Genomic DNA, 72,089 nt, shown 5'->3' with positions numbered 1-72,089 from the left:
CCTAAATGCCCATCGACAGACGAATGGATAAAGAAGTTGTGGTACATATATACAATGGAATATTACTCAGCCATAAAAAGGAACGAAACTGGGTCATTTGTTGATACGTGATGGATCTAGAGACTGTCATACAGAGTGAAGCAATTCAGAAAGAGAAAAACAAACATATATTAATGCATATATGTGGAACCTAGAAAAATGGTACAGATGAACCGGGTTGCAGGGCAGAAACTGAGACACACATGTAGAGAACAAACCTATGGACACAAAGGGGGGAAAGCAGCAGGGGGGTGGGAGTGATAGTGTGATGAATTGGGCAATTGGGATTGACATGTATACACTGATGTGTATAAAATTGATGACTAATAAGTACCTGGTGTATAAAAATTAAAATAAAATTAAATTAAAAAATTAAAAAAAAAAAAGGACCTACAAGAACTAAAGAGCAAACAAACAATGATGAACAACACAATAAATGAAATTAAAAATTCCTTAGAAGGAATAAATAGCAGAATAACTGAGGCAGAAGAACAGAGAAGTGACCTGGAAGATAAAATAGTGGAAATAACTACCACAGAGAAGAATAAAGAAAACAGAATGAAAAGAACTCAGGACAATCTGAGAGACCTCTGGGACAACATTAAACACAACAACATTTGAATTATCGGCGTCCCAGAAGAAGAAGAGAAAAAGAAATGGACTGACAAGATATTTGAGGAGATTATAGTTGAACACTTCCCTAATATGGGAAAGGAAATAGTCAATCAAGTCCAGGAAGCACAGAGAGTCCCATACAGAATAAATCCAAGGAGAAACACACCAAGACACATATTAATCAAACTATCAAATATTAGATACAAAGAAAAAATATTAAAAGCAGCAAGGGAAAAACAGCAAATAACATACAAGGGAATTCCCATAAGGTTAACAGCTGATCTTTCAGCAGAAACTCTGCAAGTCAGAAGGGAGTGACAGGACATATTTAAAGTGATGAAAGGGAAAAACCTACAACCAAGATTACTCTGCTGAACAAGGATCTCATTCAGATTTGACGAAGAAATTAAAAGCTTTACAGACAAGCAAAAATAAGACAATTCAGCATCACCAAACCAGCTTTACTACAAATGCTAAAGGAACTTTTCTAGGCAGGAAACACAAGAGAAGGAAAAGACCTACAATAACTAACCCAAAACAATTAAGAAAATGGTAATAGGAACATACATATTGATAATTACCTTAAATGTAAATGGATTAAATGCTCCAACCAAAATACATAGACTGGCTGAATGGATACAAAAACAAGACCCATATATGCACAGTCTACAAGAGACCCACTTCAGACCTAGGGATACATACAGACTGAAAGTGAGGGGATAGAAAAACATATTCCTTGCAAATGGAAATCAAACAAAAGCTGGAGTAGCAATTCTCATAGCAGAAATAATAGACTTTAAAATAAAGACTATTACTAGAGACAAAGAAGGACACTACATAATGATCAAGGGATCAATCCAAGAAGAAGATATAACAATTATAAATATTTATGCACCCAACATAGGAGCACCTCAATACATAAGGCAAATGCTAACAGACATAAAAGGGGAAAACGACAGTAATAAAATCATAGTAGGGGACTTTAACACCCCACTTTCACCAATGGACAGATCATTCAAAATGAAAATAAATAAGGAAACACAAGCTTTAAATGACACATTAAACAAGATGGACTTAATTGATATTTATAGGACATTCCATCCAAAAACAACAGAATGCACTTTCTTCTCAAGTGCTCATGGACCATTCTCCAGTATAGATCATGTGTTGGGTCAGAAATCAAGCCTCAGTATATTTAGGAAAACTGAAGTCATATCAAGTATTTTTTCCGACCACAATGCTATTAGACTAGGTATCAATTACAGGAAGAAAACTATCAAAAATACAAACACATGGGGCTTCCCTGGTGGCGCAGTGGTTAAGAATCTGCCTGCCACTGCAGGGGACACGGGTTCGAGCCCTAGTCTGGGAAGATCCCACATGCCATGGAGCAGCTGGGCCTGTGAGCCACAATTATTGAGCCTGCGCGTCTGGAGCCTGTGCTACACAACAAGAGAGGCCACGATAGTGAGAGGCCTGCATACCACAATGAAGAGTGGCCCCCACTTGCCACAACTAGAGAAAGCCCTCGCACAGAAACAAAGACCCAACACAGCCATAAATAAATAAATAAATAAATAAAAGCATCTTTAAAGAAAAAATACCCTAATAGTAAATTAAAAAAAAAAAACAAACACATGGGTGTCAAACAATATGCTACTAAATAAGCCAGGGAGCACTGAAGAAATCAAAGAGGAAGTCAAAAATTACCTAGAAACAAGTGACAATGAAAGCACAATGACAAAAAACCTATTGAATGCAGAAAAAGCAGTTCTAAGAGGGAAGTTTATAGCAATATAATCCTACCTCAGAAACAATAAAACTCTAACCTTACACCAAAAGCAATTAGAGAAAGAAGAACAAATGAATACAAAGTTAGCAGAAGGAAAGAAATCATAAGATCAGAGCAGAAATAAATGAGAAAGGAATGAAGGAGACAATAGCTGGTTCTTTGAGAAGGTAAAGAAAATTGATAAGCCATTAGCCAGACTCATCAAGAAAAAAAGGGAGAAGACTCAAATCAAGAAAATTAGAAATGAAAAAGGAGAAGTGACAACTGACACTGCAGAAATACAAAGGATCATGAGAGACTACTACAAGCAACTATATGCCAATAAAATGGACAACCTAGAAGAAATGGACAAATTCTTAGAAAAGTACAAACTTCCAAGACTGAACCAGGAAGAAATAGAAAATATGAACAGACCAATAACAAGCACTGAAATTGAAACTGTGATGAAAAATTTTCCAACAAACAAAAGCCCAGGACCAGATGGCATCACAGGTGAATTCTATCAAACATTTAGAAAAGAGCTAACACCTATCATTCTCAAACTCTTCCAAAATATAGCAGAGGGAGGAACACTCCCAAACACATTGTACAAGACCACCAACACCCTGATACCAAAACCAGACAAACGTGTCACAAAAAAAGAAAACTACAGACCAATATCACTGATGAACATAGATGCAAAACTCCTCAACAAAATACTAGCAAACAGAACCGAACAGCACATTAAAGGATCATACACCATGATCAAGAGGGGTTTATCCCAGGAATGCAAGGATCCTTCAAAATATGCAAATCAATCAATGTGAAACACCATATTAACAAACTGAAGGAGAAAAACCATATGATAAACTCAATAGATGAAGAGAAAGCTTTCAATAAACTTCAACACCCATTAACCTACCACAACATAATACAGGCCATATATGACAAACCCATAGCCAACATCATTCTCAATGGTGAGAAACTGAAACCATTTCCACTAAGATCAGGAACAAGACAAGGTTGCCCACTCTCACCACTATTATTCAACATAGTTTTGGAAGTTTTAGCCACAGCAGTCAGAGAAGAAAAAGAAATAAAAGGAATCCAAATCGGAAAAGAAGACGTAAAGCTGTCACTGTTTGCAGATGACATGATACTATACATAGGGAATCCTAAAGATGCTACCAGAAAACTACTAGAGATAATCAATGAATTTGATAAAGTAGCAGGATACAAAATTAATGCATAGAAATCTCTTGCATTCCTATACACTAATGATGAAAAATCTGAACGAGAAATTAAGGAAATACTCCCATTTACCATTGTAACAAAAAGAATAAAATACCTAGGAATAAACCTTCCTATGGAGACAAAAGACCTGTATGCAGAAAACTATAAGACACTGATGAAAGAAATTAAAGATGATACAAACAGATGGAGAGATATAGCATGTTCTCGGATTGGAAGAATCAACATTGTGTGAAAAGGATTATTCTACTCAAAGCAATCTACAGATTCATTGCAATCCTTATCAAACTACTAATGGCATTTTTCACAGAACTAGAGCCAAAAATTTCACAATTTGTATGTAAACACAAAAGACTCTGAATAGCCAAAGCAATCTTGAGAAAGAAAAACGGAGCTGAAGGAATCAGGCTCCTGGACTTCAGACTATACTACAAACCTACAGTAATCAAGACAGTATGGTACTGACACAAAAACAGAAATATAGATCATTGGAACAGGATAGAATACCCAGAGATAAACCCACGCACATATGGTCACCTTATCTTTGACAAAGGAGGCAAGAATATACAATAGAAAAAAGAAAGCCTCTTCAATAAGTGGTGCTGGGAAAACTGGACAGCTACATGTAAAAGAATGAAATTAGAACACTCCTTAACGCCAGACACACAAAAAAACTCAAAATGGATTAAAGACCTAAATGTAAGGGCAGACACTATAAAACTCTTAGAGGAAAACACAGGCAGACTACAGCAAGATCCTTATTGACCCACCTCCTAGCAAAATGAAAATAAAAACAAAAATAAACAAATGGGACCTAATGAAACTTAAAAGCTTTTGCACAGCTAAGGAAACCTTAAACAAGATGGAAGGACAACCCTCAGAATGGGAGAAAATATTTGCAAATGAAGAAACGGACAAAGGATTAATCTCCAAAATATACAAGGAGGTCATGCAGCTCAATCCCAAAATGTCTAAATAGACATTTCTCCCAAGAAGATATACAGATTGCCAACAAACACATGAAAAGATGTTCAACATCACTAATCATTAGAGAAATGCAAATCAAAACTGCAATGAGGCAGCATCTCACACCTGTCAGAATGGCCATCATCAATAAATCTACAAACAATAAATGCTGGAGAGGGTGTGGAGAAAAGGGAACCCTCTTGCACTGTTGGTGGGAATGTAAATTGATACAACCAATATGGAGAACAGTATGGAGTTCCCTTAAAAAACTAAAAATAGAACTATCATATGACCCAGTAATCCCACTACTGGCCATATACCCTGAGAAAACCATAATTCAAAAAGAGTCATGTACCGCAATGTTCATCACAGCAGTATTTACAATAGCCAGGATGTGGAAGCAACCTAAATGTCCATCGACAGATGAATGGATAAAGAAGACGTGGCACATATATACAATGGAATATTACTCGGCCATAAAAAGAAACGAAATTGAGTTATTTGTAGTGAGGTGCATGAACCTAGAATCTGTCATACAGAGTAAAGTATGTCAGAAAACCAAAAACAAATACTGTATGCTAACACATATATATGGAATCTAAAAAAAAAAAGGTTCTGATGAACCTAGGGGCAGGAAAGGAATAAAGGCGCAAAGGTAGAGAATGGACTTGAGGACACGGCGGGGGGAAGGGTCAGCTGGGGCGAAGCGAGAGTAGCATCGACATGTATACACTAGCAAGTGTATAATAGCTAGCTAGTGGGAAGCAGCTGCATAACACAGGGAGATCAGATTGGTGCTTTGTGACCACAAAGAGGGGTGGGATAGGGAGGGCAGGTGGGAGATGAAAGAGGGAGGGGATATGGGGATATACGTATAGGTATAGCTGATTCACTTTGGTATACAGCAGAAACTAACACAACATTGTAAAGCAATTATACTCTAATAAAGATGTTAAAAAAAATAAAGCTAAGCAATGAGGAATGAAAAAAATGAATAAAATAAAATAAAATAAAATAAACATGACACTGATCAAATGGTTCAAATACTTTAGCACATTGAAAGAGTGAGTAAATTGACACAAAACAGAATGCAATCTTTATTTTTTAATTTTTAAAATTAATTTTTATTGGAGTTTAGTTGTTTTACAATGTTATGTTTTATTGGAGTATAGTTGTTTTATAATGCTGCACTCTGCTGTGCTGCAAAGTGAAGCAGGTATACGTTTATATATATCCACTCCATTTTACATTTCCTTCCCATTTAGGTCACCACAGAGCATTGAGTGGAGTTCCTTGTGCTATACAGTAGGTTCTCATTAGATATCTATTTTATACATAGTAGTGTATATATGTCAGTCCTAATCTCGCAGTTTATCCTACCTCCCCCCTTCCCCCATTGGTAACCCTAAGTTTGTTCTCTACATCTGTGACTCTATTTCTGCTTTGCAAATAAGTTCATCTGTACCATTTTTCTAGATTCCACATATAAGCGATATTATATTTGTTTTTCTCTTTCTGACTTACTTCACTCTAGGTCCATCCACATCTCTGCAAATTACAATTTCATTCCTTTTTATGAGTATGCTGTCTTTAAGAAGACTTCCTTCGAGTATTTTCCAGATATTGGCAAATTTTCTAACTGAAGAAATATGAGCTATGATAAATTTCAACTTTAGTATCATGTCAACATTTATGTCATAATTATGTAATGGTGGGTTAAATGAAAAGCCATCCTGTAGATACAACATTTTTACATGATCACACACATAAATTAATGATAACTGATAGGTCATATCCAAAGGGAAATAAGGGATTTAGCTCATCAAGTATTCTAGAGCCATTGTAGAAATGATTTTGTGAGCAGGTACAAAACTAAAAGAGGGAGAATAGAACATTTTAAAAATATTTTCTTATTGAAGATATTATCAATAAATAGATTATGTACCATGATACATTTATTATGTACCATGAGCACTAAAGAAGAAAATTAGACCTTACTTGAGAAAATTCAAATTAATTTCTTTGGGGAAATAACTGAATCACAGATGGCTATCACTGGAAAGATAATCACTGTATAGCTAAGGGATTAAGAAAATGGGAAATGACTTGCCATAAACCTAGTCAGATTTTAAAGTAGTCCTAAACACAGTTTTATGATTCCTAATTCAGCTGTCACCAAACTGTTCCTCTCTGATATTCTAATACATTAAGTGTGATGATGACAATATTTCTTTCCTATTAGAAGAACATGTGATTTGAGCTATGGTTTTTTGAAGTGGTGAAGGTCGTTACCAAATCTTTCATAGAAGCTGTCTCTCACATCTCTTTTCTTTCCTCCCATTCTCTCCCTAATACACTTCTAGAATTTTTTTGCCTCTACCAAGCAGCCACAGCTGCTCTTCTCCAGGCCACCAAAAATCTCCATGTTGCTAAATCCAATGAAAATTTCTTACTTCTCCACTACCTTAGCATCTCTGCACTAAAGGCATAGTCCATCAGTGTTTCCATCATCAGGCAGTCTGCAACGCGCCCCCCACCCCCCGCTTTTTCTGGCAATCTGGACACTGGAAATAGGCTGGTCTGTATAACAATGGTGCAGGGATCCAGAGGGTAGGAATGGAGCATCTTCAGAAACTGCTATAACATCTTTTTTTTTTTAACATATTTATTGGAGCATAATTGCCCCACAATGCTATGCCAGTCTCCGCTGCACAACAAAGTGAATCAGCCACATGTATACATATGTCCCCATATCTCCTCCCTCTTGTGTCTCCCTCCCACCCTCCCTATGCCACCCCTCTAGGTGGTCACAAAGCACTGAGCTGATCTCCCTCTGCTATGTAGCTGCTTCCCACTAGCTATCTATTTTACATTTGGTAGTGTATATATGTCCATGCCACTCTCTCACTTTGTCACAGCGTACCCTTTCCCCTCCCCATGTCCTCAAGTCCATTCTCTCCATCTGCGTCTTTATTCCTGTCCTACCCCTAGGTTCATCAGAACCTTTTTTTTTTTTTAGATTCCATATATATATAACATCTATTTTCAGATGGAAGTGTTGAGGCAGTGGGGCACTGAATTCCATATTTGGTCCATTCAAGCTTTCTCCCAACACAAAATTACTCCAAGACCCACATTTTTTACTTGTTCTCATCTTGTTTTAAAGAACCTAAATGCTGAACCTTTTTTGACTCCCCTCAGAGAAACTATTTTATCAAGAGTGAACTCAGCCTTACTTTCTGAGCTCAAAAACGTTTCATATTAGTCCCCTTAATTTTTCACTTACATCTTAGAAGATAGCATTAAACAGAGGGGGGAATCTGGGATCAGATAACCTGGATTTGAATCCCAGATGCTTTTATTTAAAAAATTTTCCTAAGCACTCAGAGTCCTGGTTTCCTCAACTGTAAAACAGAGATAATGTTAGTGTCTCTTTCACATGGCTGTTATGACAATGATGTGCAATGATTTATATAAGGCATTTAATGCAATGCATTAACAGTGTTAGGTTTAATTGTGCTCATTGGACTCTCTGCTAGGATGGTAGTTTCATTATCTCTCTTAGGGCAGCATGTGTTCTTTAAAGCACTGAAGTCTTTACTGCCTCTGGGTTTTGCACCAACTCATCACACTTCCTCACTGAATAAAAATTGTCTGGGCCCATTACCTCAGCTCATGAGAGTGAGTCAGGTTTTCAACTACTATGTGCCCCTTAAATCATGCTGGGTTGTTTCACAGCTTTAGCCCAGACTGTGATCAATCTTACAACAGTTAACCTGTCCCAAAGGTCAGGGAATATCCTTTATTCATATATATATATATATATATATATATATATATATAGAGAGAGAGAGAGAGAGAGAGAGAGAGAGAGAGAGAGAGAGAAACTACTGTGTGCTATTCTTGGGCTACAGCATGATACGGCAGGCAAAATCCCTGTCTTTACTGAATCATACATTCAGATAGAGGAGAAAGAATTAACAGCACAAATAAAAACAATATATAAAGTTGAGTTGCATTTTGGCTCTATTTTGTACTTAATAACTTTGGGATGCCTATTAGACATCCAAATAGGCAGTTGGATGTGTGAGTGTAGAGCTCAGAGGCAAGGCCTGGGCTGGAGATATAAATTTGGAAATCATGAGCATATAAATGATATTTAAAGCCCTGACATTTTCAGGGAACTTAGTGAGTGAGTATATACAGAAAAAGGGAGAGATGGTCTGGGAACTCCAACATGTACAGATCTGGATGAGAAAGATAGGCCCGCAAAAGGAACTGAGAGGGAGTGGCCAACGAATTAGCAGGAAAACTATGTCCCCGGTCAAGACCACTCTTTGCCTGGACTGCGCCCAGCCAATAATGGGCACAGTGGGGATGCCAGTGTGAACCCATTCCTGTCTTAGTGGGCTACTCTGCTTGGGGACTCTCTACTGGCCTGGCTGAGATTTTCTCAGGACTATGCTATGGTCTGAGTCTCTTCCTACCCAGTCCTCCTTCCCTCTCGACTTTCCCAAGTGTCAGATGAGCCATGTGGTCTGAAAGTTCTCCCTTCCAACTCCTGCTCACACTCCCTTGATCCTTTCATAGATGTTTGCCTCAATACATCCCTTGTGTGTCTGTTCTCATCTAGTGTCTGCTTTTCAGACCAGGATAATTTAGCATCATATTTCAGTTTCCCCAGGGGATTATTCCCCAGTCATCCACTGTGCGTCTGGACTAATAACATGCTCTCTATTGGCTGTCTTCCCTTCCCTGTATCTTACCTACCCATTTCCCTTCCACCTTCCAATAAACTACTTGCATTTGAAACTTTTTATCTGAGGAAATCCATACTAAGATAGATATTACAGCGAGAACAACGATCAAAATGCTTTAAGTATTCTCCAGCAGCAACTTAGGGGTGTTGGGTTTCACAGCTTCCATTCAGGTAGATAGAAACACTCATACACCAGCTAATAGACAGGTAAGTGGAAATTTCAAATGGCCATAGACCCACATGGCCACAAAGCTGCTTGTGCTTACTCAGGCAGTGTCTGGGATTTCCACGTTGCCAAGACCCACCAGCACAACAGATGGCTGAAATATTCTGGAGTTTATTTATATGCAGAGATTGTACAGTTAATGGGAAGAAGCTTAGTAAGTGAGCCAAATGCTAGAGCACACATCTGGGAGGATGCTTTGGGCAGCTGGGCATAGATCAAGAGGGTTATTACTGTTGTCAAAGAATTGAGGGTTGTCATAACCGTCTCATAAGGCATCTATAGAAGGTCCCTGCATCCAAAAGTGTGGAGCTTGATCAGCCCTGGACCTTGTGTTCTCTTTGTCTACACTTGACCTTCACTAACATTCCCCGTCGCCTAAATTAGGACCTGAAAGCCTCCCTCCATTGGACACCACTGCTAACTCCCTAAAGCCCCGAGTTTTAGTCAACTCTTCATAATCCAACTCTGTATTCTCTATGGCTAAAAACTTTCTCATGCCACCCCACCCCATCCTGGGGTAACTTGTTGCTATGGTCTGAATACTTGTGATCCCCCAAAATTCATAATCCCCAAGGTGATGGTATTAGGAGGAGAAACTTTGAACATCAGGGCAGAGCCTTCATGAATGAGATTGGTACCCTTATTAAAGAGTCCCCAGAGAGCCGACTTATCCCTTCTACCACATGAGGAGACAATAAGAAATCTGTGACCCAGAAGAGAGTCTCCATATGACCATGTTGGCACTCTGATATCAGACTTCCATCCTCCAAAACTGTAAGAAATGAATGTTTGTTATTTACAAGCTACTCAGTCTGTGGTATTTTGTTATGGCAGCCCAAATGGACTAAGACACCTGTCCAACTGCAAAGCAATTTTAAAAGAAAATCAAGGAGCCTAGTTTTAGGAAGCTAAATCTATTCCTTGAGCATCACCTAAAGGACCCAGCAATTCTACTTATAAAAATGTATCTAAATAAAATACAATGAAGGAGGAGCAATATTCTTTACACAGCCAAAAGGGCAACCTAATGCTTAACAATATGGTATATGTTAAATAGAATTACAGTGTGTCAATATGATTAAAATACTACACAGCCTTTAGAAATCATGAAGGAATGTTCCTGGTATGATGAAAAGAAAATTACAAAACTATAGATAGAATTCTATGGAGATTATTTTTAAAGTATGTTATATATATGTATACACGTGTATGTACATATGTATGTACGTATATATGTATATATGTGTGTATCTGTTTGTGTTTATATATCCTTGTGTGTAGGAAGACTAGAAGGATATCTATCACAAATGGTAATTTCTGAATGGCAGAATCAACAGTGATTTTCTTCTGCACGCTTTTCTGAAGTTGACAATTTTTCTGAAAATGAATATGATTTCCTTTGATATTCAGGAAAGAAAATGGATAAATATTAGTTAATAAAGAAGAAGAAATTGTCATTGTGCTCCAAAGACAACTGGCATCCCTTTGATCAGGGTGGGGCAGGGCCAGGGGTCAGGCACCTACACTGAATCAGCCAAAGGAAAGTTTTCACTCATTTTTTTCTTCTGTGTCCTGAGCTGTCTGCAGAGCCTGAGGAAAGCTGTGGTCACACTGCCCAGCAAGAGAAGAATTAGTTAATAGATGTAAGGGATCATCAGGCATCTTCTGGGTTAGTGGGAAAACAAAGCTGCTAAAGGGAGCTCGTGTGAACTCCTGACCCTGCAACCAGAAGGCATCATGGAAGGATCCCGGGCAACTCCCTTGCCATTTTCTTCAGAATGAAGGAGATTAATTCCTTCAAAGACACAAAACCAAGGGCTTTGTGCTCTCACTCCACAAACAAATGTAACATTCCTGAGGCTGAACTTTCTGCACACATACCTACAAGCCAGACACTTGATTTTTATCTTGGATTAAGAACCAACTGGCTCTCGTATTTGGTGTTTGTCACTTAACCTCCCAGGACTCCCCATTCTGATATCTGGGAGAGCATGATAATTATCCTGCCCTTGCTCCCAGGGAGGTTATTCAGCAAGCATCTTCTCAAGGACCCATCAAAAATAGCTGCAAAAGGTAGAACTCTCTGAGAGCTTGTCAACATCCTGAGCTCTGTAAGGAAGGACCTGATGTTTGACCTGATGTTGCTCTACTCACAGAATGACGATGGACAGCTCTGGGTCAAAGCATCCTTGAAGTTCTTGGTTGCAAGTAACAGAAATCTGTTTTGAGTAACTTCAGATAAATAGGATTTGTTGGAAAGTTATCAGAGTTCAAGAGAAAGGAAAGAGTGGCTGGGGTACTAGGCTTCAAAAGGAGCAGGGACTGTATTACGTCTGTATGTCCAAGGAGGATAACAACCGCCTTGTTGCCAGAGCAGCTACAAGGGGAGATAGATTCCACTGCTGCTGCATCTCCAACACTCCCTCTTGTCCTTGGGTCATTCACTCAAGTTACAACAGTCCAGGGGCCAGAGCATAGGTGATGTGTCTGATGTTTTTCCGAAGGCAAATGGGAGGACCTCTGCCTCCCTTAAAACTGCAGTGGAAAGTGGTTTCCTGGAATTACCCTGCCAACAGGCCCAATCACAGTAGGGGAATGATAATCCCCCTTAACCTGAGTGTGTCTCATTCTCACAACCACAAAAAGCCAAACGAAGAGCCCAGGCCACCCCATCATCGGTTCAAATGAAGAAGGACATATTGTGATAAAAATCAGTGTTGTGTTAGAAGCTGGTTCGCTGATTTCTCACCTCAACCAGCTTTTCTGGTTTTATTCTATCACTGCCTATAAAACCCAGACTACTTGCAACAGCATCTCCAAAAGACTTTGCTCGACTCTGCTACTTTACTTTAAAAATGCCCCCTGGCCACAACACAGTCTCTCTATAGACTCTTCCACTATATAACAAAATCCATCCATTCTTTTGGGCCCATTTCAAAAGCCATCACCTCCATGATGTTTTCCAGCCATCCCTACCAGAGCGACTCTGTCTCCTGCAAACTCCTCTGAGACTCCGTGTCTATAACCCTCTGAAGTCCATGACTCATGTGTGGTTCAGTCTCAGAGTGGTGCTATATGACAAAGGAGAGCCTGTACAGGCAAAACAATTCTTCTCTCATTCCCTAGTTCTATGGACCTCTCAAACATCAGACACCCTCCCATCATGAAGCACCTAATTTACCCCAGCTCTTTCTTACTTTATTTCCTGCTTTCCTCTTGCTCATCTATATTATGAAAACAAGACAAACTTTTCCAGCAAGTCTTTATTTTGTTCTTCTGTATACATTTTCTGATTCTGCATCTTCCTCTCCTTCCCTCCCTCCCTTCCATGTGTCTGTCTACCTGTCTGTTTGTCTCTCTCTCACACACACACACCTAGAAACCATCTGGCAGAGGCAGACACTCTCAAGGGGATGGAAGGAGGGAAATTAAGGTAGACATAACAGGAATCTATAGGAAAGGGGAGGTGTTATAACCACCACCTGGTTAATAAACTTTATCCTGCTATGTATCTATTACACATTTTGAAAATTACCTTAAAATAAAGTCATTTGTACACATGAATTTTCTTTCCAACTGAATTTTGAAATTTTCCAGGGCAAAGACCAAGTCTCAGTCACCTCTTTTGCTCTCATAGAGAGCACACCTGACACTTAGCAACCACTTAATATACATATAATGAATTAATGAGCACATGAATTAGTTAATTAACAATAATCAGCAGGTCACCAGTAGCCATGGTTGTGCTGACAGTTACACAAGGAAGCAAATCAATGATTTTCTAGCTTTTGATCCCTAGAAGTTTTATTTGTGCCATGTCGGTATGGATATCATTAATGAGGACTTCAAATAAATGAGATCTATCTGAGAGACAGGCTTACTACTACGAGGAGCCCAAAACCCATTTTGATCTTTCACTGAAAGAAGGGCAGATAGGACTCTCAGCGTACACACTCTTTTAAAATGAGCTTTAATTTAATTTCCTTGCCTCTGGCAGTAGCTCTTAGAAGCAGCAGAGTGAATGGCTGGGAGAGGATTCAAGAGACGGTGGAGGCTGAGGGGTGGTCAAAGCTGGGAGGTCAGCGGCAGCAGACCCCTCACCAGAATGCACATCACAGAGCCCAACTCCCCTAACACCGCATGTTTGATAGGTCTAATAAGACAGATAATAACTATTTCATTGGTGTGGTACTTTCTACTTCCCAAAGTCCATGACCCCATTTAATCTTCCAAGCAATCGTGAGGCCCTCTCTCCTTTTCCTAAGCATCCCTACCCCCATCCACCCAATTCCACAATTTAAAGCCACATTTAGTAAAAAGGTACACATTATAACACCACTGATGAAACAAAGAGAGAAAAAAATATTTAGGCCACATAAAAATATACATAAGATGGTATCAGTATTCAGACTTTTAAAAGAATAATTGTGGTAAGAATGAACTCAAAACTTATTAAGGTCTACTAGATGCCTGTCATTTTTCCATGCATTTCATCTAGGTGGTTAAGAATCCACCTGCCAATGCAGGGGACAGGGGTTTGAGCCCTGGTCCAGGAAGATCCCATATGCCGCGGAGCAACTAAGCCCATGTGCCACAACTACTGAGCCTGTGCTCTAGAGCCGGTGTGCTACAACTACTGAAGCCTGCGTGCTTAGAGCCCATGCTCCACAACAAGAGAAGCCACCGCAATGAGAAGCCTGCGCATCGCAACGAAGAGTAGCCCCAGCTCTCTGCCCACGCAGCAACGAAGACACAAAGAAAAAGAAGAAAGAAAGAAAAGAAAGGAAGAGAGAGAGAGAGAAAGGAAGGAAGGAAAGGAAGGAAAGGAAGGAAAGGAAGGGAGGAAGGAAGGAAGGAAGGAAGGAAGGAAGGAAGGAAGGAAGGAAGGAAGGAAGGAAAGAAGGAAAGAAGAAAGAAAGAAAGAAAGAAAGAAAGAAAGAAAGAAAGAAAGAAAGAAAGAAAGAAAGAAAGAAAGAAAGAGAATTCAAACCCAGACAGGCTGATCCCAGAAGCAATGCTCTGAACTCCTGGACTGTGTATATGATGCCACTGCCACTTGGAGCAGTGAGCAACCAAGAAACCCTGAACAGTAGCATGTTACTATGGCAACAGCACAAGATAAAGGACAGAACCTGGCTGTGACCTTGGGCTGGGCCAACTTAACTTCACCAAACCTCACTTTCTCCATCTATAAAATGAGAACAATAAAACCAACATTCCACAGGTTGATGTGAAGGTTAAAGACTTAGTAACTGGCCCATAGTAAATGCTTGATAAACATAAGCTAATTATCCACTTATTTCCAAACAAAGCACATCACGTTTTCTAGAAGAGTTCTATTTTTCAAGGTAAGGTGATACTGTCTCCCCTAAATATCTTCCAAGGCACAGATGACAATGGGCAGGACAGGGAAGGCAACGCAGAGTCACAAACACTTGGTTCTTTTGTCTGGTTGGGACAACTGCCACAGGGAAACATGCAAACACAGGCTCAGTGTATCCTTTTTTGTTGTAACCAACCCTTCCTCCTATGTTCTCTTATTGTCCTCTAACCACCCTTTACAGATTCCATTTAGATTCTCCTTCAAAGAGGAACCACCTGTCTTCATATGTACTTCACTCTACTCTTGTTGACTATTGCCTTCATTTCCATATGGCTTATTTAACTATATCATGACCTAGCAGGATCACTCTAACCTGGGCTACTGGGAATGGTGTCTACTTGGCCAAGAACCACCAGATCTTCTCCAAACAGTTGAACCTCCAAATGTTCTTGTTCACCTCACATTTGGGACACAGGAACATAAACACTCTGCAGTCTCTTTGGCCCCACCTGGCTTCTGTCTTGTACCTAAGCAAGTACACCATATTCTCCCAAACCCACTAATTTGATATGTTGTCGTTCAATAACATAACATAACAGAATGTTTCCAACACACATAAAGGCAGAAGGATACCTTTGCAAACACACTAGCTCTATACGTATACTTCATCTTATATATTATCTCCTCTGATGCAGTAGATTTCTCTTCTGATCAATACTAGTCATCAAATAACCAAAAGAAAAAAGTAATAAACTGAATCTACTATCACCTAGTACAAGCCACCATGAATGCCAATGCCATCACTAGTCCATATGATGCTTTTGTGCAAATCAGCCAAAGGCACTTTCTCTGGACCTCACAACAGAATGCACAATAGGGCAAGTTTGGGTTGGACTTCAACTCTCACTTTCCCACCCTCTGGATACACTCAGCAGTACACATCCCAAATAACTATACGAGGTGGCCCTGGTCATCTTTTTCTAAATTACTGTACTAATATCTGGTCTCCCTTCTTTTTTATTCTTGGCAACTTATATCCTATTCTCAACATAACACTTGAATTGATCTTTTCAAAATATACATCAGATCATATGTCTCTCCTGCTTGAAATCCTCACCCTTGGAATAAAATTCAAAATTCTTGACATGCCGGACAAGACCTTACCAGATATGGTTGCTTCCTTCCTCACTCTTAATACTACCCACTTGTTCACACTGCTCCAGTCACAATGGTCATCTTTCTGTTCACTAAACACTCTGAGTTTGTTCCCACTTCAGGGTTTTGGTTCCTTCTATTAGTCAACTAAGCTGCATGATAAACCACCCCCCAAGTCAGTGGCTGAACACAATAAACCTTGTATGTGTGGGTGTGCCTGTGTGTCAGTTCTGCAGGTCAGCTGTGGCTTTGCAGGGACCAGCTCTGCTTCAGGCTGCAAGTTGGCTGAGGCTGGCTCTAAGGTATGAGTTGGGTTCAGACCTGCCCCAGGTATATCATATCCTTCTTCAACCACTGCTGCCCAGCCATGTTCTTTTCATTGCAAGTGGCAGGAATATGAGACCAAGCTGAACTGTGCAAATATGTTTAAAGACTTGAAGACCATTCCATTGGCTAAAATACGTTATATGACTATGCCTAGCATCAGAGGGACAGGAAATCCACTCTACCCACAATGGGAGTGTACCTCAAAGTTACCTGGCAAATAGAATGGATATATAATCCCGTTATAGGGCAGTGAGGCATTTGGACCCATAATCCTATCTATGAGGTTGCTTCCAACACCTAGAATGCTCTGTCCCCACATTTCCTCATGGCTAGCTCCTTCCATCCTCAGTTTCAATGCCACCTCCTCACAGAGGTCCTCTCTGGCCACTGTATTCCAAAAGTACCTGTACCACCATATACATGGGGATACATGGCCACAGCTCATGTTCTTCCAGTGATTCTCTAATCCATTATCCATTTTTGTTTTGTTCATTGTATGTACAGATTTAAATTCATTTATGTATATCTTGGCTTACACCTTTATCATATCTCCCTCCACTAAGAATTTTTTTTTTTTTTTTTTCTGTGTTGGGCCCTTGTTGCTGCACGCGGGCCTTCTCTAGCTGCGGTGAGCGGGGGCTACTCCTCGTTGTGGTGCGTGGGCTCTAGGCGCGTGAGCTCAGTAGTTGTGGCACACGGGCCTAGTTGCTCCGCGGCATGTGGGATCTTCCCGGACCAGGGCTCGAACCCGTGTCCCCTGCATTGGCAGGCGGACTCTCCACCACCGCGCCACCAGGAAAGCCCCCACTAAGAATTTAAGCAAGGATTTTCTCTGCCTTATTCACTGCTCTAACCACAACCTGGCATGGGGTAAGAGCTCAATAAATTTTCGTTGAATAAACACAATCTAGAAATCTGTATTCTTATTTCTCAGTTCAGTGTTAGTCCCTCGGCAAATTTTCAGTTACTTGCTGTCATAAATGAATAAATGTGTGAATGTAGGGGTGGGAGATTTGGAGAGAATGATTACATATAGAATGTAATATAGTAGAAAACAGGATTTCAAATCAAGCTCTTGTATCTTTAGACCGAAGACTCAGTGCTATTAGCTATGAAATGGGAATAGAAATTGTAGATTTTCTGCAAGGATTAAATTAGATGATGCATGTAAAACACTTACCCTAAAGATGGAAGAGTGGCATGCCGTGATTTGAAAAGGGTAAGACGTGGTGCAGACAGTGGAGGCCTTGTAGGACAATGTGAAAAGTGTGTTGATGGTTGACTCAGATGGGACACTTACTTCTGAACTTTTTCAACCAGATTTCCCCAATGCTTTCCCGAGCAAGGAGTGCATCAGCAGACCTCTAGTTCCTGTTGTCACGCAGGCCATTCAGGTTGGGGCTGGCTGGTGGCTGCATTCCCCAGTGGCCTGCCCTTGCTTCTCTGTGCTGAGGGACACTCAATGGCCTTCTTTTTTTTTTTTTTTTTTTTTTTTTTTTACTGGTTTCCAGTCTCCCCAGGCATTGCTTCAGTTCTATGAAACAAGCTCTAAATCAATCCTAAATGATATGGTCACACTTTTCCAACAGATCCTAATGAAATTCCATCTTGAGACCATGGAGCTGGGTTTAATCTTTTAGTTTTTTAGAGGACTTTATGCTCATCATTTCAGAACAGTCTGCTTCCTAGAAGAACTGTGCTAATGAGTTAATTTTCCCATGAAGTAGGTAAGAAATCAGACAGCCCTGTTTTGGTAAAAGGATAAATTATAAGGCAAAGAGCAGGAACTCACCCCAGAATTAGTTTTCCTAGTTGCAACAATATGTGGTTAAGTCTCTTATTTTAGAACTGACCTTCAATTAGCATTGGCCTCCTGTACAGTCATTCCTCCCATTTTATAATGATTACCAAAATTTAGTAGTTTAATAATGCTTTTTTGGCAAGAGCATAAGAAAACAGTTACTCTTGCTTACTGGTAGTGTGAGTCTACAATATTTCCCAAGAGTAATTTGGTATTTACATCCAAATTTAAAATGTACATTCACTTTGGCTGAGAAACTCTGTTTCTAGTACTCTAGGCTACAGTTACTCTTGCACGAATATGTGTGTATATAATATAATATATATACATATATTAAAGAGTATACAGATAAAGATTATATAACTCTGTTTCTCAGCATTGTTTGAAATTGCAACAAACAAGCCTACTTAAACTTATATATGCCAAGAAACACGTTGGAAGGCTGCACCAAAAAACTATTTGGAACAGTTAATGGAGATAAGTGAACCAAAGGCACAGAGAATTAGAGAAGCACCCAGTGGAATGGAGAAACTTTTCTTTTTCCATTCATGGGATGATGATTAAATTTTTACACATGAGTAGGTTTTAATTTTATTTTGAAAATATGTAACTAATAAAATAAAGAGAAAGAAAATGCATCTGTCCCTACAGGATTGTATGGAGTAGACATTTAAAGGCATCCAACTTCTTCTTTTGTTCATGTTCCTGGTTCATTTGCTCCCAATTCAGGGACAACATACACATTCTTCTTAAAATGAGATAATTGACTTCAGCATCTCAAGGATGCCAGCCAAGGGAGAAAACAAATCAGCAGGGCGTCCCTGGCTTGGGGTGGGTGGTCAGCACGCAAGATTTTAGTGCACCATCATCTGATGTCATACTGTGGGAAGGCATCAGCTTTTTCTTCAGTCCTTTTTGAAAGTGAGGTTTGTCTCTCCACACTGGAAGTAATAGTGCTTCATTGGAATCCTTGCCTTAATGAGTCCAAATTCTTAGTTGCAATCCATAGAGAAGCTTAAATGAGGGTCACTCTGTCAAGGTCAAACACTAGAATTCAGTTATTTTTTAATTATTTTTTATTGGAGTATAGTTGATTTACAATGTTTTGTTGGTTTCTGCTGTACAGCAAAGTGACTCAGTTACGCATATACATATATCCACTCTTTTTTAGATTTTATTTCCATATAGGTCATTACAGAATATTGAGTAGAGTTCCCTGTGCTATAGAGTAGGTTCTTATTAGTTATCTATTTTATATACAGTAGTATGCATACGTCAATCCAGTTATTTTAAGAAGGAGGGTCCATGCAAGAGGTAAGAGATGGAGTGGGCGTCATCCATCATGCACTGGAAAAATTAAGTGCATGTCATAGGAAAATGGCTTTGAGTATCTGCGATAGGGTTGGCAATCCCAACAACAACAATGGCTATTTGTTGAATATGTACTCTGAGCCAGGCTTTGTGCTAAGCATGCTGTACACACTTTCTCATCAAATCCTTGCAACAGATTTACCATGTTGATCTTCCATATTAAATACTCATCTAACAGATTATAAGTGGCAGAGCCAGGAATAAAACTATGTTGGCCTGATTTCTCAAGTCCATGCTCTCAACCACTCTCCGACAAGATGCTGTTATTTTTGCCCTGACATTCTAAGTGGCTTTTTAGAGAGACAGGGTCACTTAGACTGCCCTGCACACTAGTGGAAAAGTTCACATGTCTGAACACCCATTATCTAGGCTTCCAGGGCCAGGGCTCATGGCCACTCTGCCTTTCCCTTTTGCCTTCTCTACCGGAACTGTAATAACTACTTGTAAAGTGCACAGTCATTGTTGTATTAATCGCTTCCCAAGCTACTTTGGTTTGTCCTGACAGAAACCCAACCTTTTTCTTCGTTCTTCATCCCCCTTCACTTTATTCTTCAGAACAACAGAACACTATAAAGGAGATGCTATTCTCTTCCTTTTATTGTTGCAGAAATGGAGCATCTTGCCCAGTTACTTAACTAATTTCTTAACGTTTTGGAATCTCAAGTTTCTTCATTGATAGATAGGAGATAATAACATCCAACCCTTAGAGGGGTTGAGATCAGGTCTCTAAAGTTCAGGGCACAAAGTAGGCATGCAATAAACTGCATCTGCTCTCATTTCTAAGTAGTTATATCACACTGGAAAGCCATCTATAACCTGCAAGTCCCTGCACAAGGTATATAACTGCTCCAAACATCACCTGTCCAATGGAAATATTATCATCCAGCTCACCCAGCTCTAATCTTATTTTGAGGATTAAATGGAATAAATACATAAAAACTATACCAATGACTGGCTCACACTCAAAACTGAATAAATAATAATCTCCTCTGGTAAGAATGCTGTTGACATGTGCCCATCTACGTAACTCCAAGAATTTGATGTGTGGTTATAAAAGTAACATCCTCCCTCTCGTTGCCCCTCCCCCAACACACTTTCCCCAGATTCCTTGGGTAAATATTGAATATTATGTGGTATTTATTCCTCTCCCTTAGTGCCACCTTTTAATAAGACAAGACAGCCCTATCACAGGCTTCAGCTTTTTTCTCATCCTCCAAGCCTCTGGGGGCTCTTCCCAGTGGCCTGCAGCAAGATGCCTCAGAGGCGGCTGCATTTTGGCCAAATTCTTATTCAGAGATACAGCCCATGCGATTCTCAGCTCTGGCCATATGCTTGATCGCTTTCCAGCATAGCATTTGATGTGAAAGGGAGGAAGAAAGAATCCCTCTTACCCATGGCTAAAAATAATTTCAGAGGGCTGGAAGCAAAGCAGAGGTGATGCCAGTTATCTCCTAGAACAGTTGATAAAACAGCCGTCTCCGGCAAGCCAATTTCATGCATTTTCTTTTCTATCTTTTTGCTTCCCCTACTTACTCCTTTTTCTGGACATGCTGGGGAAACCTCATATAATATACGAGGAAAACTTTGGGTATCCTGTCATCTAATCTTCAGCCTGGGGTTGTAGCTTCCTCTTTGCTAAGTCTTCTCATTGAGTCAGTACAGTTGATTAGAAGACCTGTTCTCGCCTGTTTAGCCTTCAGGTGCCCAGTTTTTGGAACTCAGCAGCTCCACATGAAATATGCCAGATCTGTCAAAAGGCAAGATGGTTCACAGATGCCCGGAAGCAGGGCAAAGAAGGCTGGCTGGGATATGCGATGCAAGATACAGGCAAACAATGCCACCAGGAGGCTGGAAACTCAAAGATGATTTCAGCCATGTAGTCCCTTGATTCCAAAGAGTGGTGGCTTCAGCCTCTAACTGCTCTCCTAAAACTCAGCTCAGTGGAAATTGTCCCTGGCAGCAAGCAAGCACATTGTGCCTGTCTTCTTGGGACCACAGGGAGCTACTTCCCATCTGCTATTTGTGATGTGATTATCTTTGTGAAATGCACATGCACAGGGCTAGCTGGGACCTAAAGAGGCCAAAGAGTTCAAATGTTCTAATTTAAAAATTACTACCACTGCGTGTTTATTGAGTGTCAAGTGTTACCTCTTTAAACCTCACACTATCATATCGGCCCAGTCATTATGATGTTATATTCATTTGACACACAGGAAGATCAAAAAATGGATTATGCTCTTAAACGCCTTGTTCAGTGGGTCAGTTAGGAAAGTGTCCGCAAGGAATAGGAAACCCAACAGATGGTGGCTCACACAAGAGGGGAATTATGCTTCTTATGGAACAGTGTGACAGAGGTAGGCAGCTCTGGCCATTGGTCTAATGGTTCAAAAATGATCACATCTCTGTTGATTCTAGTATCCTTTCCATAAGTTGCAGAATGATTGCTTCAGCTCTGGGAATGAAGTCTGTATTCAAGGCAGCTGAAAGATGTCAAGGGACAATGGCAGCCCCTCTGTTATTTCTATTAGGAAACCACTGTCTTCTCAGAACTTTCTGAAGTCTCCCCCACCCCCCAGGAGTGCCTCATTGGTCAGAAATAAGTCACATGGCCACTCCTAGCTGCAACGGAAGCTGGAAAATCCGTATTTAGCTTTTCCAGCCTCCATCATGGGGGCAGGCAGGAGAGTGACGATGCTAATTTGGACTAGGGTGGCAGTGGTGGTGACCGTGGTAAGAAGCAGACAGCCTCAAGACATATATGGCGGTAAAAATGATCAGACAGAGCTTGTTGACTGATTGCATGTGGGAGATGAGGGAGGAGGAGCCAGGGATCAATCCTAGGTTTCTAGTTCGGTATATACACTTAGACTGGGAGTCACAAAGAAAGAAAAGATTTTGGACATGGGAGGTCATGAGTGCACTTTTGGACATGTTAAGACTGAAGTGTCCTTGAAACATTTAAATGGAGATGTTAGCAGTTAAATTCAGAAGAGGAAACTGTCTAGGCTAGACATAGAAGAGATTTAAACTTGTGGTTAGCAACCATTTCCATAAACTTGAGAATTCCTACCTTCTTTTATTGATAGCACTGCTCTTTTGAAATCTCCATGGCAGTGGTCATTGGGCAGGTGCATTTTGTTCCCCAGGAGATACTTGGCAATGTCTGGAGACATTTTTGGTGTCACAACTGGGAGGTGAGAGAGGGGTAGTGCTGCCGGCATTTAGGAGGTAGAGCCCAGGGATGTTAGTAAACATCCTACAATGCACATGACAACCCCCAACAACAAAGGTTTATCCAGTCCAAATTATCAGTCATGCTGAGAAATCCTGCTCTATAATAACCTCACTTCTGACCTTAATGCTCCCCTGGCCCACGGGCCCCTAAGTGTTCCATTTTTGTGCTTCCCTCACACCTCTGACATTACCACCATCTTTAAATTGCTTTCAAGAACCAGCTCTCCTAGCACAAAGACTCCTCTGGTGGTGATGCGTGGAGACGAGTACTACCGTTGACTTAAGTTATGTTTAAAGTCATCCCTGGAAATGAGAGCCTGACGTGGTTCATAATTTACAGTTGAGTCTCCTGAATATTAAGATCATAGAAAAAGTTCTTATAAATGAATTCAATCATTACTCTTAAGACACTGAATCTAAGAGGCATTTTGAACGTGTTGAAGGTAACCTTTAGGACAACGTAAAAAGAATTGCTACTTTAGACAAAATGTTTTACTCTGAGAAGTAACCTAGATATACTGAGTAACCTAAATTGCTGATTTCTAGTAACCTCAAATACTAAGCATGGATTTATAACAGGAAATCTGTGCTATTTGAAACACAGTCCTAAATTTTTGAAGTTGATGTAAAGAATAGCCACATACCCCATAAACCATTACTTGGTTTCCCTCTAATGGTCACTTTCTTGCACTTTCCTGATCATCCACTTAAAAACGTTAACTTGCTTTTCCTATAAAGGCCATATAGTTGCTTGAGACACACTCTCAGGATAAACCGATTGAGTAGGAACTCTTTTTAGCTTGAATCTAATCTAGCCTACACATAATTCTTAAGAACTTATTAAAAAGCTCAGCTACATGTCTGAATTCATAGGCTCTGATCCAATGACGTGGAAAGCAGCAGACCATTAAAATTAATTGAAAGTGCTGAACCATTTCAAGATTGATTTCTTCTGCATTACAAAAAATTAAATAAAATGGGAGGCGCTAGATTATCCTCTGCCCTGAAGAATTAGTCTAAAATTACAATTGAAACATCTCAAATGAAACTGTTGTAAAACTTATTAAGATATATATTATGCTTCAAAATCATGCTTATGCCCCTTGTAATTTAAATACTGAGCTACTTTGATTTAGAGGTAAGTTGGATCTCAACAGTGAGGGAAGAGCTGGAGTTCCAACCAATCTGAGCACCTGGTGAGAACCTCGAGAGTATCTCACCTGTGTAAAGTTGCCATTTAAGTGAGCTTTTGTTTTTTTTTTTCTTTTAGGAGTAGAAAATATCTGAAAAGGAAAAATGTTTTCCCAAAACCTAGACTATATTATTTTAGTGTATTTTGCATTCTTCTTTATTGCCGGCATACAGGACAGGAAACTCAAGTGGCCATTTGCTGCACAGCCTACTCAGCAGAAAGATGGAACATCTAGAGGCCTTTCATATCATGTGTCCAAACTGATTCTGAAAGCAGCCATTTCAGTGTCTTCTGTACTAATGGTAAAGGCAGGAAAAGAAGGAAATCATTTTTCTATAAAAAACATCCACAACAAAAAAGTAAAATGAAAAGCTTGAACCCTTGCACTTTCCAGGTCCACCCTGGAGTACCCCTCAGGCCTCACCTTGTACCTCCCTGCTCTCCCCAGACAGGCCGGGCTTCTTCAGGTCCCCAGACACACAGCGTTCCACGTCACCTGCTCACCTGCAGCTCCCATCACCGCATCCTCTTTCCCCTCTGCCCACCTTCACCCAAACAGTTTCTCTTCTTCCACTGTATTCCTTTCTCAGGAACCTTCCCTGACACCTCACAGCAAGTAAATTCCCACAGTTATGACCTTCCTTAGCACTCTGAGCTTTCCATGATATGATGCGATCATAATTAATTAATGATAGAAATATGTTTTAATATCTTTCTCCCACTAGAATGTAAACCGCGAGAAGACAAGGATTGTCTGCTGTATATTATCACTTTATTCCTAGAAACTAGCACAATGCCCGAAACATAGTACGTCATCTATGTTGAATAAATGAATACAAATATAAACTTCCTATGAATCATTACCATGCCCTCCCTTCGTTCATTTGTTTCTTTTCTGAGTATATATATAATTGGGCACAGTTTACATTAAAAATGGTCCCATTTGAGAGTCAGGCAAAAGAGTCTCCCAGATATTTCCCACAGGGTATAATTAGCTAATGTGCATATAGATCCTAAGATGACAGGGAGGTAACAAATCTGAAGCCTTCGTGGGTAAAGACAGTGTTTAATTCACAGAAATTAAAGATGAGAAAAGTCAGTTAGTTAATCCCAGGCTGGGAAGAAAGAAGAATTGCCAGCTGCTGAGATTCAAGTCATTCTTCTGCGGCATGTTTAAATGTCCCAACCATTTATTTATAATTAGGCACAGTGGGGAGCTAAAATGAACTTTCCTGTATGATGCTTTGCCAGCATCTCTGCAAAAGATTGGCACAGCCTATTGCAGACTCTCAGCTATTGCCTGTCACACAGTTACTCTACACAGGGACAGCATGCTCAAATTCCTACAGGGGCCAGTTAACGCCAGCAAAGTTGGCTGGGGAGGGGGCACTGCAGCACACGGGAGAGCCCACACCTCACCTGAAAGAGCAAACTCAAGTTAGCTGTAGTCAACTGCTGCCACATTAGAAATGGGAATCCAATGTGATATGCTTGTGAAATCTCCCTATTTTAAAATAAGGGCCACTTTTAAAATCACTGTACAGGCCAAACAAAACGTATCTCTGAAATGAATAAACCTGAGGACCATCAGTTGCCAATTCTGCTTCCCAATCCCTATCTTTGTTCTTCCAGGACCAGGGAGTTGGCTGTAGTGAGAGGTGCTGCCTGGGGTGGACCCAGGTACTGTATAGGGCAGAGACTACACCATACTCACAGCCAGGTAGTATCTTCTTGGCCCAAATTTCAAAGAAAACTCCTCTACTACCCCATTATCAACATCTCCACAATCTTCACTCCCTCTGAAAACCAGGTTGGTGACAAGCAGTCTGAATTTATGAAATGAATGAAAAGCACCAGTTCTAACTTGTATTTAACCACACAAAGGTGCCAGCCTGGAGAAAATGTCAACCTCATTCAACTTACCCCCTCTGCAGTACAGCCTAGCTCTCTACCAGTGAAAGAAAAGTGCCATACTGCTTTTCTTTTCAATTCTTTTACTCATTCATATGTGTTGAGACATTAAAAAAAATAACAAAAAAATAAACAGAATAAGGTATGTACCCATCGCCAAGAAGTAAAAACTGTTAAAATGTTGCCATATTTGCTTCAAGTCTTTTCTTTAAGAAAATGAAATAAAATATTACAAATGAAAGTAAAGTTTCTTTGACTCAATTACCAATCCCATCATTTTTCCCTTTTCTTAAGACCAGGTCTTTCAACTATGCCTATATAGTTCCTTTTTACATTTTTATATGCATATATTTGTGTCAAACGGCATCTATATTACATTATTTTAGGGGTTTTAATTAGCACAAATGTCATCATACTGTATGTATCACTCTACAATATGTTCTTCTAGTCATCTAGGTATTTGAAATCTATCTATAGGCAGAAGGAGACACACACACACAGAGAGAGAGAGAGAGAGAGAGAGAGAGAGAGAGAGAGAGAGGCAGTTTATTCCTTTTAACTTCTATACGTATTCCATCATATGAATATATCTCATTTTATTGTTTTTCTTTCCCAAATTATGGCATGTATACCACAATACAATGCAGAATTTCCCCCCCAAATTATCACTCTGCAAAAGAATTACTCATGTTTGAGACTTTACAGTCTTTCACGTTATAGTGCAATCTTTCAATTACTTTATTTCAAACCACACATCATTGAGGAAGACACACTTCTCCAGAAATAAGTATGCAATAGTAGCTTTGGATGCTTATAGAAGTCACTTAATGGAATATCTTTAAAAGGAGAAGAAAAAGGAAGGGGAAGAGGAGGGGGAGGAGGGGGAGAAAAGAAAAAGAAATTTAACATAGATCAGGTAATGACTTATAAGACCTTATAGCTGCAAGTGTTGTGTGCCATTATACGTAAGACCTTCAAAGATCACTTTAAATCAATACAGTAATTGGTTACTGTGGGAAGAACAAATATATAACTATAGGACAATGAACAAGCCAATTGCCCTAATATTAAAGCATAGAGATTCTTGCAGTTGAGATACATTTTCCAGAGAAAACATCACTGACTAATTCGTAAATTACTGAGTATGATACACCCTGGGACACTATTTCTATGACTCAGAAAGCAGTTCTCTGCTGATGAGAAAGAATCCTGATGTCAAAGGCACATAAGAGAAGTTTAAGTCAAATCATTTTCTGAAACCTGCGATTGGAGAAAACGAACACTTCTAAATTGATATTTTATGTATTATGTGATTTCAAACATGTATGTTTAACATTTTAAGTAAATGGTTGAGTATTTCTTTTACATCCCTAAAAGTTTAAATAATTCAATTTGGCCCCAAACCTCTCTTTTAATTGTCTCATTGAAAAAAATGGGAGGGAAGTCACTGCATATCTGGAATTGCCTTATATTTAGACATATGATAAACTGTTTCTAATTTTTCTTCATTAAAAACAATGTAGCAATGAACACTTGGGTACATGTTTCCTCCTGCCCATGGCCAATAATAAGAATTTCTCTGGTGTATATGCTTAGAAGGAAAATTGGCGCTTTACTTTCTCACCCTGTAATGTCTTTAGAATCCTGTGCTGCTTCTCAAAGGACTTTTTGTTTTCCAGGTGTCAAAGAGCCGCTGAGAACCAGGCTGAAATCCCAGGGCAGATCCTCTTAGAAGTCACTCTAATAAGGCAGCCCTTTGCAGCACCACTCTCCACTCTCCATGCTGTGTGAGATAATCCTCCCCCCCTGGCTGAGGCCCTCCCCCACTGTTTGTGAATTGGGGACCAGCCAAAATCTCTGTCTCAAAGCGACATTCACAGAAATGGGTCATAGGTCAGCCACAGAGATTCTGTTATTTACCCTCGGTCCATCTCTGCCGAGCGGCATCCCTCCTCATTACTATGGAGTTCAGATCCCAGAACGAGCATCAGGGCATGGCCTCTGGGCGCTCCAACCAGAACGCTTGAAGGTCTTGGCCATTTAGAGAGCACAGAGAGGCCTCGAGAGGAAATGAGGCCCTGGATGAAGGTAAGCCTTACCCCTCGTTAAACTAAAGAGTGAAACTAACTGGGGATTTGAGAAAGAATAGAAGCCGTCAGCAACCTGAAGAAGCAGCGGATCCAGAAGCAAAGCAAAGAAGGCAATGTGGCTCAGTTCTCCATGCGGTCACTCCTTAAGTTTGCCCTTGGTTCAAGTGCAAGCTGACATATTTGAAGTCCCATTGACATCATCCAATGCATCAGGAAGCCAGTAAACCCACAAAATTAGATCCCCCTGGAAAAAGCCCAACTCCAAGATTTCTGGAATAACCCAGAACTAACCAGCCATTCAGGGATACAGTAATGGGATCTGAGCAGCAGTTCTACTCCTGGATGTCTGGGGCAAGTTACTTAACCACTGAGCTTCAGTATCCCCCTCTACAAAATGAGAATAATCATCCCTATCTCACGGGGTTATTGTGAGGACTAGATGTCATCACGCAGGTGTGTGACCTCTGTTTTATAGGAAGTGTTTGATATAAGGTAGCTATTATACGTTACTCTTCTCATTTGAAAAGTAACCAGAACCAATACTAATGCTAATATGAATATCAATATTACTACTAACGATATCAGTCATTGAATATTTATTATCTCGGGCCACTGGGCTATGTCATCTTATTCAACTGTCACAAGTACGGTATCAATATTTCATGGTCACTTTGCAAATGAGGAAATTCAGGCTTAGGTTAAGTAACCTGCCTAAGGTTGACAGTGAATGAGTGGCCTAACTCAAAACTAGATTCAGCCAATTCCAAGATCCCCTTTCTTTTTTACTTCTTAAATAAATTTTTATATATTTAAGGTGCAAACATGAGGCTGTGATTACATATACATAGTGAAAGATGACTACAGTCAAGCTAATTAAAATATCTCCTCACATAGTTACCTTTTTTGTGTGTGATAACACCTGAAGTCTACTCTCTTAGCAAATTTCTAGTAATCAACATAGTGTTAATAACTATAGCCCGCATTTTGTACATTAGGTCCTACAACTTATTCATCCTTTGTACCATTTGACAACTTCCCTTATTCACCCATATTTCCACCCCTGGTAACCACTGTTCCACTCTCTGCTTTTACATATTCAACTTTTTTAAGGTTCCACATATAAGTGAGATCATGCAGTTGTTTTTCTTTCTGTGTCTGACTTATTTCACTTAGCATAACGTCCTCCCAGTTCATCCATATTGCTGCAAATACAAAGCCCCTTTTTTACCATGACGGACCACCTTGCACAGCTGTTTTTAAATAAACCAGTTTAATGCTGGCCTTAAGTTTAGGGGGTGGCTCTTGTTCACCATAAAACTCTTCTTCTGACAGAATATCCTATAACTTGGCCTTCTTGTTCCCTGATTGCTTTTGCTTTTCTGTGGTCCATTGTGACACTATCCAAGAATGTAGGGCCTTGCCACTTAAATGAATCAAGGTAACACAAGGTACTATAACAGATTCTTGGAGTGCTACAGTCTTGATCTGAAGGTTTTCCAGGATCTAAAAATGACACTGAGATTATCATAAAATGTTTTGGGAATGGTCAATAGATTCAATTCTATAGAAGAATAGGGACAATTATTATTATTCTGAAAATTATTCACTCAACTTGGTCAATTATTAATGATTTACCAAGTACCTATTCTACACAGAGCTGTCTTCTAGGTGCAATCTCTGGAAGAATCTCATTCATACACACTGCCCCAAGAGTGGGACAAAATGATATTGGCCTTTTAAAATTTCCAAATAATGTGTAGTTGAGGGGTTTTCCCACCTGAAGTCTCTGGGCAGTTGATTTTCCTCATCTCCTCACTTCACAAACTCTGCAAGCACAACAGGGAAAGCCCATTATGAAGTCTCTTGTTTTCCGGCATGATTGCACTCTCCAAATCAGGTCTGCAGTTGCCCCGTGAGACGATCTGTCTCTCTCTCTCTCTCTCTAACCCAGTGCTTCTTCCCTCAAGCAAAAATCAAGCTTTTATTCAAAGGCTCAGAGGATTCAGTTTACTCTCAATGATTGAGGAATGAGTGTGTGAGTATTAAAAAAAAAAAAAAAAAAAGCTGTTTAGAAAAAAAAACCTGTAAGAAATCGATTGTTTCTACTGGGGTTTAGAATGAGTATGGGGCTTGCATTTAAAGGTGGATCTCTCTAACATACTAAAAGATGACTTGAAGCCAAACAATGAAGTTCTCTAAAAAGAATAGACACTGAAGCAACTGAAGACCTGATCTATTTTCTCTCCCTTCTTGGTCTACTTCATTCACTCATCTACTTCTAAGCACCTACCCTGTGGAAGGTGCTGGGAATCTAGGGCATCAAAACCCAGTCCTTACCAGCAGGTTTACACTAACCAGACAGTACGACTAGTGCAATGCCAGAGGGAAGCACAGAGTGACAGCTTAGTTATAAAAGTTACTGACCTCCTCTGCATACCAGGCCCTGGGCATCACAGTGTCATTCCCTTTAACTATTAAAATCCAACAGGGTCCTTATTCTCACAAATATGGAAACAGAGATTCAAGGGAAATAACTCAACCAAGATCATGCATTTATTAATGGCAGGGATGGAATTTAAGTCCAGATCGACCTAATTCCAAAACCTGATTTCTTAATTACTTTGTAATACTGTTAAGAAAGTACAGTGAAGGGACACAAAAGCTGCAATCCAGAAGTCTTCATGGAGGAGGTAGCACCCCAAGTCTGAAAGGTGTAAGGAATGGCCCAGGGGAAAGAGATGGCAAATGCCTTCCTGGATCTGGATCTGGACCTGGACCTGGACCTGGACCTGGACCTGGCCAGGCTGGAGAGCAAGCTGGTGCCAGGGCCAGGAAGAGCCCAGTGTGGCAGGCTAAGAAGGTGGAGCTTGGCCCAGGAAGCCATGGGAAGACACTGAGTGATTTCAGGAGAGGAAATTCTATACCTGAATTTTTTTTTTTTTCTTTTTTTTTTTAGAAATTTCATGTAATGTCTGAAACATTTATATTAACATATTTCCATACATATTTCCATACAAATACAAATATAAGATTTTTAGAAATTTCATGTAATATCTGAAACATTTATATTAACATATTTCCATACAAATAACCCAATGAAAGTTTAGTATTAGTTGTTTTGTTTGCTTTTTTATACTGCAGGTTCTTATTAGGCATCAATTTTATACACATCAGTGTATACATGTCAATCCCAATCGCCCAATTCAGCACACCACCATCCCCACCTCACCGCAGTTTTCCCCCCTTGGTGTCCATATGTCCATTCTCTACATCTGTGTCTCAACTTCTGCCCTGCAAACTGGCTCATCTGTACCATTTTTCTAGGTTCCACATACATGCATTAATATACGATATTTGTTTTTCTCTTTCTGACTTACTTCACTCTGTATGACAGTCTCTAGATCCATCCACGTCTCAACAAATGACTCAATTTCGTTCCTTTTTATGGCTGAATAATATTCCATTGTATATATGTACCAAATCTTCTTTAGCCATTCGTCTGTTGATGGGCATTTAGGTTGCTTCCATGACCTGGCTATTGTAAATAGTGCTGCAATGAACATTCGGGTGCATGTGTCTTTTTGAATTACGGTTTTCTCTGGGTATATGCCCAGTAGTGGGATTGCTGGGTCATATGGTAATTCTATTTTTAGTTTTTTAAGGAACCTCCATATTGTTCTCCATAGTGGCTGTATCAATTTACATTCCCACCAACAGTGCAAGAGGGTTCCCTTTTCTCCACACCCTCTCCAGCATTTGTTGTTTGTAGATTTTCTGATGATGCCCATTCTAACAGGAGTGAGGTGATACCTCATTGTAGTTTTGATTTGCATTTCTCTAGTAATTAGTGATGTTGAGCATCTTTTCATGTGCCTCGTGGCCGTCTGTATGTCTTCTTTGGAGAAATGTCTATTTAGGTCTTCTGCCCATTTTTGGATTGGGGTGTTTGTTTCTTTGATATTGAGCTGAATGAGCTGTTTATATATTTTGGAGATTAATCCTTTGTCCGTTGATTCATTTGCAAATATTTTCTCCCATTCTGAGGGTTGTCTTTTCGTCTTGTTTATGGTTTCCTTTGCTGTGCAAAAGCTTTGAAGTTTCATTAGGTCCCACTTGTTTATTTTTGTTTTTATTTCCATTACTCTAGGAGGTGGATCAAAAAAGATCTTGCTGTGATTTATGTCAAAGAGTGTTCTTCCTATGTTTTCCTCTAAGAGTTTTATAGTGTCCAGTCTTATATTTAGGTCTCTAATCCATTTTGAGTTTATTTTTGTGTATGGTGTTAGGGAGTATTCTAATTTCATTCTTTTACATGTAGCTGTCCAGTTTTCCCAGCACCACTTATTGAAGAGACTGTCTTTTCTCCATTGTATATCTTTGCCTCCTTTGTCATAGATTAGTTGACCATAGGTGCGTGGGTTAATCTCTGGGCTTTCTATCTTGTTCCATTGATCTATGTTTCTGTTTTTGTGCCAGTACCATATTGTCTTGATTACTGTAGCTTTGTAGTATAGTCTGAAGTCAGGGAGTCTGATTCCTCCAGCTCCATTTTTTTGCCTCAAGACTGCTTTGGCTATTCGGGGTCTTTTGTGTCTCCATACAAATTTTAAGATGATTTGTTCTAGCTCTGTAAAAAATGCCATTGGTAATTTGATAGGGATTGCATTGAATCTGTAGATTGCTTTGGGTAGTATACTCATTTTCACAATGTTGATTCTTCCAATCCAAGAACATGGTATATCTCTCCATCTGTTGGTATCATCTTTAATTTCTTTCATCAGTGTCTTATAGTTTTCTGCATACAGGTCTTTTGTCTCCCTAGGTAGGTTTATTCCTAGGTATTTTATTCTTTTTGTTGCAATGGTAAATGGGAGTGTTTCCATAATTTCTCTTTCAGATTTTTCATCATTAGTGTATAGGAATGCAAGAGATTTCTGTGCATTAATTTTGTATCCTGCAACTTTACCATATTCATTAATTAGCTCTAGCAGTTTTCTGGTGGCAGGTTTAGGATTCTCTATGTATAGTATCATGTCATCCGCAAACAGTGACAGTTTTACTTCTTCTTTTCCAATTTGTATTCCTTTTATTTCTTTTTCTTCTCTGATTGCCGTGGCTAGGACTTCCAGAACTATGTTGAATAATAGTGGTGAGAGTGGACATCCTTGTCTCGTTCCTGATCTTAGAGGAAATGCTTTCAGTTTTTCACCATTGAGAATGATGTTTGCTGTGGGTTTGTCATATATGGCCTTTATTATGTTGAGGTAGGTTCCCTCTATGCCCACTTTCTGGAGAGTTTTTATCATAAATGGGTGTTGAATTTTGTCAAAAGCTTTTTCTGCATCTATTGAGATGATCATATGGTTTTTATTCTTCAATTTGTTAATATGGTGTATCACATTGATTGATTTGCGTATATTGAAGAATCCTTGCATCCCTGGGATAAATCCCACTTGATCGTGGTGTATGATCCTTTTAATGTGTTGTTGGATTCTGTTTGCTAGTATTTTGTTGAGGATTTTTGCATCTATATTCATCAGTGATATTGGTCTGTAATTTTCTTTTTTTGTAGTGTCTTTGTCTGGTTTTGGTATCAGGGTGATGGTGGCCTCATAGAATGAGTTTGGGAGTGTTCCTTCCTCTGCAATTTTTTGGAAGAGTTTGAGAAGGATGGGTGTTAGCTCTTCCCTAAATGTTTGATAGAATTCACCTGTGAAGCCATCTGGTCCTGGACTTTTGTTTGTTGGAAGATTTTTAATCACAGTTTCAATTTCATTACTTGTGATTGGTCTGTTCATATTTTCTGTTTCTTCCTGATTCAGTCTTGGAAGGTTATACCTTTCTAAGAATTTGTCCATTTCTTCCAGGTTGTCCATTTTATTGGAATAAAGTTGCTTACAGTAGTCTCTTAGGATGTTTTGTATTTCTGCGGTGTCTGTTGTAACTTCTCCTTTTTCATTTCTGATTTTATTGATTTGAGTCCTCTCCCTCTTTTTCTTGATGAGTCTGGCTAATGGCTTATCAATTTTGTTTATCTTCTCAAAGAACCAACTTTTAGTTTTATTGATCTTTGCTATTGTTTTCTTTGTTTCTATCTCATTTATTTCTGCTCTGATCTTTATGATTTCTTTCCTTCTGCTAACTTTGGGTTTTGTTTGTTCTTCTTTCTCTAGTTTCTTTAGGTGTAAGGTTAGATTGTTTACTTGAGATTTTTCTTGTTTCTTTAGGTAGGCTTGTATAGCTATAAACTTCCCTCTTAGAACCGCTTTTGCTGCATCCCATAGGTTTTGGGTCGTCGTGTTTTCATTGTCATTTGTCTCTAGGTATTTTTTTATTTCCTCTTTGATTTCTTCAGTGATCTCTTGGTTATTTAGTAACGTATTGTTTAGCCTCCATGTGTTTGTCTTTTTTACGTTTTTTTCCCTGTAATTCATTTCTAATCTCATAGCGTTGTGGTCAGAAAAGATGCTTGGTATGATTTCAATTTTCTTAAATTTACTGAGGCTTGATTTGTGACCCAAGATGTGATCTATCCTGGAGAATGTTCCGTGCGCACTTGAGAAGAACGTGTAATCTGCTGTTTTTGGATGGAATGTCCTATATATATCAATTAAATCTATCTGGTCTATTGTGTCATTTAAAGCTTCTGTTTCCTTATTTATTTTCATTTTGGATGATCTGTCCATTGGTGTAAGTGAAGTGTTAAAGTCCCCCAGTATTACTGTGTTACTGTCGATTTCCTCTTTTATAGCTGTTAGCAGTTGCCTTATGTATTGAGGTGTGCCTATGTTGGGTGCATATATATTTATAATTGTTATATCTTCTTCTTGGATTGATCCCTGGATCATTATGTAGTGTCCTTCCTTGTCTCTTGTAACATTCTTTATTTTAAAGTCTATTTTATCTGATATGAGTATTGCTACTCCAGCTTTCTTTTGATTTCCATTTGCATGGAATATCTTTTTCCATCCCCTCACTTTCAGTCTGTATGTGTCCCTAGGTCTAAAGTGGGTCTCTTGTAGACAGCATATATATGGGTCTTGTTTTTGTATCCATTCAGCCAGTCTATGTCTTTTGGTTGGGGCATTTAATCCATTCACGTTTAAGGTAATTATCGATATGTATGTTCCTATGACCATTTTCTTAATTGTTTTGGGTTTGTTTTTGTAGGTCCTTTTCTTCTCTTGTGTTTCCCACTTAGAGAAGTTCCTTTAGCATTTGTTGTAGAGCTGGTTTGGTGGTGTTGAATTCTCTTAGCTTTTGCTTGTCTGTAAAGCTTTTGATTTCTCCATCAAATCTAAATGTGATCCTTGCCGGGTAGAGTAATCTTGGTTGTAGGTTCTTCCCTTTCATCACATTAAGTATATCATGCCACTCCCTTCTGGCTTGCAGAGTTTCTGCTGAGAAATCAGCTGTTAACCTTATGGGAGTTCCCTTGTATGTTATTTGTCGTTTTTCCCTTGCTGCTTTCAATAATTTTTCTTTGTCTTTAATTTTTGCCACTTTGATTACTATGTGTCTCGGCGTGTTTCTCCTTGGGTTTATTCTGTATGGGACTCTCTGCGCTTCCTGGACTTGGGTGGCTATTTCCTTTCCCATGTTAGGGAAGTTTTCGACTATAATCTCTTCAAATATTTTCTCTGGTCCTTTCTCTCTCTCTTCTCCTTCTGGGACCCCTATAATGCGAATGTTGTTGCGTTTAATGTTGTCCCAGAGGTCTCTTAGGCTGTCTTCATTTCTTTTCATTCTTTTTTCTTTAGTCTGTTCCGCAGCAGTGAATTCCACCATTCTGTCTTCCAGGTCACTTATCCGTTCTTCTGCCTCAGTTATTCTGCTATTGATTCCTTCTAGTGTAGTTTTCATTTCAGTTATTGTATTGGTCATCTCTGTTTGTTTGTTCTTTAATTCTTCTAGGTCTTTGTTAATCATTTCTTGCATCTTCTCAATCTTTGCCTCCATTCTTATTCCGAGGTCCTGGATCATCTTCACTATCATTATTCTGAATTCTTTTTCTGGAAGGTTGCCTATCTCCACTTCATTTAGTTGTTTTTCTGGGGTTTTTTCTTGTTCCTTCATCTGGTACATAGCCCTCTGCGTTTTCATCTTGTCTATCTTTCTGTAACTGTGGTTTTTGGTCCACAGGCTGCAGGATTGTAGTTTTTCTTGCTTCTGTTGTCTGCCCTCTGGTGGTTGAGGCTATCTAAGAGGCTTGATGGGAGGCTCTGGTGGTGGGTAGAGCTGACTGTTGCTGTGGTGGTCAGAGCTCAGTAAAACCTTAATCCACTTGACTGTTGATCGGTGGGGCTGGGTTCCCTCCCTGTTGCTGTGGCGTCAGAGCTCAGTAAAACCTTAATCCACTTGACTGTTGATGGGTGGGGCTGGTTTCCCTCCCTGTTGGTTGTTTTGCCTGAGGCAACCCAACACTGGAGCCTACCCATGCTCTTTGGTGGGGTTAATGGCAGACTCTGGGAGGGCTCACGCCAAGGAGAACTTCCCAGAACCTCGGCTGCCAGTGTCCTTATCCCCACGGTGAAACAGAGCCACCACTTGCCTCTGCAGGAGACCCCCCAAAACCAGCAGGTAGGTCTGGTTCAGTCTCCCCCAGGGTCACTGCTCCTTCCCCTGGGTCCCGATGCACACATTACTTTGTGTGTGCCCTCCAAGAGTGGGGTCTCTGTTTCCCCCAGTCCTGTCAAAGTCCTGCAATCAATTCCCACTAGGCTTCAAAGTCTGATTCTCTAGGAATTCCTCTTCCCGTAGCCGGACCCCCAGGTTGGGAAGCCTGACGTGGGGCTCAGAACCTTCACTCCAGTGGGTGGACTTCTGTGGTATAAGTGTTCGCCAGTCTGTGAGTCACCCACCCAGCAGTTATGGGATTTGATTTTACTCTGATTGCGCCCCTCCTACCGTCTCACTGTGGCTTCTCCTCTGTCCTTGGACGTGGGGTATCCTCCTTGGTGAAGTCCAGGGTCTTCCTGTCAATGATTGTCCAGCAGCCAGTTTTGATTCTGGTGCTCTCGCAAGAGGGAGTGAGAGCACGTCCTTCTACTCCGCCATCTTGGTTAAATCTATACCTGAATTTTTAAAAACTTTTCTAGATGTTTTATTTTTCTTGCCTTAAATTCAGCAAAATTAATTATGTCATTATAATCAAGTTTTTCACATACATTGTATTTTATGAACAGTAATGCCAAATTAGGTAACTTTTCTTGCATCAGTGTTAACTTTTTATTCATTTAATTTTAGAGAAACCAAAAGCCAACTGAGCTATCTTATTCTTTAATCACTCTTTAAATATGAAGTTACCCATAGTGTTCAATAATACTGAACAATGGCAAGGGGAAAAAAAGATGTCTCAGATTCATATGATAAATAATGATAGAATAATATATAAACTCGTTTCCTGAAAAATAATCTAGACAGGGAAGGAAATGTCTATGGCTATAAAAGGGTAGCACAAGGGATCCTTGTGATGGAATTGTTCTATATCTTGACTGTGCTGGTGGTGGTTATGCAAACCCACATATGATACAGTCACACAGAACTGAATTCTGACACACACACATACACACAAGTATATACACACAAATGAGTACATGTAAAACTGGTGAAATCTAAATAAGGCTAGTAGATTGCATCAAGGTCAATTTCCTGGTTGTCATACCATACCAAAGTTATGCAAAATGTTGCCATTGAGGAAAATTGTATGAAGGTTATACAGGATCCCTGTATATCATTTCCTAATACTCAGTGGGTATCTACAGTTATCTCAAAACAAAATATGATTTAATAATGAGTGGTTCTCAATTTATTGTGGGTTACCGGGAGAATCTGGCAAAAACTTTAGACTCTTTTCCACAAAAATGCACATAAAATTTTCTTCATACAATTTCATAATGTTCATGAAGCCCCTGAAATTCCTCTGAATCTATATTCTTTGCCATTCTACAGATCCATACAGACACTCAGAAAGTTGATGCTCTGCCATTCCAAGGATAATGTTGTATTAAAAGCTTTTACTCTAGAACAAGACTGCATTCAAATCCTCACTCTAACAGTTCCAAAACCCTTCCACTGACCTTGGCAAGTTGTTTAACCTCTCAGTTTCCTAGTTAGTAAGATGAAATTTATAATTTTACATACACTTATAAGGATTAAATTAGTTAGTATAGTAAAACATTTACAAGTGCACCATGAACATAATAAGCACTCAAAAATTGTTATTATCTATAAGGCTGCCAGATATCAGTTCCATCCAGTCTCTCCAGCTTCATTGGCCCTGTGTTCCCATTCCTATGCTCTGCTTGAACCATAATTTCTCCTACAACTTTTGTATATGCTGTCCCCTCTCCCAACTTCTACCTATTCACCCTCATACAACATGGTAACCTTTCACTTTCATCCATCTGATCTCAATGCAAGCATCACTTCCTCTGGGAATTCTTCTCTGACCTCACTGACGAGGTCAAATGTTCCTTTTATAAGCTCTTATGAAGCTCAGCACTACACAATATTTATCTTAGATGTAGTTTCATTATATACCTGGAGTGCTATGTGAATGACATATGCCTCTCCACTAGATTTTAAACTCCATGAGAAAAACTGAATTTGATTTTACTCTCAAGAGTGTCCTCAGCACTTACTGCAATCCTGGGCTCACGCTAAATACTCAATAACTATTTGTTGAATGACTGAATAAATAAATGAATGAATAAAACTATAATGACAGAAGCTAACAGATATGCAAGACATTATAAAGTAGGCTGTTCACCCAACAGACGGCAGGTTTCTTCTCTATCATCAGTTCACAAGAGAGAACATTAACACTTAAAAAGATCTTATATTCCATCTAGTATTTCCATACCTGTCATCTCAAGACTTTATCATAGTAAAAGGGATTCTAATTCTCTCACTCTTTGTAAGTTACACTGGAATACGTGAAAAATAATAGAGCCATAGACAATCAAAATGCCATTCTGCTTTGAGCCATACCTCTTCATTCTGAACTATACACACACACACACACACACATGCACACACACACAAACACAGTCACTCTCACTTGCACACAAAAGGACCCAAAGAGAAAACTAAATTTCCCCAGGTCTTTTCAACATACAGATGCATATCTCATCAATGTTTATTCATCTTCCCACTGTACTGACTCTCAAGGAAGTAAATGGTATTAAATGAGAAAAAAGAGCAACTTAGAGAAAAAAATAAAGCCTACCATCAGGCTTTCCTCCATCTCCCAATTATACCCCTAGTCTTTCTAGACACTTTGCCCACATCTCCTTCAGTTTTCCCTGCTAAGGCATGTTAGTAGAAAGGGCCCACAGTTGGATTAATTGGATCAACATTGAAGTTTTCATTTGCTACGTGAGTTTAACAAATTAATCTGGCATATAATGAAATATTGTGAAACAGTTTCAGAATGGATACTGCAAATCCTGCCTTGTTCAATTACTGTCAAAATGCGCATACAGGAAAAATATGAAAATCTGAACATATAATTGCAGACTTAATTACCACTCTGTGCTAACCAGAGGCAATCACACTGAATTTGTCAAAGCATTTAAACTAGTTATAAAGTCTCTGTATAATTCCAAGAAATGGGAATACATAAGCGAACACTAAACAGACTTGATGAACTTGATCTTTCTTATTTTCCTTGAGTTGTGAAGATGGCCTAAGAAACAGTGGTTAACCAGAGTTGGGGGGTGAGGGAAATGTTAATTAAAGGGTACAAAGTTGCAGTTACGTAGGATGAATAAGTTGTAGAGATTTAATGTATAGCATGGTGACTATAATTAATAATACAGTATTGTATAATTGAAATGTACCAAAAAAGTAGATCTTAAATGTTCTCACCACATACACAGACAAATAGTAATCATGAAAAAAAAAAAAAATCTTAACTTTACGCTTAATCAAATGATCATCCCAAAATTTAACATCAAAAGAAGACATATATTGAGCTCAACAGGCCTGGTCTACATCCTGGCTCTAATTCTATGGCCTTGGGTGTCTTAGAATCTCACTTTTCTCAGCTTTAAGGAGGCATCGAAAACACCTACTTCCCAGTGGTTTTGTGTGTATGATAATGACAATAATAGTAACGATAATAACAATAGACATAGGTGAGGAGCCAGGACCTGGCCTCACAACCACCCATTGTGGTGGGACAGCTCTGGAGAAACAGACCAGATACCTGGGCAGATGGAAGTGTTTTCAGCTAACATACCACCAACTGCAAGCATACCTAGAAGCACCCATCCTTCAGCTATTCCTTGGGGTGAGAAAGGGGGTGGGCTTAGGGCCACATGCCTGAAACTTGGGTCCTGTTTAACTCTCTGCACAGTCTCTTCGTTGGCAAGGAGAGATCTGATGATGAAATAACTCAGAACAAAGAACCAACCTGGGTGTTCAGTTTGCCAAGCTGGAGTCACACAGCAGGCTGGACACCTGAAGATATCCCCAGTGGAAACAAATGCTGTGTACCCTGGCTTGCCTTGAGTATAGTACATTTAATTTATGAATTTAGACTGTCAAGAAACCAAAAGCCATAAAATAGAACCAGCATTGTCAACTACCTATTATATGCCAGGAACTTCTGTTATCATATCTTCATTTGTGAAATGGGGATGACAATAAAATAACACCAAACTCTCCAGGTTAATTAATAATTTTTAAAACAAAGATGGTGCAAGAATGATCAGAACAGGATTTTTCAGTGGACCACAATTATGAATCAGCTCTTAGAATTTAATAGTTTACAAAGTATGTAAACGTATATCATCTCACTTGAATTACCTTTTTTGTCATTAATTTTTTTATTGAATGAAAGATTCTTTAAATTCTGTAGTGCTTTACAATTTTCAAAAGTTTCACACATAATTTTATAAATCCCATAAAAAACCTTAAAAGAAAAGCTTTTGATAAAGTTCAACATCCATTTATGATAAAAACTCTCCAGAAAGTGGGCATACAGGGAACATACCTTGACATATAAAGGCCGTAAATGAAAAACCCACAGCGAACATCACACCTAATGGTGAAAGGATGAAAACATTTCATCTAAGTTCAGGAACCAGGCAAGGATATCCACTCTCCCCACTTTTTTCCCAAGGCATTTTTAAAGACAGACTTCATTTTTCAGATCAGTTTTAGGTTCAGAGCAAAACTGACAGGAAACTACAGAGCGCTCCCATATACCTGCTGTCCCTAACGTGCACAACCTCCCCCACTACTGACATTTCCCACAAGAAATAAAAGGAATCCGTTGTGGAAAAGAAGAAGTTAAACTGTCCCTGTTTGCAGATGACAGGATGCTATATATAGAAACTCCTAAAGACACTACCAGAAAACTACCAGAGCTTATCAGTGAATTCAGTAAAGTTGTCAGATACAAAATTAATACACAGAAATCTGTTGCATTTCTATACACCAACAACAAACTATCAGAATGAGAAATTAAGGAAACAATCCCATTTGCCATCCCATCAAAAAGAATAAAATACCCGGGAATAAATCTACCTAAAGAGGTAAAAGACCTGTACTTGGAAAACTACAAGACACTGATGAAAAAATTAAAGATGACACAGGCAGAAAAATATACCATGTTCTTAAATTGGAAGAATCAATATTATTAAAATAACCATATTTCCTAAGGCAATCTACAGATTCAATGCAATCCCTATCAAAATACCAATGGCATTTTTCACAGAACTAGAACAAATAATTCTCAAATTTGTGGGAAAACACAAAAGACCCAGAACAGCCAAAACAATCTTGAGAAAGAAGAACAGAGCTGGAGTAATCATGCTCCCTGACTTCAGACTATCCTACAAAGCTACAGTAATCAAAACAGCATGGTACTCTTATTTACAAAACAGAAGTAGAGTCACGGATGTAGAGAACAAACTTATGGTTATCAGGGTTTGAGGGAGGGGGGAATTGGGAGATTGGGATTGACATATACACACTACTATATAGAGAATGGATAGATGATGGGGACCTACTGTATAGCACAGGGAACTGTACTCAATACTCTGTGATGGCCTATATGGGAAAAGAATCTAAAAAAGAGTGGATATATATATATATATATATATATATATATAGCTGATTTGCTTTGCTGTACACCTGAAATTAGCACAGCATTGTAAATCAACTATATCCCAATAAAAATTTTTACATATAAAATAATAAAAAAAAAAAAACAGTATGGTACTGGCCCAAAGACAGACACATAGATCAACGGAACAGAAAAGACGGCCCAGAACTAAACCCACACACTTATGGTAAACTAATCTATGGCAAAGGAGGCAAGAACATACAATGGAGAAAAGACAGTCTCTTTAATTAGTGGTGCTGGGAAAACTGGACAGCTGCATGTAAAATATGAAATTAGAACATTCTCTTACCAATATACAAAAATAAATGCAAAATAGATTAAAGATCTAAATGTAACACTGGGTACTATAAAATTCCTAGAGGAAAACATAGGCAAAACACTCGTTGACATAAATCACAGGAATATTTTTTTGGATTCATCTCCTAAAGCAAAGGAATCACTTAAATAATCTTGAGAACTGTGATTATATATGAAATTTAACAATCCTACCATTTGTCCTCAATGACAGATAATTCGTTTATGAATGAGTATTAATTGAGCACCTACTATGTATTGGACACTGTTCTAGGCATGGGAATACAGCTGTGAACAGGATAATGTTCCTCTTCTAAGAAGACTGATATTGCAGTGACAGATATAAACACAAAATGTGTAAGCTACAAGTCAACAAAATAATGTATGATACAGAATAACTGTGCATCTGCTTTAGATTGCATGTCACCAAGGGCTCTCTGAGGAGACAACATTTGAGCAGGAGTCCTCAAGTCCCATGTTTGTATGTCTGAGAAATGTCTTAATCCTACAGGCTTAATACCTTCTTGATTAAACTACTGGCCTATGTTTTACTCCATGAATAACAATTAAAATACTGGAGGTGACCATTTATTTCAACTTTCTGCCTACTCACACCTTCACCAGAGCACGTACTATATTAACCACAATGATCTGCTTAACTAAAAGCAATAATTTGTACTATAATATTACTTTCCCCTCTCAGATACCTTTACATCTATTTTCCCTTTGATGCTGAGAAGTGGGTAATGCTGTCCCTGTTGAGCTAGTAAGGAAGCTATGGCTTGCCTCACGTCACACAGCCAGTGGGTTATGCAAAATCAAGGCTACTGACTACAATGCCTTTTTGGAATATACTTCTAGTACAGAGAGAACTTCATTTAGTTTAATCAACATGTGTGAAATTTCTATAGTTGTTCTGTTAATTGCCAGCGATAGAAATTACTCAAAATGGGAAAGACAGGATCTTTGACCTGATCAAGCTCCCAATCTAGTCAGAAAAGCATTTAAATAATTAAACGTAAACTCATTAGGAAAACATAACACCCTGGGGAATAAGGGATGGAGTTTTACAAGTGCAGCATGTAACCTGGGCCTTGAAGGATGAGCGGGGGCTTACCAAGGAGAGAATAAACCCAGGGTGGGGCGGTGGTCCAGAGGAAACTGATCAAATAGAAACAGAAAAGATAATGATGAGTTAGGAAAGCAGCCATCAGACTCTTGTGACTGAGGCAGAGGATGAGTCCGTAAACTAAGCAAGAGTCGAACTGTCAGTGTCACTGAATGATAGGTTAAGAAATGGGGACTTCGTTCTGTTCGAAATGGAATGCACTGGAGCACTGACAGCTTGTGAATAATAACATACAATCAATACCTTAGAAAAGGCCTTCTGGAGGTAGAGTAGAGAATGAGCTGAAGCCAGGCGGTGGCTGGTGGCAGGAGAGCAGTATAAAAGTTATAATCGTCCACGGAGAAAAGCAGAGGTCCAGAACTAGGACAGTGCCAATTTTAAAGGCAGCTAACCCTTCAGCTTCTATGGAGAAATAATGGGCAGAGGAGAAAGCAAAGATCTAGATGTCTTTCCTTTATCCAAGCCCTCTACAGGTCCTGGTATAGTCTTGAAAGTTGTGTATTACTTTCTTTTAATTGGAATTATTATTAAAGAATATTGAAACCCTGGGCTTTAATTCTGTTGTTTGAAAGTCCATATATACATGTACATCCAGCGCCTGAGAAGCTCTTTGATCTACCTCATTATGTGGATCATGGTCATTTGTTGCACGCCTCTGTGATGTTAATAAATACTTCCCAAGGCAGGAGTCATCATGCAGTGCACACACATGCATCCTCTAGTCTCGTGCATGTTCAAGAAGAGTCTGAGTCAGACAGCTCCTGATTCCCACCTTGAGAGGTGATGGGAAAGACTCTAGCCTTTGACTGTTCTGACACAGACTGAAAGGCACTGCCCATTTCTTCACTTACTTTCTGTCTCCTAAAAAAGGCTGTTTTGACAAGTGAAGGTAATTGTTGTTTACTTCTGGCTAGTGTCAAAGCTGGGTTTTGCTGGGCAAATGTGGTTCAGACACATTCCCCAAAGGGTGAAGAGTCAGAACTCCAACCTTGATAATTGAAGAAAAGGGCTAGAAAACGATTTGGCAAGTCTCATCCTGCACTGGGAATGTGACTCACCTCAAAGCAGTTTTCACTGAGCTTACACCAGGAGGAAAGCAAAGCTGAGGAATCTGGAAGGCTCACTGCTCACTCTGCATTAGCAGAGCCATCTCGCCAAGTGCTGAAAAGCCTCTGTGCTGGGTACAGAAGCACAAATTCCTTGTGCTGATGCAAAAAAATAAAAATAAAAATAAAAATAAATATGGATCAATGGAGCTTGGTTCAACAAAAAAATTTATCCAGATATAGAATAAGTCTAAATACCTAAACTAACTTGCTAAACAACATCTACTGTGCAAGTTTCACTGTGAAATTTGTTTATATCCAAAAACCAAAAACCTAATCCAAAAAGGAACTGGATTCAAATCCTAGCTCTCCCACTTGCTAGCCATGTGACTTTGAGAAAGTTATTTAAGGTCTTTAAGTTTGTTTGTTCCCAAGTAAAACGGTCGTAACAAGAGAAACTGTCACACAAGAGTGATGTAAAAATTAAACAACAAAATATGCACAAGTTAGTACAGTGTCTGGCACATAGTAAGTATTCAAAAAATGTCACTGGTGAATTACCAGTACCATCATTATCCTTCTCTTTCTTGCCTTATGCTTCTTGTGTGGTGGTTAAAAGCATCAGTGGTGGGAGTGTCATTCTAATCCCACCTAGACCACTCATTCAGTGTGTGATCAGTCTTCTTCCTCAGCAACAAGATATGGATGTTAATAATAATACTTACTCATAGGGTTTGGGGAAGAATTGAATAATATAATAGATGTAAGGCTACTAGAATGTGTCTTGACACATGGTACATGTTCAATATATGTCATTGTGATTATTATTATCCTAACCATCATCATCACTATTTTCAGCCACACCACAATTTAATTGCCAACACACTGGTGATATGTACCACAACGTGAGATGTATGAATAGAAGGCATCACTCTGATTTTTCTAGAAATCACTCCTTGGGGTCCTCTGTCCCTAAGGATTTGAATGGATTTAGGGCCAAGGTGGAGTTCTAGTTCTCAGTTCTAATGCCATCACAGAAAAAGGAACAGACAGAAAGAGCCCTTATGCATTTGAACCCAATATCTTAAGTTCAATAGAAGAACCCTATGTAAGAAGTCGGAAAGCAAGAAAGGAAATATCAAAGTTACTATTGACCCTTTCTTTAGTACTATGAATTGTGAAAATCAAGAAAAGAATGTCAGGTAGAATATCCCTCTCTGGGTAGACTAGAAATAAAAGCTTTACTAGGTATTTCACACTTTGCTCAATGTCTTACATGCACTATCTCATTTATTCCTCAACACAGCCTTCAGAGGAGCATACAATTATTAGTCCCATGTGTGACTGAGACTTGGAGGGATTAAGTGACTTATCCAAGGTCATTCAATTATAAGAGGCAAAGCTGGCATATGTATTTTCCTCTTGAAAATTATATTTTTGTGTGTGTAAATTTGCTCAAGCTGCACATTTTCAGTAACACAGCCAGATGAAAGTAGTGGCGGATTCAGTGAATAATGCCTCCTGGATTTTTGTATTTAGGATTCCAAATATTTGCATTGAATATATTGGTGAAAATACCTGAGTTGTCCTTTGCTACTCAAAGCAAGCATATCCAGATGACCAACTGATTCAATGTTTCTCTTTCCACTTGCCTGTCTTAGATTCACAAAAAGCTATTCAGATTGCCTTCTCAAGGCTGTCAACTAATGAGCTTACCAGTCATAGAAGTATCCAAGCATCAGTTGATGAATCCCATGACTGAGGAGATTCTACACTGGGTAGGAATTTGGACTCTAATTTTGTAATTTACCTTCCAATATTTAATAAGAGTATTTATTATAGTAAAAGGAAATAGCAAAGTCAATTACCATGAACAAAGGTATACAGTTATAAAAGAAAAGAAATGGACCCAATTTAGGTCCTTTGATTCACCCACACATACTCTTGGATGATTAGACTTTTACACTAAACACACTCATACCCAAACTAGGAAGAGGCAAGCATTTCTCAAATTGTGTTCCATGATGCATAAGTACCTGTTCTTCAAATGTGTCTCTTGAGAAACATAGGAAATGCCTATTTTATAATTATGAAAAGGAAAACTAAGTAAATATATATATATATATATATATATATATATATATATATATATATATATTTAACGTCTTTATTGGAGTATAATTGCTTTACAATGTTGTGTTAGTTTCTGCCATATAACAAAGTAAATCAGCTATATGTATACATATATCCCCATATCCCCTCCCTCTTGCGTCTCCCTCCCACCCTCCCTATCCCACCCCTCTAGGTGGTCACAAAGCACCGAGCTGATCTCCCTCTGCTATGTAGCTGCTTCCCACTAGCTATCTATTTTACATTTGGTAGTGTATATGTGTCAATGCTACTCTCTCACTTCGTCCCAGCTTACCCTTCAACCTCCCTGTGTCCTCAAGTCCATTCTCTACATCTGCATCTTTAAGAATCTCTTAATCATATGATTTTGCTGAGCCTTTTACCTGTTAATAGGTTTTACAAATCTCTAAGAAGCTATAAGAGCATGTACCATGTACCCAAATTATTTGATCTCAGAGCCCTTCAGTAGAACTCAGTTTGGGAAAACACTGGTGCACCAGAAAGTACATGGGCCATGGAGAAAGGCTGGCAGAACCTGGCTCCCCCTGTCACCAGCACACTACTAAACCTCAGTCCTCATTTTCTCATCTGCAAAATGACAGATAATTAACCAAACCAAACAACTTCGATTAAACAAGATATTAAATGCAATATAGTTGGCGCATCATGGTAGTTGCCCAAGAAATGTTAGTTTCTTTTTGGTGCTGATAGAGTTGAGAAGACCAAGCCGAATGGTACTGTGGAAGTGGTTAAACATCCCATGCCCTATAATTTTAACTACAGAAAAAGCCTCTGCAGTGTGACAAAATATCTCCAGCCTGTAACTGGAGCCAGCTCATTATGTGAGGTGACTTTAAAAGACTTTCTCCCTGTAAGAAATGTCATTCTATCAGTATATTGCTATTTCCATGATCCAAGACTAATATTTGATATTTTTCTAAGATATTATGTGTCAGACAGAGTTTTCAGACCTCCTTTGGCATAAGACCTTTTCTCTGGGCAGCACTTAGCAAGCTCATGTCTGCAATTCCACAGAATTATAGACCGTGCATGGCTTCAGGACTCCCAGGAGAGGCCTTATTTCTAATATAGACGTATGTGCCGTTCCCCCCAGCCACGTATCTCTTTAAAAGCAATTGATTCAATCATGCTTGAACTTGTTAACATTTCACTCTGCTCTTCATTTAAAGGGCCCTCTCTGCACATCAGTTTCATCTTTTTTATTTATACCTTATACTTTCAAAGAAGTTCTGGTGATCATGTTCTTAGACACGCCCCTCATACATGGTAGGTATTTTTAATCATTATTTTACCATAGCCCAAAGAGTTTAAGTGACTTGCCCAGGGTCACACAGCTAGTTAAGAACACAGTGAGACTCGAGTCCATGTCTTCCCAGCCTAATACAGTCCCCAGTCATCAGCAGAACTCAATTCAACTCAATAAATACTAAATTAGTACTTAATCTATATTAGGCACAGAACAGTAGAGTTTATTGCTCTCTTCAATATTAGGAGATTTTTTTTATTATAATTATTTTTCAAAGGGCAAGCTTCCTGAACTCATTTGCAAAGAGCTGCCCTCACAATTGCTTAATTTCAAGGAAAAGTAGTCCTCCAGGGCATGAGAAGAAGTGGGGTGGAAGGAACAATGAGGTATGTGCATAATTTCATAGTTGCCAATGTCCTACAGATCTCATTTTGGCTCTGACTTTCATAGAAAAGATTTACTCTAAAGATGAACAAATTGGCCTCATCCATTCACAATATCCAGTTGTTTCAGTCACTTCTTCCAGAACAAGAGTTTATTTCATTGCTTCTTCCTTTAATTCTGACACGTGACATAGCAGAATCTAAGAATGGGCAGAGTTATGTTCACATACATATGCCTGCATGGTATTTAAAGGTTTGATATTTAAAGGGCTTGACATTTCCATTACAACCAATTCCTCTGAAACCAATTTTAGGGACTAAGATGGCAGACCAGCCCCATGCCTTACATCTAATCAAGTTAGATGTGCAGTGAAAAAGCACCACAAAGTTTGTGTTGGCCTTGTTTCCACAGTGTACGTCTCATTGACCGAAACAAAGATCTTTAAAAATGAGGACCGGAAAAGGACCTGTGGTTCTCTCTACTGCTCTATTAAGGGGGGCTGAGGGATGGCTCCACAAAAAGAAATGGGTTTGAAAATTGCTGATGCGCCCTTTATCACCGCAATTTCCACAAGGTTATAAAAGTCATGCTTGGATAAAATCTTGAAAGTGCCAAAGCAATGATCTAAGAAATGAATGCAGATAAGCCTTCTCCATTTTAAATTATGAGCAGGGGAACTGGAATAGAGATGATCACTGCTGAAGAATCTAAAATGAAGTATGTGATTTTGCTCATTCGTATACAACAGGACAGTAAATCATTTTATGGACCCAATGAGTTTGAAATGAAGCTGCCAAGAACTCTCAACCTTGCTGATGCTGGTTGGCACCGGTGAGTAAAGATCTTCATTTCTCCATTATTTTGCAAAATGTTCTAAAGTGCCCACAGTTATCTGTAAGACACTTTCTTGTTAATTTCACAGGGGGGATGGTGGGGGAAAGCTGGAATTTGTTTTCTGTGTCTTTAAAAGATCAGGAAAGGGAAGAAAAGAGACAGTGCCCTCTGCCTTAGAGTCCACAGGAAACAGGCTCTTTCTGTAGAGTTCAAGGCAATTAACTTGGTCCTGGCCTCTTAGAGGCTGTAATGAAATATCTGCTTTAATGCCCACAAGAAAATAAGGACACATCTAGTTTCTCAAAGCCTAAAGGTGACAAAGTGATTCAAAGGGTGAATAAAAGAAAATTTAATATACTTTGTATCTCTTTTCTAGTTCCTTTTGGTTTATATTTCAGAAGCACCTGAATTCATGGAGGACTCCTGAGAGTATTCACAGGAAGCCTCAATGAAAAGGAAAAAAGCAGAAGTTCTAATAACTTTGCTGTGGAGGGGGAGAATTAAAGTTTTTTAACTTTTACTTTTAAATTTTTTAAATTATGAAATAACACAAGTATTACATGTTGTAGAAAAATGATAAGAAAAAGAAGTTAAAAAGAAGGAAATGAAAAACAACTGTAATCCCATCTCTTAGAGATAACTACTGGTCCCTCTGTAAAAGAATATTTTCTATGCATAGTTTTTACATATCAAAATTGAATTAGACCATCCGTATGGTTTTGTGATCTGCATGTTTCACTCAATAATATGTTTTGATCCTAGAGGAATAGAGAGGCTAAAAGTTCTGAAGGGAGCTTGAGGCAGGAGAAAGGAAGAAAGGAAGCCAGAGAATGTGGATTCTACAGATTAAGGGTTATTAAATCAAAAAATAAAGAATGATTTAGAACCATCTTTTGGACTTACAACTATCTAATTGCAATTGTGGTAGTTCCTTCAAGTTTGGGGGGCACGGTTAGAGGAGAGAGGAGTTATATATACAATAAATAAACTACATTTATTTTAAAAACTCAATCTGGCCGATCTTTTCTCTATTTTAATTCAAAGCTGTGAGGAATGTCCACTGAATAGTTTAAAGGTGCACTGCCCAATACGGTAGGGGCTAACCACATGTAGCTATTTAAATTTAAATTTATTGAAATTAAATTAATTTGAATTCCAGTTCTAAGTCATACAACTTAGTCATTCAAGTGCTCAATAGCTACATGTAGCAAGTGGCTACAGCATTGGGCAGGACAGATCATGGAACATTTCCATCATCACAGAAGGTTCTACTATTCAGCACTAGTTTAAAGTATTCAGCTACTGAAATACCTGGAGTACCACAAGAGGCTGTCTAGTTGTATATGTTACCCTGTCTGCCATCATTCATGAGACTTTTTAATTCTGCAGATAGTTGGTGTTGGATTATTCCTACTTTCATTTATCCTTGCTTATAATTCATGGAGTTACGTGGAGAAATATGAAAGCCTCCTTGCCTGGATAGATGGATTGTCCTGTGCTTAGTGGCATCCAAAGACAGACGAGTGCTTCAAGCAAGCAATCTTTCCTGGGCAAAAGTTTATTGATATGAGGACACAGTTATGAGCTTCAATGAATGAAGCAAATTTTTTTAGCCCTTGTTAAAGAAAAGATTTATAAAGGTCATTTCCTGCTCAAAAGCACATACTCAATCAGCAGAGAGCCTCACTGCATAACTCAGTATACTTGACAGCTTCACCACAAATCATCCTGACCAATCATGTAAGAGGCCTCCAGGGAACCAAACAGCAATCTTACCTGCAGGAATCAGAAGAGCCGAACACTGGGCTTCCAATGAATGTACAGGCAATGAGAGAAGAAAACCAGAAATAGCCAGAGTGAGCTGTCCCATGGAGATAAAAAGACAGCCATGCCAACTGCCTCCTTCCAAAAAGAGAGGGGGCTTTCTGCAGTCCTCTCTACTGGAGCAGGGCCACCTGACACTAACAGGGCTCTTCAAACCCCTTGATATTTGCTCCTATCCCACCTAAAACAGAAAGTATTTTTCAGCCAAGGAACAGCACCTCACCTTTTGCAGAAAGTCAGCAGTGTTTTATAATGGGTGAGGTCTGAGTGGTAAACAGACCCAGGCTGTTAGTTACAGAGCACTCATTACCAGTCCTGAACCAGTCTCGTTTTGAGGACACACGCACAGCCAAGGCTCACCAGCACATTAGTATCTGAAGAACTGACTATAGCACCTTTTCTCCAAGGGTATGCCACAAAACACTCGTGTCAGAAACATCCATGAATCTGGATGTTTAAACATCCATGAAATTTAAAAACAAAATCAGGCTTTTGACTCCAACCAGACTACTTACTACATCAGCATCTGGGAGTGGAGTCAAGAATCTGTGTTTTATAAACACCCCCAGTGACCCTTACATACAGTGAAATTTGAGGACTGCTGAACTAGGTTAATTTGCTTCCTCCTACTCCACTCCACCCTGCCTTTCTTCCTACTCTACCTCTTTTTCTTTTTCCCTTTCTTGGATTAGGAAGAACATACTCCAAAACCCAGGAAAACTTTTACATCTGGTGCAAATACTCACATTGTAACAACTAAAGCATTAACAAATATTTGTTGAATCATAATTATATGCACAAAAAATGTTTGTAATACTGGATCTCTAGTAAATAATAAATAAATCCCTCATAACAGTAATATGGTAAACTGTGATAAACACACTCAGTAGTCTTGCATGCATTTATTAAATATTACATTTGTAGAAAGTTCTTAATAACAAGGGGGAACGTATACTGTAAAGTGAAAGAACATTTTACCATATTATTTCTAAGATATGTTCACAACTATGAAAAATGTTATTATTATATGAAAAAATGGTACAAAGAAATAAACCAAAATATTAATAAAAAGAAGTTGCCTCCAAGTAACGAAGTTATGGTGGTTGTTTTTTTTCTTCTTTCTACTTTTCTCTAATTCCAATTATTCAACTAGCATGTAAAAAGTAAATGAAAATAATGCCACTTTAGAGTCTACAGTGCCTTCTCTTTTATTGTACTGTACATTTGGATCAGACTAACTTGCATCTCAGCCCTAACTTGTATCCATACAAGTTATATGTTTTCTACTTGCAATTGTTGCAAAGATACTACTAGCTTTAATATTCTGCAAGTTGGGTTCTACCCGCAGTCTGTTTAGCTGAGTTTACCTATATTCTCCTCCATCCATCCATAAATTTTAAAAAAAGAATTAGAAACTTAATAAGGGGAAGATAAGAGGCTTCACATGTCTTATAAACACTATCTGGAGTCTACCATTTGATACAGACTTTCCACTTGCAGTAACACTCACACAAGTGAACAAAGTTATCTGCTCACATCAGTTCCTTGTAGCACTGTCCACAGAGCAACAACTAAATAAAACATGTCACATCCACCCAAAGGAGCACCCTGGGATGTTTAGAAAGATGAGTCTTATGATGGGTCAACAGAATATGACACCTAGAAAGTACAAGTAACTAAGACTCTAAATCTCACTACCTAGTTACAGGAAATATGAGAAATATGAAAACAAGTTAAATGCCACCATGAGGAAACAATCAGCCAAGTGCAAAACATGGAGCATTAAATAAGACCCTGTTTCTACAAGAAGTCAATGCCAAAAATAAAAGGAGGGTAGGAGAGAAAGGAGACCGTTTGAGGACAAAAAGAGAATAAAAAACATAACAACCAAATGCAATATATGGATTGTGTTTGAAACCTAATTTGAACTAACCTACTGTAAAAAAACCATTTTTGAGCCAATCAGAAAAATCTGAATATGGATTAGATTTCAGAAACTATTAAGGAATCAGGTGTGATAAGGACATAGAAGTTATGTTTCTAAAACTTATCTCAGTTTTAAATTGTAAAGTATTTACAAGTAAAATGAAAGAATATGTGGGATAAGCTTTAAACTATTCCATTAGAAAAGTGGAGGAGATAGATGAACCAAATTTGCAAAAGTGTTGATAATTTTTGAAGCTGGGTGACAGATATATGAGGATTTTTCATCCTATTTTCTCCATTTCTGTTTAAAACTTTCCATAACACAAATTTTTAAGCAAAATAAAAATGGGTGATGTAGATCTCTACATGTTGGCATAATAATAAAAATAGTACTAGCTAGTATAATGAAATGATATAGCAGTACATTTTGGTACAATGGTAGCAGCTACTGCACATAGCTTAGTGTGTAGAAAGTTCTGCTGTGAATGTATTTTGTGGATTAACTCACTTAATCCTCACGGAACATTCTAAGGGAGGTACCTTACGTGCTCATTTTAGAGATAGGGGAACTGAGGCACTCACTGGTTAAACAAATTACCTAACATCACAGAGCCATTAAATAGTAGAGCTGGGATTTAAACCCAGACTACATAGAACTAAACCACTACACCCACTGCTACTCACAGGCTGCACAGTGAGTCCAGGACATTTTATTAAGGGAAATAATCAGGGTGCAGACTACTGGATAGGGTATGCTCCTTCTTTTGCTCTGTATCATATATGCGTTAGGAGGTTTCTTCCCCATAAATATGCATGGGGAATTATACAGGTAATTCGCTTTGTAAAGAGAACATGGGGGTGGCAGACATTTGGCTTTTACTAATTACTGTCTTTATTGTTTTGTTTTTTTTTTTACCACGTGTATAAATGGCTTTTTTACACCAAGAAGAATAATTTGGGTTTTGACATATGGGCCATTTCTGCTTTCTCATTTATAATTCTCTAACTAAAAAAAAAAAAACAAAACTTAAAAACATTATCACAATATTTATAAGTAAACAAAATTGTCAAATTCTATGTAAAAATATGTGAGTGGGAAAAAATGAGATAGATCTGTATTTCTGCATAAGAGGAAATTCATGACAAGCAAAAAGTAATATGTTTTTGTTGTGTTTTAGAAACCAATATATAAATGTGAAACATTTGTACTTTTTTTTTAATGATCTGGAAAGATACATACCAAATGGGTAATGGTGGTTACCCCCAATGGTAGCTGTCCTTGCCTTGGCAGCCCTAAGCTGTCCCCTCCAGTCCTGCCCCGACCAGGCTGAGCCCACCTTTCGGTCTGTGGGCACTCTGCTCTCTCCCATCCTTTCCCAACACAGCACCCCTGACTGCAATATGCTCCCAGCAGACGTCCCCTCCATGGGCTCGCATTAAGCGCTCCACAGTGGCAGTTAGAATTGTACCTGGGAGAATCCCATCCCTTCCTATTTCCAGTTTAAAAGTGCAAATGTGGTGGGGATTCAAATGGGAAAATGGGGCTTCCTTTAAGTTTTTCAGATCTTTTTTTCAAAAACTATTAGTGATCCTCTAATCTACGCCAGGCACTCAACAGACACAGGGTCTCTAGCAGTGAATGCAACTGACCCGACTCCTGCCCTCATGGTGCTCTCAACTCCACAGCTGTAAGAAGCAATGATTCCCCAACCACCAAGTCTTTGGAAACCAAGGCATGAATTAAGATGTGGAGAGCTTTGCCTAAGGATCATATGAAGAGTGAAAGCAGCATGCTGGACAGCTCTGCTTTCCTGACACTGGTGTCTTGCAACAGTTTGTAAACCACTTCTCCCCCACCCCCTTCCAGTAAATGCTCATATTATAGAAATGGTAAATACACATTGCAAGTTCTCTTTTTTCTCTCTTTCTGTCTTCTTCTGTCTTTCTTTCTCCTTTTGCACATGGTATGCCTTTGTTTATGCACCTTTATGTGATACCTGCATCGGTGGTGCAAATCCTATCAAACTAAGTACTAAGGTTTGTGACCTCCCGTCCTACTCATCTGCTTTTACACACTTGAACTCACTTCATCTTTCTTGCCAAGTGGGCTCTGCACAAGCTGTTAACTTTTTCTTCCTGCTGTTTACTCAGTTCCCTTCTATTCATGTTTTACATCTTGGCTCACGTGTCACTTCCTTGGGGAGAGTGTTCCATGACCTTCCTCTCCAGGTCAAATATTCCTACTGAACACCTAGTATCAGGGCTGCCCCCCTCATAACATGTATCCCATTTGAAATTTCACATTTGCTCACGTGACCATGTGAATACTGTCTGACTTCCCCTAGGCTGTGCTCTGCATGAGACAAGTCAATTTTTGCTCACCACTGTCTCTCCAGTAACTATCACAGTGCAGGCACTTAATGGTTGAGCCTTGAATAACACAGAGAGGGTAGGGGCACCGATCCTAGAGCAGTCGGAAACCCCAGTAAAACTTAACAGTCGGCCCTCCATGTTCCTCATCTATGGAGTCAACCAATCGTGTAGTACTGTAGTTTGTATTCAGAGAAAAAACTCCAGATATAAGTGGACCTGCAGTTCAAACTCAAGTTGTTCAAGGGTCAATGTACTCCATATACATCTGTTGAATGTATGAAGAAAATTAGGGCTTTTATTTTAATGATCTGTTTCTCTTTTCCTACATTGTCTGGGCCTAAGAGAAGTTAATCAATTACAATATTTTTCACGGACTTTCAACCGTGGCTCTTTATCCTTTTGGTATAATTCTTAGCAGGCAGGCCTTTCTTTGATTCCTGAATGTTTAGGGAGGTTTATTTATTTGCTTGTCAATGATTTTCATTGCCTTATTCAAATGTAAGTGATTTGCTGAGTTAACCTGAGGGAACTGAAAATTTTATCTCCTTCTCAAACTTTCTTTCTCTCCAAAAGAACAGTAGCCAGTAAAATTCCAATTTAGCATGCCAACAGAGTCATGTAGCATCCACGGAAAACATAGAGAGGTTAATGAGGTCCTGAGAACAGTTACTGAGTTGAAATTGGTGTTTTTTTTTTTCCCTTCCAACAACCCTCCTCTATGAAACCTTGACTATCAGTAATTATCACATTTGGAGGCCATCTAGAAAGAAATGGGGAACTAAGGCTTCACTTTTCTCCCAGAAGTCAAACAGTTCATAAAGTTGGTCATTGGGCTCTTTTATGAGATAAGAGTTTTCTTTCAGTCAACTTTTCTTTCTTAGAATTGGAAGGGCAGTGAAATTTCAATTTGAAGTTTGAGTGGCTACAGGTGGGTGACACTGAGATGCACTCCAAAAACCAGGATATAAGGAAGATTGGATTTTCTACCACAAGTTAAAATCTACAAAAAGAATAGAATGAAGTAGAGTAGAATTTATAGAAGAGAAAGGTGAGGGCCAGAGTGTAAGAAAGGTATCAAAATCATGCTAGTAAGTTTCAGAGTGAGACTAATCCCAGGCAGCCTGTGTGCCAAGTTCATGCCCATTACCACTATGATAAGGATCCACTAAGTCCATGAAGCTAGCTCACTATCAGCCTATAGATGGGTGCATCACACTGTCCTATTCTAGTGTCCTATAAGCTATCAAGATCATCCAAATTAATTTATTGCTCTAATCCCATACTCACCAAGCATACTGCAGATAATAATTTTGTTTCTTGTACACATTTATATAGTGATATACAAATGTACTGATTAAAAGATATACATACTTAGCCCCCTTATAAATTACATTTCTTAAAATAAATTAATAAATTGAATTCTATAATCTTATACATCAGTTGCTTGTGAATTTAGTTCAATAGAGTCAATTCTAGAGACTGGAGTCTCATTGAAACCTGGCTTTTGGACAATTGTTATTTACTGCCACCCTCTGGAGATGTGTCTGAGGGACCAGGTAGATTCTTGAAAATGAAACGCCCCTATGTGGTGGTTTTCACCTCTTCTGCTCCCCACAAAATTAAACAGAGTTCATCTTAAATTCACTGGTTGTATACTGGAAACTTAGTGAGGTTTTCTTAGGAAAATAACAGAATTCAAACTGCTTAATATTTTTGTCAAATCATCTTTCTCTCTAAGAGCAAAGAGGTCAAGACATGTCTAATTTGGAGGAATCCTTAGTGACCAATGAGTTCAAAGAAAGGTGATTTAAGACACAGAAAGATCAATACATTTAATGAGGGTGACAAAGTGCCCTCAACAAACTTTAGTTGCATTAAATTCCAGTATGGATGTTCATGTCGAGTTCTATTTTTTTCTTCAAACCCACACGCTGATAACTATTTGCAAGTACAAGTTCAATCTGAGGCCAATGAATTCATACTGAGCTCAAAGAGAGTTTAGAGAATCACAAAATCCTTTGTGAATCAGGTCAATAAATTTAGCACTGGATCGTTTACATCATAATGACAGTCACCTTTTAGGTGAGTATTTTTTTTCCTTCAGAACACTTTTCTACTCCCTGGACATCAGAGAACATCCATTTTGGAGACAGAGGTCAGTGCATTAAATGACAAATTTACTTAAAGAGTTTTCTTAGATCTTAAAATCAGAGAACTGGAAGGAATCCTTGGGATCATCTAGTCTATTCTCAAACTCAGGTATAGAAACCCTGAGATGTGGGGCAACAGGAAGGGAAGCCACAGGGGTTTCAGTTTTACTCAATGGTGTTTAATTTTAAATATTGCTTTTACACTGAAAAAAAGCACGCATATATGATGGAATAGAAGTCATTAAATAAAAACCTTACTTTTCAAGGCAAAGACTTCAAAGAAATTTTAATCATTAATGGACTACTTCCAGCTGTGCTCTAAGTTCTTTGAGGACTTGAACATGATTCTCTGCTCTATGTTGGTGGGAGAGTCCAACAAACACTGATCTAGTCCTAATATACAGATGTGAAAAGAGGCTCAGAGAGGGAAAGGGCCTTGGCCAAGGTCACATAGCCAGCATGAGTAACCTCAGACTCCAGGGAATATTCATCGGAGTGAAGTCTCCTGGAGGTCCTCATTTCAGCACCAAGACTCAGTTCTACCCAACAGCTTACAAACTCCAGTGCCAGAAGCCTCAGGCCAAACAACCAGTAAGACAGGAACACAATCCCACCCATCAAAAAAAAAAAAAAAAATGAGACAGCAAAAAATATCTCACAGATGAAGGAGCAAGGTAAAAACCTACAAGACCAAAAAAATGAAGAGGAAATAGGCAATCAACCTAAAAAAAATTCAGAGTAATGATAGTAAAGATGAATCTTGGAAACAGAATGGAGGCAGGGATTCAGAAAATACAAGAAATGTTTAACAAAGATCTAGAAGAACTAAAGAACAAACAAACAGAGATGAACAACATAATAACTGAAATGAAAAATACACTAGAAGGAATCAGTAACAGAATAATTGAGGCAGAAGAACGAATAAGTGAGTTGGAAGACAGAATGGTGGAAATAACTGCTGAGGAGCAGAATAAAGAAAAAAGAATGAAAAGAATTGAAGGCAATCACAGAGACCTCTGGGACAACATTCAAATTATAGGGGATCCAGAAGAAAAAAAGAAAAAGAAAGGGTCTAAGAAAATATTTGAAGAGATTATAGTGGAAAACTTTCCTAACATGGGAGAGGAAATAGTCACCCAAGTCCAGGAAAGAGAGTCCCATACCGGATAAAACCAAGGAGAAACACACCAAGACACATATTAATCAAACTAACAAAAATTAAACTCAAAAAGAAATATTAAAAGCAGCAAGGGAAAAGCAAAAAATAACATACAAAGGAATCCCCATAAGGATATCAGCTGATTTTTCAGCAGAAACTCTGCAGGACAGAAGGGAGTAGCAGGATATACTTAAAGTGATGAAAGAGAAAAACCTACAACCAAGATTACTCTACCCAGCAAGGATCTCATTCAGATTCAATGGAGAAGTCAAAAGCTTTTCAGACAAACAAAAGCTAAGAGAATTCAGCACCACCAAACCAGCTTTACAACAAATGCTAAAGGAACTTCTCTAGGCAGGAAAAAAAGGAAGAAAAACACCTACAAAAACAAACCCAAAACAATTAAGAAAATGGTAATAGGAACATAGATATCGATAATAACCTTGAATGTAAATGGATTAAATGCCCCAATGAAAAGACACAGAATGGCTGAATGGATAAAAAACATGACCCATATATATGCTGTCTACAAGAGACCCACATCAAACCTAGGGACACATACAGACTGAAAGTAAAGGGATGAAAAAAGATATAGCATGCAAATGGAAATCAAAAGAAAGTTGGAGTAGCAATACTCATATCAGATAAAAAGAGTTTAAAATGAATACTGTTACAAGAGATAAAGAAGAACACTACATAATGATCAAAGGATCCATCCACGAAGAATATAAAACAATTATAAATGTTTATGCACCCAACATAGGAGCAGCTCAACACATAGGCAAATTCTAACAACCATGAAAGGTGAAATTGACAGTAACACAATTATAGTAGGTGTCTTTAACACCCCACTTCCACCAATGGACAGATCACCCAAATAGAAAATAAATAAGGAAACACAAACTTTAAATGACACAATAAACCAGATAGATTTAATTGATATTTATAGAACATTGTACACAAAAGTGGCAGAATACACTTTCTTCTCAAGTGCACATTGAACATTCTCCAGGATCGATCACATCTTGGATCACAAACCAAGCCTTGGAAAATTTAAGAAAATTGAGATCATACAAGCATCTTTTCTGACCACAACGCTATGAGATTGGAAATCAATTACAGCAAAAAAAAAACTGTAAAAAACACAAATACATGGAGGTTGAACCGTGTGCTACTAAATAACCAAGAGATCATTGAAGAAATCAAAGAAGAAATTTAAAAATACACAGAAACAAATGACAATAAAAGCAAGACTACCCAAAACCTATGGGACACAGCAAAAGCAGTACAGCAATTCAATCTCACCTCAAGAAACAAGAAAAATCTCAAATAAGCAATCTAACTTTACACCTAAAGGAACTAGAGGAAGAAGAACAAAGAAAGCCCAAAGTCAGTAGAAGGAAAGAAATCATAAAGATCAGAGCAGAAATAATTGAAATAGAAACAAAGGAAACAATAGCAAAGATCAATAAAACTAAAAGTTGGTTCTTTGAGAAAATAAACAAAATTGATAAACCTTTAGCCAGACTCATCAAGAAAAAAAGGAAGAGGATGCAAATCGATAAAATTAGAAATGAAAAAGGAGAAATCAAAACTGACACTACAGAAATACAAAGGATTATAAGAAACTACTACAAACAACTATATGTCAATACAATGGACAAACATAAAGAAATGGACAAATTCTTAGAAAGGTACAATTATCCAAGACTGAAGCAGGAAGAATAAGAAAATACAAACAGACCTATCACAAGTAATGAAATTGAAACCGTAATTTAAAATCTGCCAACAAACAAAAGTCCAGGACCATATGGCTTCACAGGTGAATTCTATCAAACATTTAGAGAAGAGCTAACACCAATACTTCTCAACTCTTCCAAAAAATTGCAGAGGGAGGAACACTCCCAGATTCGGGCTACAAAGTCACCATCACCCTGATACAAAAACCAGAAAAAGATATCACAAAAAAAGAAAATTATAGACCAATATCATCCTGAACAAAATACTAGCAAACAGAATCCAACATATCAAAAGGAGCATACACCATGATCAAATGGGATTTATCCCAGAAACACAAGGATTCTTCAATATATGAAAATCAATCAATGTGATATACCATATTAACAAATTAAGGAATAAAAACCATATGATAATCTCAATAGATGCAACAAAAGCTTTTGACAAAATTTACCACTCATTTATGATAAAAACTCTCAAGAAAATGGTCATGGGGGAACCTACCTCAACATAATAAATGCCATATATGACAAACCCACAGCAAACATCATACTCAATGATGGAAAACTGAAAGCATTTCCACTAAGATCAGGAACAAGACAAGGATGTCCACTCTTGCCACTCCTATTCAACATAGTTTTGGAAGGCCTAGCCACGCCAATCAGAGAAGAAAAGAAATAAAAGGAATCCAAATTGGAAAAGAAGAAGTAAAACGGTCATTGTTTGCAGATGACATGATACTATACATAGAAAATCCTAAAGATGCCACCAGAGAACTAGTAGAAGTAATCAATGAATTTGGTAAGGTTGCAGGATACAGAATTAATGCACAGAAATCTCTGGCATTCCTATACACTAACAGCAAAAAATCAGAAGGAGAAATTAAGGAAATAATCCTATTTACCATTGCAATAAAAAGAATGAAATACCTAGGAATAAACCTACATAAGGAGGCAAAAGACTTGTACTCAGAAAACTATAAAACACTGATGAAAGAAATCAAAGATGACACAAACAGATGGAGAAATATACCATGTTCTTTGTTTGGAAGAATCAATATTGTGAAAATGACTATATTACCCAAAGCAATCTACAGATTCAATGCAATCCCTATCAAACTACCAATGGCATTCTTCACAAAATTAGAATTAAAAAAATTTACAATTTGTATGGAAACAGAGAAGATCCCAAATAGCCAAAGCAATCTTGAGAAAGAAAAACGGAGCTGGAGGAATCAGGCTCCCTGACTTCAGACTATACTACAGAGCTACAGTAATCAAGACAGTATGGTACTGCACAAAAACAGAAATATAGATCAATGGAACAGGATAGCAAGCCCAGAGATAAGCCCACGCATATATGGTCACCTAATTTACAACATAGTATGCAAGAACATACAATGGAGAAAAGATAGCCTCTTCAATAAGTAGTGCTGTGAAAACTGGACAGCTACATGTAAAAGAATGAAATTAAAACACTACCTAACACCATACATAAAAATAAACTCCAAATGGATTAAAGACTTAAATGTAAGACCAGACACTATAAAACTCTTAGAGGAAAACATAGGCAGAACACTCTATGACATAAATCACAGCAAGATCCTTTTTGACCCACCTCCTAGAGAAATGGAAATAAAAACAAAAATAAACAAATGGGACTTAATGAAATTAAAAGCTTTTGCACAGCAAAGGAAACCATAAATAAGACAAAAAAAAACACAACGCTCAGAATGGGAGAAAATATTTGCAAATGAAACAATGGACAAAGGATTAATCTCCAAAATATAAAAACAGCTCATAGAGCTCAATATCAAAAAAACAAACAACCCAATTAAAAAATGAGCAGAAGACCTAAATAGACATTTCACCAAAGAAGACATACAGATTGGCCAAGAGACACATGAAAAGATGTTCAACATCACTAATTATTAAAGAAATGCAAATCAAAACTACAATGAGGTATCACCTCATACCGGTCAGAATGGCTATCATCAAAATATCTACAAACAATAAATGCTGGAGAGGGCGTGCTGAAAAGAGAGCCCTCCTGCACTGTTGGTGGGAATGTAAATTGATACAGCCACTATGGAGAACAGTATGAAAGTTCCTTAAAAAACTAAAAATAGAACTACCATATGACCCAGCAATCCCACTACTGGGCATATACCCTGAGAAAACCATAATTCAAAAAGAGTCATGTACCAAAATGTTCATTGCAGCACTATTTACAATAGCCAGGACATGGAAGCAACCTAAATATCCATCGACAGATGAATGGATAAAGAAGATGTGACACATATATACAATGGAATATTATTCAGCCATAAAAAGAAACTGAGTTGTTTGTAGTGAGGTGGATGGACCTACAGTCTGTCATACAGAGTGAAGTAAGTCAGAAAGAAAAAAATGAATACCATATGCTAACGCATATATATGGAATCTAGAAAAAAATGTTACTGGTGAACCTAGTAGCAGGGCAGGAATAAAGACGCAGACATAGAGAATGGACTTGAGGATATTGGGCTGGGGGAAAGGGAAGCTGGGACGAAGTGAGAGTAGTACTGACATATATACACTACCAAATGTAAAATAGACAGCTAGTGGGAAGCAGCAGCATAGCACATGGAGATCAGCTTGATGTTCTGTGATGACCTAGAGAGTTGGGATAGGGAGGATGGGAGAGAGGCTCAAGAGGGAGGGAATATGGGAATATATGTATACATATAGCTGATTCATTTTGTTGTACAACAGAAACTAACACAACATTGTAAAGCAATTATACTCCAATAAAGATATTAAAAAACATACACACAAAAAAAAGTTTCACAAAATATAAAATATAAAAGTATGTGGTATAAGTGCATGATATTATAATCATTATACTTTCACTTTTCCAAGGCATTCTGTAATTGTCATAAGTTATCAAGCCATCGAGGAAATAATATAAGAGCAAAAGAAAAAAAATGGATTTCTATAAGAAACTAACTGGGAAACAGAAAATAGACTGAAAACAATTATTTTAACATGCAATATTTAACAAATGGGGAAAAAAAAGAGTCGCTCATTAGCAAAAACTCAAAATTAAAAGACAGGTGAATAAATATGATCTCCAAGATTTAAACAAGATTTGGAGGAAGGACAACGTGTACAGCAAAGTGTAGATGAAAGGGTATATGTGTCCCCTTCCAAGACATAGATTTGCGAGGAGGGACATGGAGAACAGCTTTGTAGAAATTGTGCCCTTGAAGTGGAATCACACTGCAGAGCAAGTGGCAACAGGAGGATTTGTTATCAGAGCACAGCATAGAGTGTTTGGACAGAGAGCCAAAATGAGCAGTCTCCTCCAGATTGGATCCCTCATATGGCTCAGCCTCAGGTACAGCAGAGATGGAGCATTTCATCCCTTCCCCGCCACCATGATTCCCTCAACAGCTGGATCTCTCAATGTTGATGTCTAGGTGTTCAGGAAGTAGACGCCTTTTCATCTCAGCTATTTTTCACTGAAACCTGAAGAAATGCCTTTTTTTTTTTAAACATCTTTATTGCAGTATAATTGCTTTACAATGGTGTGTTAGTGTCTGCTTTATAACAAAGTGAATCAGTTACACATATGCATATGTTCTCATATCTCTTCCCTCTAGCATCTCCCTCCCTCCCACCCTCCCTATCCCACCCCTCTAGGTGGTCACAAAGCACAGAGCTGATCTCCCTGTGCTATGCGGCTTCTTCCCACTAGCTATCTATTTTACATTTGGTAATGTATATACGTCCATGTCACTCTCTCACTTCGTCACAGCTTACCCTTCCCTCTCCCCATATCCTCAAGTCCATTTTCTAGTAGGTCTGTTTCTTTATTCCCATCTTGCCTCTAGGTTCTTCATGACCCTTTTTTTTTTTTCTTAGATTCCATATATATGTGTTAGCATAAGGTATTTGTTTTTCTCTTTCTGAGTTACTTCACTCTGTATGACAGACTCTAGGTCCATCCACCTCACTACAAATAACTCAATTTCATTTATTTTTATGGCTGAGTAATATTTCATTGTGTATATGTGCCATACCTTCTTTATCCATTCATCTGTTGATGGACACTTAGGTTGCTTCCATGTCCTGGCTATTGTAAATAGAGCTGCAATGAACATTTTGGTACATGACTCTTTTTGAATTATGGTTTTCTCAGGGTATATGCCCAGTAGTGGGATTGCTGGGTCATATGGTAGTTCTATTTTTAGTTTTTTAAGGAACCTCCATACTGTTCTCCATAGTGGCTGTATCAATTTACATTCCCACCAACAGTGCAAGAGGGTTCCCTTTTCTCCACACCCTCTCCAGCATTTATTGTTTGTAGATTTTTTGATGATGGCCATTCTGACCGGTGTGAGATGATATCTCATTGTAGTTTTGATTTGCAAGAAATGCCTATTCTAATTTAGATGAGATGGACCCATGCTCATGCTGGAGAGAAGAGTAGAGCAAGGGAGAGGGAAAATGAGAAACGACTTAGTCTTATGGTCAAGAGGACAAGCTTTGTGATCTGGAACAAGTTCATTTTTCTGTACTGGAATTTCCATCTTGTTAAAGAGGGAGTAATACCTACCTTGTGGGCTTTCCATGAGAATTAAATACAGTACATGTGAAATACTTAGCATAACATCTGACACACAGTAAATGCTCAATCATTGGCAGTATGCTTCTTAGACCTTGGGAAGGAGATTTCTTCAAACAAGAATGCATTCTGCTTTGCTCCAGGTTCTCAGAATTTGGCAGCAAAGTCCACTTATTACAGCTGGTAAAAAAAAACTGGAGAAGACACCCATTATCACCTAGCTCTGTTTTCTTAAGCCTCATGAAAAGTCCACACAGGGATACTGACATGGCTTTTCTGTTATACATCAAAAAATCTCTGAATGTAAAACACCCAGGCCAGTCAACGGTGTCTATTTTATCTTCTGCAGCTCTGGACTCAAAGGTCATTCATAGGGATCAGGCCTTTCCTCAGACGAAGACAAATTTAGGTGAAAAACATTGGCTTCTATTTTCTGATATCTCTATAATAAACTCGTATCAAAGGTGCAATAAAAAGTTGATTTAAAAGTAATATAAGAAAAGAAATAAAACTGGCTTCAAATAAAAAAAGTATTTATTTCTTTTTCAATCCGTGTTCTCCTGGAAGAAGAGTTGAATGTACTTTAAAAAATGGGTACGAGATATATCTGGTAAGATTTTTGTACTTATCTGCAAGGTTGCAGGAGACGAAAGTGAAACCATATAACAAGGTGGATGTAATTATATGTTCAAATCAATATCTACTCTCTATGGCAAGTTCTGCTCAGTCTTTTCCCTTTGGTGCCTCATGTTGGTCTGGTTTTACCAGTGTTTATAAAAATTTATCTGAATAAATTAAAGGAACCAGGCAGCCTTTCATCAGAGTATAATCATACACAGATCATCCACCAAATGCAATGTTCCTTCCTTTTTCAAGACCCTAGAAACATTTTCACCATTTGACATGCAAGAATCTTTAACAATCAGTGCAGAGAGAAGGCATCGTAATCAAGGAAAATGCCTACCAAATTGACTCCCCTCCTAAAAGCCATCTGTGTATAACGACTCCACATAGCAACTGTAAAGTCATAAGCTACCGGGAGGGTTGCTCAAGCTAAGAAAAAACGCACAGAATTGAGAATTATAGGACAATAAAGTCAGCCTGGCCACAGAAGATCTAAAATCATCCAAGTTATAAAATGTGGAATGATAAATTCTGTTTTACTTCATGCTTATGAAAGCTATCATATTTACCAGCTTATGCCAGCATCCCACTCCTTTTCTTTTGTTTCGATTTAAATATTAAGCAATACAAACATTTTCTGTTCCCTGAGCTTAATTGGTAACTAAAAGCTAGGTTGGTTAGATGCCTGGACAACAGGAGAAAGAGGGAGATATTTAGAGAATCCCTCCACAGCCCTCAAATTGCTCTGCCTCTGGCCACACTAAGACAAACAAGATGATCACATAATTTTATTGCTGGGAGTCTAACCTTCTCATTTTACAACTGCGAAAGCGAGCTTCTCATCTCCTCCTCCTCCTCCTTCCAACTCCAACCGACTCGTCTAGTCATGTCCCCTAGTTCAGGGAACAGCATTGCCGACACCAGAGATCTGAGCATCCTTTCTGTTGAGTTCATCTCTAAATAGCTCTCACTGATATCCACTTCCATCCAGCCCCACAATCTCTGCCCGGGCCACGCCTTCACCATCTCTCCCCTGCATGACTGGTTGCATCTGAGCTCTTGCTTTGCCTCCACACTTTCCCTCCTGCTCTAACCTGTACCCCCTCCTCAGCTGAGAGGCCAGAGCAATGCTTCTAAAGACCTAAATACACCACTCCTGTGTTACATTCTGCAGCAATTTCTCATCACACTCTAAATAATGCCCAAGGCTCATAACAGACTCACAAGATCCCGATAACCTCTCCCACCACATCTCTTCCACGCCTGCCACTATTTTTGCACCCACCACATCAAATTTCATTTAATTTCACAAAGACAACATGCTCTCTCTCACTTTCCCACACTGTGCTCCTTCTGCCCAAAATACCCTTCTCCCCCTCCTCTTCAACTTGCTAACACCTACTCATCATGAGGTTATAGCTGAACTGTCATGTTTTCCAGGAAGTCTTCTCGACCACTCCTTCAGATGCAGCTCAGCACTCCCATAATGCACTCTCAAAACTCTCTACATCTGTAACAAAGCCTGTGGCCTCCTTTATTGTTACTGCTTGTTAGGTGTTTGTCTTCTGAGCCAGATCACAAGCATTATGATGGCAGGGACCAAGTCAATCATGTCAATTCTTATATCCTTAGATCTTAGGATAGTTTCTGGAACACAAAAGGTGTTTAAATTGTATTTCTTGAATGAGTGAATGAATAAAGTAAAGTAGTTGCTCAAATTCTTAGTGAACTGACAGTATATTTAGGACTAGACACCAGTCTAGTGTTTTTGGCTCTACTAAATTTGGGGTATATTTTATTATTCATTTCAGTCTATATATTTGTTCAATGAAGACTATATTAGGTTTTAGGGTACAAATAGCCATTGAATATTAGTTTACAGTAAAAGTATAAAGCTCTTCATTGCTAATCCTAAAACCTATTCTGAAAATAGGTAATTTTTATAATTTCATTTTAAAAGCTGAAGTCATTTCCTTCCTTCTTTCCTTTTTTCCTTCCTTCCAATTCAGTCAAAAAACATGATTACCTGTAAATTGATACAGCCACCATGGAGAACAGTATGGAAGTTCCTTAAAAAACTAAAAATAGGGCTTCCCTGGTGGCGCAGTGGTTGAGAGTCTGCCTGCCGATGCAGGGGACGCGGGTTCGAGCCCTGGTCTGGGAGGATCCCGCATGCCGCGGAGCAGCTGGGCCCGTGAGCCACAATTACTGAGCCTGCGCGTCTGGAGCCTGTGCTCCGCAACAAGAGAGGCCGCGATGGTGAGAGGCCCGCGCGCCGCGATGAAGAGTGGTCCCCACTTGCCACAACTAGAGAAAGCCCTCGCGCAGAAACGAAGACCCAACACAGTCATAAATAAATAAATAAAAGAACGTGAATTTCTAAAAACAAAACATTTAAAAAGAACTTCTAAAAAAAAAAAAAAAAAAAAAACTAAAAATAGAACTACCATATGACTCAGCAATCCCACTACAGGGCATATACCCTGGGAAAACCATAATTCAAAAAGAGTCATGTACCATGATGTTCATTGCAGCTCTATTTACAATAGCCAGGACATGGAAGCAACCTAAGTGTCCATCATTGGATGAATGGATAAAGAAAATGTGGCACATATATACAATGGAATATTACTCAGCCATAAAAGGAAATGAAATTGAGTTATTTGTAGTGAGGTGGATGGAGTTAGAGTCTGTCATACAGAGTGAAGTAAGTCAGAAAGAGAAAAACAAATACAGTAAGCTAACACATATATATGGAATCTAAGGGAAAAAAAAAAAGGTCATGAAGAACCTAGTGGTAAGATGGGAATAAAGATACAGACCTACTAGAGAATGGACTTGAGGATATGGGGAGGGGGAAGGGTAAGCTGTGACGAAGTGAGAGAGTGGCATGGACATATATACACTACCAAACGTAAAATAGATAGCTAGTGGGAAGCAGCCGCATAGCACAGGGAGATCAGCTCGGTGCTTTGTGACCACCTAGAGGGTTGGGAGAGGGAGGGTGGGAGGGAGGGAGAGGCAAGAGGGAAGAGATATGGGAACATATGTATATGTATAACTGATTCACTTTGTTATAAAGCAGAAACTAACACAGCATTGTAAAGCAATTATACTCCAATAAAGATGTTAAAAAAAACAAAAAACAAAACACCATTACCAGAGGGCACTGGGAAGGTTATCCAGCAGAGTTGGGATTGTACAAGGAGGGATTCCAGATGAGAAAGCAGACCATGGGGTTAAGGAATTAGCCTACAATTTCAGGGGATTAAACAAATAACCAAATATATTAAGGATAATGGAAGCCAAATTTCTCACTGTTGAAGAAGGAAAATACAAATATGGAAAAACAGGAAGGGATTCAAATGAAACCTGTAATGTGAATTGGAATTACAAATATCAGTGTAACCTCATGGTTTTCAGTATAAGACCTTGAGACAGAAACTACTTTGATGAATGAGGAATAACAGGAGTGTCTTTGTAGTAAGAAGATAATGAGCAAGGGAGAAAATTAGAAAAAAAGTGAAGTCTGGGACTTACCAGGACCTATGAAATCAGAATCTCAAAAAATGAGACCCAAGAATCTATTTCACAAGTTATTTTTAAGTATTCAAAAATTTAAACTCCCCTACATTAAAGGACTTCAAGCTATTGACACAATCACTCTTACAAGTTTTAATGACATCAGAAATATATCCAAATAAGAAACTAGCAAACCAAGGGACAAAATTGAATCCAGTCAGCAGTGAATAAAATGACCCACACTAATGATTCTAACCCACTGCGGTCTTCAGTTCTAGACCCATTATCTAAGACTTGAATCCCAGCATAAAAGAAATCACAAGTTTACTGTTTTTTCTAAAAAGAATATTAACATGATTTTAGGTAATCTGCTCTTGGGGTTGCCATTTATATTAAGTTGTACGAAAGTTTACATCATTAATTTGAGTGGTAAATACGACTGTCATAACTTTCCAACTATACAAATATTCTTCCTTTAGTAGTTAAAAACTGTAGTAATATTTTGATAATAAATGTTCCTGCTAAAATCATGTAAAACACAAAAATACTAAACTAAAATTTACATTTTTATTTATTATTTGTAGTTAAATGAGCCAAGAGAAATCTTATCCAATTTGCAAATGCCCATGACAACTAAAAGGAGGGACCTCCTTAACAACCATTATAAAACTCTATGCCATTCTGGCCAATGCTTTTGTCCTCAGGTTGCAAATCCTTTAATTTTGTGACTGAATCACAAATGATCAAAATTGACTAGGGAAGCTTTGCTTTCTTCCAATTAAGGAAAATTTACCTTTGGCTGATAGCATGATCATTCTATTTTGGAAAATTGTTACTGGCAGTAATTGAAAATATGCTAGAAGAGAGATGATTACCCACTGTATCAGTAAGGGTCTTGGCAGAAAACAGATGGCATACTCCAACTGGGTAATTTGAGACAAGTTTCCTAAAAACAATCTTTACAAAGGTGTAGGCAGAGTTTAGAGAAATCAACAATGCAGAACCCCAGGAACAGCAACAGCATGAAGACTGAGAAAGGCAAAGAATGGTTTAGAATCCTGAGAAAGCAGGGATGGATGTAGAGAGGGCTGCTTGGCATGATCAGTGACACAGTCAACCCACAGCCCAGCACGCAGGGAGCCAAAGGAATAAATAACCCAATTGCACCCGCCTCCTGCTTTCTGGTCTCCCCATTGGCCAAACCCATCCCAAACCTGGAGATCTCATTGATGCAAACCATGCAGGTCAGCATTCCTTGGCAGAGAGCAGACAATATCCAGCACATACTCCTTTCCAAGTATCAGATAATGTAGGAAAGTGATACATTGTGGTGTGCCTTCCTCCTCCACAGAAACAGGACCAAGCTGTGAGTCTTTTGTGGAAGGCAGGGCAATCACCTTCAGATCACATGTTTCCCCTGTCTTTCTGATCCACTATCATCATGGTCACTTGGAGGGCATTTTACTGGTTTTGACTGTCCAGCATCTATTTGCCCTCCACTTGGTATCAGCACTCAGGCTTTTGTTAAAGTGTCCACCCTTCCCTACTGCAGCCCATTTGCTTGAGAAAAGCTGGTACCACTCCAGACTTAAGGATGGGGTATGTCAGAGAACTATCTGATCTGTGTAATCACATCCCTCGAGTACAGTTGACTATTAGAGATAAGTGTGACCTAATTGATCCAAACAGACTGAATCCTACTGACTACTGGAGCAAGAGACACATGAGACACATTCCCCTCCCCTAGTATGAATGAGCAAGCATGTAGCCTTAGGGCCACAAAAGGAGAAATTTGCTGAAAACGGAAGCAACAGAGAAAAGAAACTGCATGTTATTCTCACCAGATCAAGTCTCACCCTGACACTATTCTTTTCCATAACACAAGGCAATAAATGCTCTTTATTGTTTGAGTCAGGTTTTCTGTGGTTTACAACGGAGAGGTATCTCATCATATGGTTGAGTGTATCATACGGTTGGTTGACTGTATTAAGGATGCTGGGTGCTTCAAGCAGAAGTAACTAATTCCTAGGTAAGTCTCAATTAATGTTCTTGAAAATGCCTGCTTACAGCACATCATGAATAAACTCTGAGCTGCTACTGAGAAGGCTTCATATTTATATGTTAATACCTAAAACTGTTTTAATTAGAAGAAATGTTTAGATGATCCAATAACAATTTAATGGATTCTGAAAATACTCCTCCCTCTACATTCTGAAGCTATCTCTTGAGGATTTACTGTGTACTAGACTTTGGGGACTAAAAATTACTAAGACATAACATCACCAAAGGGTTCACTCAAATTTAGCAGAGACATACCAAGAAGCTCATCTTGATATATCAAAGTGATATTATATTATAATTGAAGAATACACAAGATACTGGGGAAGCTCAGAAGTAGGAGTTATTAATTCTATTACAATGCAAGAAGTCTGATAAGCTTCAAAGCCTTTTAAGCAAGGTCTTGAAGTACACCAGGGACCTTGGACAAGGAAGTTGAACAATGCAGGCTGAGGAGGCAGCATGAACAAAGGCATGTTCGCATGTTAACGTTCAAAGCAGCTTCAGTAAAGACAGAGTAGCAGCGTGATTATAAGGAGAATTTGGTTCTATCCTGGTTCCTCCATCCTTTGCTAGTTATGTGATCTTGGGTAATTTCCTTAACTTTTCTTAGTATCACTTTCCTAATATGTAAAACAAGACTAATAATGGTACTTTGGTCATATTTGTTGTTAGTATTAAAAGTCCCATTACATGTAAAACATCTATTACTCAAAAGCATGTTCTTATTAGGAGAAAGATAATTGATTAGGCAGACCGCTACCAGGTTGTGAAGATACTTATGAGCTCTGCTAGACATTTGGGTTTTATAGAGTGTGGCTAATATACACCAAACATCAAAGGTTTTAAGTAGACA

The 72,089-nt window shown here is 38.7% G+C and overlaps 1 long non-coding RNA gene across 1 annotated transcript; it reads left to right on the top strand.

The window, feature by feature from the left end:
• Nucleotides 1-30,983: 30,983 nt before the first annotated feature.
• Nucleotides 30,984-68,804, top strand: LOC309657226. The gene is made up of 2 exons (XR_014261723.1): nt 30,984-33,186; nt 67,742-68,804. It is a non-coding gene; the product is annotated as an uncharacterized lncRNA (long non-coding RNA).
• The last annotated feature ends 3,285 nt before the right edge of the window (nt 68,805-72,089 follow it).

Source organism: Balaenoptera physalus (genome assembly GCF_965194825.1).
Source record: "Balaenoptera physalus genome assembly, chromosome: 3".
NCBI classification, from domain to species: domain Eukaryota; kingdom Metazoa; phylum Chordata; class Mammalia; order Artiodactyla; family Balaenopteridae; genus Balaenoptera; species Balaenoptera physalus.
This window is presented reverse-complemented; position numbering and strand designations above follow the sequence as displayed.